Source organism: Lepus europaeus, chromosome 5 (assembly GCF_033115175.1).
Source record: "Lepus europaeus isolate LE1 chromosome 5, mLepTim1.pri, whole genome shotgun sequence".
NCBI classification, from domain to species: domain Eukaryota; kingdom Metazoa; phylum Chordata; class Mammalia; order Lagomorpha; family Leporidae; genus Lepus; species Lepus europaeus.
In genome coordinates, this window is record NC_084831.1 from 144,794,046 (window position 1) to 144,866,134 (window position 72,089).

The 72,089-nt window shown below is 40.9% G+C and overlaps 2 pseudogenes; both read right to left on the reverse strand.

Annotated features, from left to right (window-relative positions):
• Positions 1 to 9,322: 9,322 nt before the first annotated feature.
• LOC133759293 (tetratricopeptide repeat protein 34-like) lies at positions 9,323 to 35,020 on the reverse strand (annotated as a pseudogene).
• A 2,074-nt stretch (positions 35,021 to 37,094) lies between these two features.
• On the reverse strand, positions 37,095 to 38,603 carry LOC133761155 (nucleoporin p54-like; annotated as a pseudogene).
• Positions 38,604 to 72,089: the final 33,486 nt, after the last annotated feature.

The window sequence follows — 72,089 nt, forward strand, 5'->3', positions numbered from 1 at the left end:
GCTTCGGATCAGCCCAGCTCTAGCCATTGCAGCCAACTGGGGAGTGAACCAGCGGATGGAAGACTGCTCGCTCTCTCTATCTCTCTCTCTCTCTCTCTCTCTCTCTCTCTCTCTGCCTCTCCTTCTCTCTGTGTGTGTAACTCTGTCTTTCAAATAAAATAAATAAATCTTAAAAAAAGAAAAAGAAAAAGAGGGCCGGTGTTTGCAAGTGAGAGCAAGAATGCTGTTGAACAGCGACACCTTCTGCTCATGGTGAGTAATTGCAGTAGTGAATGGAGGATTTGCAAATCCTGGGTGCCCGCGGAGTTCCTGGATAGCTGGGCTAGAGGCAGATCTCTCAGGATAGAGATGTGGGACTTCCTGTTAGCAAGGGCAGGTGGCGAATTGGATGGTTAATTTGAAGAACAGGGATGTGACTGTGTACACTGAGTGGGAGAAGTGAGGCATAGCTGGCGCGCGCCCACAGATCCGCTCTGCCCTCTCCTATGCCCTCTCGCCCCTCAGGCGAGAATCCCCCCTAAAAGGAGCCCACCCGGCCTTCCCCAGCCCCACTCGCAAGCCTGAGACGCTGGGCGCGCGGGGACCATGGAGCACTGCTCACCTGTGGTCCTGGAGACCTTGAGAGCGAGTGAGGAGAGGTTAGCAGACCCTGCAGAGAGCAAGGCTGGACTCTTGGGAGCATGCAGGGTGGCCCCAGGACCCGAGCATCACACGCCCCACCCCTTGGCTCCAAGTCCCGCCCCACCCACGGTCTAAAAAGAATGCAAAGATAAAAAATGCAAAAGAAAATGATTTTAATAAATAATGGTCATGTGTGAAGAAAATGAACCCTAGGAGCAAAAAATGCTGAAAATATGAAAAGAGTTTCAGTCAGTAATTCAGAGGAAAAGTTGGAGTTTGCATTTTATTTATTATCTTTGCATTTTAATTTTCTTAGAAATTTAGTTTTATTATGCTTTACAAAAAAGCAGATCGCAAAAAAATTGATTCTTCACCACAGATAGAGAAGCACTGTTCTAGAATGACTCTCAGTGGTTCTCAAACTTTGCTTTTTAACTCACTGAATCCATGCTTCAGGCACAAATGTCCTGGAAAATGTCATTAATGCCCTTTTAATTGCAAAAGCACCATTACACTTCTGAATTCAACTGGAATGCCAACTCCCTTATTTGCATTTGTTCCTCAAACTTTTGTTAAGTGCCCACAATATATTATACAGTGGGGATACCAAAACAAAAATGAAATGAAATGAAATGAAATGAAATAACATATAAAAATTTGATACTAAACAGCACTTTGAAATAAATGAACACAGAAGAGGCATAAGAACTTCTGGGAAGTGGGAAAGAGAGTTCTATTTACAACAGAATGGTGAGTTAAGATCTCACTGGGAAGTTCACATTGAATAAAATTTTCTAGCTCCTGCTGCACTTTCTAAGCATATTGATTTTCTCCCTTTATTGTAGTTTTCCTCGTGTCTTTCATGTTATTCTTGCAGTTTCCCTTTGCAAGATCTTATTCTTTTGTCTACCCTCGAAAGTCAGTATTCTTTAGATTCTGCCTTTACTTGTTTTCTCCTTGTGTGTGCTCTCCCCAGAGGATCTCCTGTTTCCATGGCTTCAAATGTGCACATATATTTACTTAACAATGCCACTGCCATGGCCACTTCCAAGCCCACTTTCCATTGTCCATTGAAGTACCTGCTAGTTCCACGTTAGTGGCTCACTGACTCTTCAGACTCAACCTATATGACAACAATTTCAACATTTTGCTTTCTAAGCCTTCTTCCAATTTTTAATGGCATTTCTCAGAACCAGAAGTACCTAGAAGTCATTCTAAATTTCCCTCTTCTTCATTTCCAAAACTGAAACTTAAGGTAGGGAGAACTGATCATTTGATAACACAGATAAGAGATGACAAGAAAGAGGAAAGTACAGAATTGAGAAATGTCCCCAGGTAGAATTGATAGAATTTGTACAAACTGTCTTTGAGGTAAGAAAATTTGGTCTTGGAAGGTAGAGATTGCATGAAGAAGGAAAAGCAGATTGAAAGTAAATGATAAGAAATTTGCTTGGAGGAACCCATGTTGTGGCGCAACAGGTTGAGCTGCTGCCTGCAATGCCAGCATTCCATGTGAGTGCTAGTTCAAGTCCTGGCTGCTCCACTTCAGATCCAGCTCGCTGCTGTGCCTAGAAAGGTAATTAAGGATGGTCCAAGTAGTGGTTCCATGTCACCCACACAGGAAACCCAGATAAAGTTCCAGGCTCTTGGCTTTGGCCCGGCGCTGTCCAAGCCACTGACATTTGGAGAGTAAACAAGCAGATGGAAGATTCTCTCTCTCTCTCTCTCTCTCTCTCTCTCTCTCTCTCTCTCTCTCTCTGCATTTCAAATAAATAATTTTTTAACAAAAAGTTGCTTGGAATTAATTATTCTTGATGTAGCCATGAGTGAATACCCAGGGTAGGAAAGTCATGTATTCTGCTAGATAATGTGTATTAGATTCTCTCCTAAGTAAACTCTAAGAATTCAAATATGAGCAGTTTGTTTTGCAGTTGATTCTGGCAAACAGCAATAGGTTAGAGGATGGTTAGATGAAGACAGGAAGGAATCCTATAAAGTACAGTTTGCCACACCTGTTACCACTTTAAGCAGGAGAATCAAAGATCAGCATCACTTTTAAGTCTAGAAGAGAATGACAGTATTTAGACTAGACACTGTGGTTGTATCCACAAAATCTCTAACACTATTGTTTGAGAAATGGATTTTGGAACCATTAACTCTCTCAGCTCTCTTGCTTGACTTATGAATAGTACAGACATTCTCCTATAACCAGAAAAAAAAAACTCACAGGAGAAGAGAAGCTATTCTTTCTGTATAGTCCTCTTTGCCATATACAAGTTTACTCCCAAAAGATTGTGATAAAATTGAATTAAAATTTTATTTTTGTGCAAAAATGTTGAAATCCATTCCTAGTTATTTCACAATTTGAATTTTTCATGAACTTTTAAAAAATCCCTTACAGGCATGAATTTCAATATTTTTGCACCAAAATAAATATATCTTTTAATTCAATTTTCCATAAACCTTTTGAAATACCCTAATAGACAATGAATGCCAAGACCATATTAATGAGACATTGAAGGCATCTGCTATACTAGGCATATGGATCTATAATTCAGGAAAAGGTTTACCTTGGAGAAATAGATTTGGAAATGTTTAGTATAGGCTTCGCTAAATTTATTCCTCCCAAATCACAAATTTACCAGGTTGTATGAATAACATCTCCAGGTGTTAAATAATAAAAGAGAAAAAAGATATGAGACAGTTACTCAAATGGCTTGGAGAACAAGGCAAAGTCCCTTAAAGGATGAAAAATTATCATTCGGCGATAGGACCTAAAGAGGATATGAAATCTATTTTGGAGGTAGAAAACATGCAAAAAGATGACAGAGAATGGAAATTGCTAATATCTAGAGGAAAAAGGGAGATTTCCCAGATGAATTTGAGAGTGCCCAAGGATTCTAGTTGTACCTCAATGACAGAGAGTATATGCTGCTGGGAGAAGGCACTGGATTCACCTTTCAGTACTGTAAGACAGACCCATAGAGGAGTCAGCATCGTCAAATACTGTAGCAGGGGAGTGCGCATTTGTCACAGCAGTTGTGATGCTGCTTGGGGAGCCCACATACCATCTTGAAGTACATGTGTTCAAGCCCTGGCTCTGCTCCCAATTCCATCTTCCTGCTTATGCACATCCTGGAAGTCAGTGGATGATGACTCAAGTACTTGGGTCCCTGCCACCCTTGTGGGAGAGCCAGATTGATTTCTGGGCTCCTTAGCTGTTGCAGGCATTTGGAGAGGGAGCCAAGAGATGGACTATATCCCTTTCAAATAAAATAAATACATACATACATATTTCAATCATTCTAGTTGTAATCCTCGTAGTAGAAGAATTTTGTCAAAAGAGTTGAAGTACAAGAACAAGAATAAATTCATAATATAATCAATCCCAAAATGTAAGATGGTATCCCCTGGAGACTATATTTGAGAGGAAAGATCATACTTTCTATGCAACACCCATCAAGTGAGGAATTTATAGGCCCTGTGAGATATTACAGATTCTGCTTACCACATATTTCTTGGAATTTGTAGACTTTTGTATTCCTCCAAATTGGTCTCTTTCTACACTACTACTCAATGTTCATTGGTATGGTTCATTTTTAGTTTTCTGAATAGGAACTTGATCCAAAATATAAGAGCTAAAAACCTATTTGAGCCAGCTTCAAATATATTTCTAGGTCTCAGATTCCACAGCTATTTTAGATGACAATGTCCCCACAGCTATTTTAGATGACAATTTTAGATGACATTTTTATTTACCTACAACTGGACATGGAAAGCCAATGGTGTAAAAAAAATCTGTTCTTGCCTTTCATTATGGAACTCTCCAAGAAATTCCTGTTACTACTCCACATGTATAAATAACTTACACCATGTGCAGACATTGTCTAAACATAAAAGTAAGCTCTTGGTGATTTCAGGTACTGTGTCAGTCCCAACTGTGTGCAAACAGGGTATCAAAAAAGTCAACCATTATCAGGGTAGTGGTGGTTATTTAGTTGGGAAGGAAATCTGTATTTGCCCCCATTTAAGTCTTAAAAGTCTTAAGCTTCCATTTTTGTGAATTTTACTCCTTTCATCCACTTCTTTTAGAAAAAAGTCTTTCTAAGCTTGGTGTCAATTGGAAAGTATTTGTATATGCTGGCTGTTAACATGGAAAGTGTGAATTGACAGAAACTCTAGTAAGTGGAGAGAAGGTGGGAAGTGTAGTAGCAAATGATGGTGGGGCAATAGATGAGAGTGGGGTGCCTAAGGGACAGAGCCAAGAAAATGAGACTCACAGACTGAGAGTCAATTATACTCAGACTTCACAGTCTCCCCACCTATGTGCCACAGGCAATGTGCTAGATGTCAGGTAAAAATGATTTAGTCCTAGGCAGGAAAAGAGAGCCTAGTGGTGAGTTGCTGTGTTTTATAATGGGGTTAGTAAGCTTTTGGCCTTCATTGAGTCTTACAATATCAATAACACCTAAGCCTAAACAAGGTTCTAAGATTAAATAAATTTTCATGGAGTTCTCATAATATGGTTAGGGGAATATAGGTAGGAAAACAGTAACTAAAAATATAAACTTCCTTCCCCTATTCTCACTCTCCAAAAATATGACCATTAAACTGTGTGACATGGAATTGGGGGAAAATTAAGTAAATATCTTAATCTCCTCCTTAGATGAAGTTTGGAGACAAAATTCATAAACAATTACCTAGTGAACAGTGTTTAATTCTTTTTCTTCATTGTCCTGGTTTTTTTAGAGAAACTATTAGATCTTATTTAAAAGTTGGAAAGGAGAAGCAGTTAATTACAGCTACAGGGAGCTGCTTGTGGTCTAGGCCAACTGACTCATGTTGACCTGTTTGTGACTAGAAAATCAGTCCGGCTCCTTCGTGTTTTGGGTAGTTTTATGGACTTTATTTTGGTGTATTTATTCAGCGTGATTTTATAAGCTCCAGAAAGGCAGCACTGCTAGAAAAGGTGTGTCCTTATTTAGTGCTTCCCCCTTTGTAAAAGCAAGCTCTCCTTTCTCCTGTTGACCACCATGCATGAAGACTATTGTCTTCATTTCCATTGTTATCCCACACTAGCTCCTGAGCCACCTGCTAGCCAATTCTGTGAGCTCGCCTGTGGATTCTCACACAGTGATCCTGTCAGGGGTGTTGCCAAGTCTGGAGTCATAAGAGCTGCTTTGGACAGGTAGTTCAATGGGGTCACTTATTTTCCAAAAATCAAAGTCCACAATGAAATATGATGAGAAGGTAAGAAACAATATCCTAGAGTCCCAAAATACTTACCAGCACCATTAAGCAACACTTATTTATGAAGCCCCTTTTGAACAATTACAGGATGGATCCAAGGCAGAAGCAATTGGAAGATGCATGATGAGAACAAATATTGGCAGTTTCACTCAAATACAGAGAATGATCCAAAGCAACAGCAGCAGCCAGTGCAGCAAATGGCAGCATTTCTCAAACCAAACTTCCTTTTGTGCTTACTATTTTCATACTAAATATTAGTATACTCATTCTTACTATGTTCTAGCTACAATACTGAACAACCATAATATACTGTACATGCAAAATATTGATTCTAAGAAAAATTTTGGCATATCTGGGCAGCAGGAATCTAAAATAATCAGAATCTTTACAGTTTATTGTAGGATTACATCCTTGAAATAACAAAAAGTTACATGTAAAAGTAATCCATCAATGGATGATTGAAGACTTTCCTGAAACCCATATTTTGTATGTTAGTTAAAAGATTCCATGTATGGTCTCAGGAGATGACCTATATTACCATTTCTAATTGTAGCCTCAATTAATTATTTTGTGATAAAAAATACAAACAGCACAGAGTTAGTCAGCAGGGAGGTTAGTAGTACAAGGGGCTATTGTGAAGTCTTGTTCTACATATCTCCAGCTCTCTCCAGAAAAGACCACCTGGCCAAAGCACCCAAATATCCATTGCCTTCACCAAGTCCAGCCTACATATTGCTTGGGGCAATTGTACCCATCATTAAGAGATTCCAGATAACTCACTTATTAAAAAGATTTTTTATTTATTTTGAAAGTCTGAATTATAGAGAAAGAAGGAGAAATGGAGATCTTCCATCCATGTGTTCACTCCTCAGATGGCTGCAACCACGAAGGCTGGGCCAGGGGAAAGCTGGGGGCTTATACAGGTCTCCCACCTGAGGGTCAGTGGCCCAAACACTTGGGCATCTTCTGCTGCTGTTTCCATTATCAGGGAGCTGGACTAAAAGAGAGGCAGCCATAAACAAACTGGCACTTAACAGGGAATGCCAGCATGGCAGGTGGCAGGCTTACCCACTATGCCACAATGCGGCCCCAGTACTCACTTTTTACATCTCATGATTAACAAGCACCTGATTCCACTGTGTTTGCAGGAAGGCAAGGGTGGGAATGAAGTAATCACCAGGCTTTCACTGTGGATAGGACTGTTGGAAATGCTGAAAACAAGAGAAAACCACAAGTCACACATTCAAGGTCAAGCAGAGGAAGGAGGGTAATAATCCAAAGAACAGATTCTAAAATAGACCATAAAAAATAATAAAAGGACTAGAAATGGAGAGTATACTCATTATAGAGCCATGACAAGGATTCTGGTATAAGAAAATCTGGGAGAGAACTGAGCAAGTATAATCATGGACTTGGAAAAATGTTCTATTTGTGTTGGATGGTGTCTGAAGCTGGCTTTCAAGTAAGCTTTGTATCTGAATGTGTGAAAATTATGCTGGAATCTGGTCATGAAGCACCAAGAGGGCCTATATATATATATATATATATATATATATATATATATAATATATATATATATATATATTGATAGGCAGAGTGGATAGTGAGAGAGAGAGAGACAGAGAAAGGTCTTCCTTTTGCCGTTGGTTCACCCTCCAATGGCCGCTGCGGCCGGCGCATCTCCCTGATCCGAAGCCAGGAGCCAGGTGCTTCTCCTGGTCTCCCATGGGGGTGCAGGGCCCAAGGACTTGTGCCATCCTCCACTGCCTTCCCGGGCCATAGCAAAGAGCTGGCCTGGAAGAGGGGCAACCGGGATAGAGTCCGGCGCCCCAACTGGGACTAGAACCCGGTGTGCCAGCGCCACAAGGCAAAGGATTAGCCTGTTAAGCCACGGCGCCGGTGAGGGCATAAATTAAGGTGTTTCTATTGTATTCTAAAAGATGTAAGGGACACCTGCAGGGTTTTACTTTCTTAAGTGGCATTATTACATTATAGAATGTCCTTAAATAGAAATTAAATGAACAAAACTGAGTTTTATATCTGAAAATGCACAGAAATTTATTTCACTCTGGAGGCTGGGGTTCAAGGCCAAGGCTCCCAAGGACTCAGAGGAGGGTGCAGCCATGTCCTCTCCCCCGTGAGTCTCACCCCCTGGGGGTGAGGGCTTCAACCTGATACTTGGTGGTAGCCCGGTGCCTCTCCTGGGAGATGAGCCAAGGGTACTGTTGCCCCCTGGGGTGGGAGGGGCCGGGCAGGTTGGGTGTCTGCACCCCAGCAGCCAAGCTCTGATGGCCTCCCAGGGATGGACAGGGCAGGGCACCGGGGTGGGGAGGACAAGGGCAGAGGCACCGCTGCCTGGCCCCTCGGCACCTGCCCTCACCTCACTGCCTGGGCACTGACCAGAACCTGGCCCCATTCCTGGCTCCTAGCACAGTTAGGCCATCTTTGTGGAGCCCATGAGCACATGGTGGACACAGAGGATGACAGTGGACACTGGAGGAAAAACTTGGTGAAAACGGTGCCCCAGGAAATTTCACCAAGGCCTCCTGGGAGCTTCTGAGTGGGGAGGCAGAGAGGAGAGAGGCGGTGGAACCCCCCCCCCCACCGTGGACTCTCAGTCCCCTCATCCTCACCATGGGAGGCACTGACCCCGTAGCCCCTGTCCTTGTGGGCAGAGCCCAGCAGGTGGCAGGGATGCCAGGAGGGCCCACAGGGGACAAGGGTGGGGCTGCTGACCCCCAGGGCCACTTCTGCTGCTTGGGGTGGGACAGGTGCCTACCAGGAGGTGAGGGGTGGGGACGTTGTGGCTCACGCCCAAGGGAGGAGCAGGCAGAGACTGGGGCAGGCAACCTGGGAGGGGGTTTGGGGTCCCGTCTCCCAGCACCTCTCATGCATGCTGCAGCATGGGCAGAGACAGGGCATGGCTGGGCTCCCTGGCCCACCTGGGAGGGGTCTCCATGCTCCTAGGCAGGAAGCAAGAGCCTGCCTGGACGGTTAGTCCCCCGCTGTCTCCGGCTCCAGGAAAGTACCAAGCGGGGTTCGCTCAGGATTTGCATGCTCACTGGGCCCCCCACGGCCCGAGACGGGGAGCAGCCCCGTGAGTGACTTCCAGGAAAGCACTCAGCAGCAGCCTGAGGCTCAGGCCAGGGCCAAGGTGGGAGGCAGCTTCCGGCCCAAGGAGGGGCTTCCAGGCACAGCTTGAGGGCGTGGCCTCGTCCTGTGCAGCCAGGGGGAGACCTGGGCTGCTGCTTCAGCCTCCCAGCTCTAGGTGTGTGCCAGGGTCCCCAGCCTTGGGACGACCCTCCCAGGAAGCTGTCCCTTTACTCCCAGGGTCAAAAAGACAGAGGCTGGTCATCCCACTGGGACCCACCCTGGCGCTGGGCACCTCCCGTTCTGGGGTGCCACGTGGGCGATTCCCCGAGGCTGAAGATGATGGGGTGCTGTGGCTGGGTCAGTGCAGCCGGCAGCCCGAGTCCACCCCTCTCTGGGCTCTGGCCTTCAGCCGCCTCAGGCCACGGAGGCCGGGGTCCACCAGGAGGCCGCTCTGGGCTGCTGTCCAGGCCTCCGCGTGGCACTGCTGCTCCAGGCAGCGCTGCCCATGGTGCAGGAACAGGCAGACGGTGGGGGTCCGGACCGGCTACCCCCACAGGCTGCTCTGGACAGGGGCAGGTGCCAGCGTGAGGGCCCGCTGAAGGACACCGCGGCCCCCACCTCGTCCCCCAGGCTCAGCAGCAGGCGGCCCCGGGAGCAGAGGTCCTCGACCGCCGCGGGAGGTCCCCATCCCCTGCACCCTCCTGGAGCAGTTGGTCCAGGTCCCCGAGTGCTTGGTCGCATTCCTGCATCTGGGCCAGGCAGGTGGCACGCAGGGGCAGGTGGCAGGCGCCCCCACCACCTGCCAGCACCCCCAGGGAGCAGAAGCCCAGCGCCTGCTGCGGCCGCCCCGTGTCCAGGAAAGCATTGTCTTCCCGGGCAGCGGCCTGCACAGAGGAGGGAGAGCCTGGGTCAGCCCAGCCCGTGCCCAGCGCCGCCCACCTGCGGGGCCCCCTCCCCGCGCTCCCTGCCATCCAAGCTGGCTCTGCAGCCCCTCCCACTGGCCCTCCGCAGGCTGTCCCCGCCCCCAGGACCGCGGCCCACCGGCCTCCGCAACCCAAAGCCGGGAAGGCAGGGAACCAACCGAGGGACAAGCAGGCTGCTGACCAGGCCTCGGCGCGCCCGCCAGTCCCGGCCCCACCGCACCCCTCAGCACGGCAGGACCGGCGGGGAGTGCCCAGCTCCGGCAGTGCCGCCGCCTTCCTTTCCCAGGCCGAGCTGAAGCCCCCTCGGTCACCCTCCTGGGCTCAGGAACCCCCGGGAGAGGCTGTACAGAGACCCCGCCCCAGACTGCGGCCTGGCCTGGAGGGCGCGCTCAGGCCCACACAGCTGGGCTGGGTGGGCAGCGGGAGGAGCGCGCAGACTGAGTGGGGGGACCGGCCGCCAGCCCCCGGAAGTGGGGAACGGCTACTTCCGGTTCTGCTCGTGTTGCTCAGCATCTTTGTGGACTGGAGAGGCAAGCCCGCAGCTTCTCAGAGATGCTGCCTCAGCCCCGCCTCCGAGCCCAGAGGCCCCGCCCAGCTCCTCCTAGAGCCATGGGATCCCCGCCTACGTGCTTATCAGAATTCTGAGACCCCGCCTGCAAGCCCAGAGCCCCCCCGGCATGCTCCCCAAGTCTAGAGGACCCTCCCAGTCGCCCCCTTGAGCTCAGAGGCCCCGCCCAGCCCCGCCTCCAGGCCCAGAGGCCCCGCCCAACCCCGCCCCCCGCGATCTCAGTGGCCCCGCCCAGCCCTGCTTCCAGCCAGAGGCCCCGCCCGGCGCCACCTCGGAGCGGAGACCCCAGTGCGTGCCCCCGGTTCCGGGCTCCGGTACCCAGCCCACCATCGGGCGCTGTCGGTTGAGACCACGGGAGCCCCCGGCACGCGCAGGCCCGGGAGAAGCTGTGGCACCGCCCTGCGCGAAGCGGGCTGGGTGCAGGGCGGGCTCCGAGAGGTCTCTCTTCCACCCCGGGAGGCTTACGCCCCCTGCGAGCGAGCCCAGAGGCCCGTGGTCCTCAAGGCCGGCAGCCGGAGACCCGGAGACCCGGGTCCGGCCGGTGATGCTGCTCGCGCCCACCCCACACGCGACGCGCACCTCGCGGGCGCACCTGGGCGAGGCTTTGCTGCTTGGAGGCCTCTAGTAGCTGCAGCAGGAAGCCCAGGTCCGCGGAGTCCCGCTCAGCCAGGCCCTGCAGGTCCTGGGCCTTGGCCCGCACCTCTCCCTGCTTCAGCCAGAGCAGGCCCTGCCTGGCCCTGGCCGCGGTGGACGCCTGAGCGGGGCGCAGGGCCCCCTGCAGACAGGCACCTGCTGCCTGTGGGGGTGGGAGGACGTGGGTGGGTGTGGGTGAGGGGCTGCAGGCAGAGTAACTAGGATTAACCTGCTGACACAGCCCCTGCCTCTCCCCCATGGTCACCGCAAGGGGTCGTCCCCCACCAGCCCCAGCAGAACCGGAAGTGGGGACCCCGCTCTCAGGAAGCTGCTGGCTCAGCTCCAGGGTGATTTGGGGCAAGGCCACCCGGGCGGAGCCCGGCCTCCGCGGGGCACAGAGTGGGGTCAGCGGTCATGACTGGGGCCTCAGAAGTCACTGTCGTCCAGGGTCGCTTTCCCTGTGGATCAGGACAGAGGGTGAGGCAGGCCCGGCATACCCCACCAGCGGTGGACATGGCTAGCAAAGCGCCCGGCTCGTGGGGGCCGACCAGCTGTGTCCCTTCCCCACCAATGCCGCCAGGAAGGACTCGCTCAGTCCCCCTCACCCCTGGAGGGGTCTCTGTCAGGCCAGGGGGTGCCAGCAAGGCCCACCATGGACCGCTGGCAGGCAGGCCCCTGGCCCACACTTCCCACCCCCCGTGCCCTGGGACAGGTCCCACCTCCCAGGGCTGTGCCCCTGCGCCCGGAGCTCAGCCAGGAGGGGAGGACAGGTGCCCACCACTCGGTCACTGTCCCTAGGTTGACTTGGTTGGGGGTGGCAGTTGAGTTGGGGAAGGAGCCTGACTGCCCGCGGGGCTGAGGGGGCTGGGATGGACGCCTGGCTGGTGCTCGGCTGCTGCAGACGTGTCTCGGGCGTTGCAATTTCACCTGCTTGGCCAGGGCGTGTGTGCAAGGTGCCCCCACCCAAGATGCTCCCGGGGCGCACACACCTGAGACCAGCCCTGACCTCGGACCTCACATCCCTGACCTGCAGCTCAGCAAAGACCCCCCTCCCCCACCCCCTCAAGCTTCTGCCACAGGATGGGCCTCTTGGGCAGGGGGCCGGCCCCTACCTGCAGCGAAGATGGCCAGAGAGAGATAGGTGATGGCATCCCTGGTGCAGGCCCTGCTGTTGGCTGCGCCTGGCCGTGCCCGCAGGATGGCCATGGCCTGAGTGTGGCAGTGGCCCCGGAGCAGCTGCAGGTCCTCGGGGCAGATGTCCAAGGTGGGCTGGAGGCAGGCGGTGTCGCTGGCCTGGACGAGCCTCTTCACCAGCTGCAGGGGGAGCCGGTCACTGGCGCCCCTCAGGCACGGCTGCCCAGTCCTCCCCGTGCTCCCGAGACTCTGGGGTGCTCCCAACTCACCCCTGGATTGGAGCCCAGAAAGTGCAGGGGGTGGCTCTGCTATGCCCCCGCGAGGCTGGGGTGGTGGTCTCAGGGTCGCCAGGCTCCCACACACAGGTGAACACCTTGCCAGCCAGAGTGTAGGGAGAGGCTTCCAGATCCTCAAGTTCAGAGCCAGGAGCAGAGCAGGAAGGCTCTGGGAGGACAGAACCCCAGCTCCCGAGGCAGTCCCCAAGGAGACCCCCTGTCGCCACCTGCCGGCCGCTAATATGGGCTCCAGTGCCTTGGCCAGCAGCTCCTGTTCCAGGACGCGGTTGCCCCCAGGGCTAGGGGGATGAAGAGGAGGGCAGGGGTGACAGAGGGGCGGACAGGACTCTTGGCCGGTCCTCCCCAGCCTGAAGTCCACCCCCTAGCAGGTAACCTGCTGCCCCCGTTCCAAGAGCAAGGCTTGCACGCAGGTGTGGGTGGGTCTCACCGGGGAGCAGAGGGTCGCAGGGCCAGGCAGGCAGGGCCCCGAGGGCCAGGAGCCTCCCTTGGCTGCCGGGGCGGGGGGGTTGGGGGAACCTGCCCTGGCTGTGTCCTGGACAGCCTGCGAGGCGGAGCACGGAAGACAGGGTCGGGGGCGGAGCCCCCGCCCAGGCTCCTCACCTGGTGGGAGTCGAAGGTGAAGCCCCTGCACAGCTACAGCAGCGCCAGCCGCACCAGCACCGCAGCCACCGGCAGTCCCTGCACCAGCGCCGCCCCCAGGGCCTGTAATCCAGGCGGCCCAGGCGGTACAGGGCATCGGCGGCCAGCCAGGCACGCGGCCTCATCCTCCAAGTCCAGCTCCATTAGCATTGAGGCCAGCTGGTACACACCGCGCGCATCCTGCGGGAAGGTGGCTCAGGCTGGGCCTGCCACGCATCTCTCACCCACGCAGGTGGGGGCGGGGGGCGCAGGCGTCCCTGTGCACCTGGCCTGGGCAGCCCTTCCAGTCTGGCTGCGAAGATGCTGGGCTCCCAGAGCGACCCTCACAGGCCGCGCTGACCCCAGGACCCTGACTGCCCTTCCTGGTGGCTGACCCTGGGCCCCAGCCTCTGGCTCCAGCCTCCCACCACCCTGTGGGTGGGCATTCTTCAGACCTCAGGCCTGGGGGCAGGCAGAGGGTCAGCAGGAGGGCTGTAATGTAGGATGTGGGCAAATTGTATCTTCCTTGCTGTGCAAAATTCCCATCTGTAAGATCATCACAAAACACACCAAACACCAGAGTAAGGGGAAGGGTTTATTGGGGAAAACCCAGCAGACTGGAGGGATGGGGCAAAGAAGGAAAAAGAGTATAAGAGAAAGAGAGAGGAGAGGAGAAGAGAGGAGAGAAAAGAGAGCGAGCGAGCCCAGAGGAGAGAGGAGGGAAGAGAGGGGAGCAAGAGAGAGTGAGGAGAGAAGAAGAACCATGTGTACAGCAACAGGTCCTTTTAAAACTTTGCTGGAGGGTGGGCAGGGAAGCAGGAGCAGCAAATCCCATTAGGATGAGGGTGGAGTTTGAAAACGGTAGTTGGGCCATGTGCCCACCTGGCTTCCAACAATGGTGGGGGCTAGAGCCTAGGATGGTGTCAGGGTGTAGATTTATGAGTTCTAACAAACGAACACGCTCAGGTATTTACCAGTATAGTATTATGTAGGATAATTTAATAACTCTAAAATAGAACACAAAACACTGCGCTTTAGTTATTAAATTTTGTCACACTGTCAACCATTTTTTTTATTCTCTTCATAATTTTCTGCTTTCCAGATAGATAGCCATTTTACCTTTACTTCTTTCAGTTAGCAATTTGTTTTAAAGTTCAACAGTATCTTTGCATGACTTGATGGATCATGTATTATTATTATTGAATAATGCTATAATATAATGGTAAAATTTATGGAAATACCAATGTTTCTTTATGCTTTGTGCTTCATAGAAGATTTATATTTTGTATATTTCCATTTTTGGAGAATTATAAAAAAATCCTCTGTCGTCATCACAAGCAGCATTTTGTGTGCCTACAAATTTTAAAATCATGTATTACCTAAGAGTGCAATTGATACATAAAACAAATGTGTTTAGCTTTATAGAAACTGCCAATGCTCTTCCACAATGGCTGTATCATTTTGCATTACATAAGAAATGAATTAGAGCTCCTGTTGTTCTACATCCTTCCTATCAGGAGGTATTTCTGGCAGTTTTTGCTTTGCTTTAGCAATTCAAATAAGTTTGCAATAATACCTGATTATGGTTTTAATTTGCAATTCCATAATGACAAGTGATGCTCAGCAGCTTTTAATATGCTTAATTTCCTTTTGTATATATTCTTTGATGCAATCTCTCTTCAGTTCTTTTATTCATGTTTATAATTTATTGCTGAATTTTCATACATTTGTGCACATTCAGATAAATCCTTTATCAGACATCTAAGTGTTTTCTGTGATTTATCATTTCATCCTCCAAATAGTGACTTTTTTAGAACAAGATATTTTAATTTTTAAAGATTTTTTTTTATTTAAAAGGAATAGTGACAGAGAGGGAAAGAGAGAGAGGGAGAGAGGAAAAGAGATAAATTTTCTTTCTTACTTTTTTTTTTTTGACAGGCAGAGTTAGACAGTGAGAGAGAGAGACAGAGAGAAAGGTCTTCCTTCTGTTGGTTCACTCCCCAAATGGCCACTAAGGCCGGCGCACTGCACTGACCTGAAGCCAGGAGCCAGGTGCTTCCTCCTGGTCTCCCATGAGGGCACAGGGTCCAAGCACTTGGGCCATCCTCCACTGCACTCTCGGGCCACAGCAGAGAGCTGGACTGGAAGAGAAGCAACTGGGACAGAACCGGCGTCCCAACCAGAACTAGAACCTGGAGTACTGGCGCCGCAGGCAGAGGATTAGCCTAGTGAGCCATGGCGCCGGCCAATAAATTTTCTTTATTCACTAGTTCACTTCCCTAAATGCCTATAAGAATTGGGCTGGAACAGGAGTTTGGAACTCTATCAGGGTCTCATGTGTAGGTGTCAGAAAACGAAGTACTTGGGCTATGATCTGCCGTCTCCCAGGCACATTCAAAGGAAATTGAATCTGAAATTTGGAGTAGCAAGGATGTGCATCAGGCACTTGATATGAAATGAGGCAACAAAATGGTAGCTTTTCTAGCTTCACCACGGCCACCACTCCTAAATTTTCATACATCTAAAATATCATTACTCATTTCATGAATTATACTATTGGTTTTCCTATTATAACCAAGTTAAAGGTCATCTAGATTTTCCCTGTGTTTTTTTCCAGAAGTTTTATGATTTTCAATTTTATAGTTAGATATGTGATTTATTTAGATATAATTTTTGCAAGTCCTAAGGGCTTAATCTTGATGCACTTAATTTGTAAAAATATGTATGTCAAATTTTCTATTGTTATCTGATAAAAAGATTATCTTTTGTCAATTGAGTTGCCTTTTCTCCATTGTCAGAGATCACTTGACTGCATTTCCCTGGTGTATTTCTGAGCACTTTGTCACATTCCACTGAACTTTTATTCTTTAACCAGTATCTCAGTCTCTCATTTGCTGTAGCATTATATTAAGTGTTTAAACATTTCAATTTTGGTCTTTCCTAGAGTTGTATCGGGTGTTCTAGGTCTTTTAACTTTTCCATATAAACTTTAGTGTCAGCTTGTAAATAACTTTCCCATGATTTTCTTTTGCATTAATGTCCTTATATTGCCTTTATGCTGGGCTGATACAATGTATTATGTTTCTGTTGCCTGATAAGAGATTATAGAGAACTGATATCATTTACTCACTAAATATATGATAAAATTCACCAGTGGAAACATATTTTGCTGGTGTTTTCTGTTATTGGGAATGTTTCATATTATTGGCTTAATACTATTTTATTAATAAATTAAGCTTATTGATAATATTATCTATTTCATCTTCTTTGAGTTTTATAAATTTGTCTCCTTCAAGCAATTAGTAGATTTTATTTGCTATCAAACTATAGAGAATCACGTTATTCACAGTATCATTTTACTATGCATTTAATGTCTGTAAGATCAATAGTGATGACTCATTCACATTTGTTGGTATTTGTGACACTTTTTCCCACTTTAGGTTGGCTAGAGATTTATCAATAAAAATTGTCCATTTAACAAATCATATTATATCTTTTTATCTATCTACTTCCTGTTTTTAATTTAGTTGATTTCTGCTCTATTTTGACTAATTTACTTTCTTCAGGTTGATTCAGTGAATAACTTGATTTCTTTAGCTTCATGAAGTAGAAACCTAGATTATTTAATTTGGATATTTCTTCTCCAGTATATGCATTTCACATTATAAATTTCTCTCTAGGCACTGTTTTACCTGCACAGCACAAATTTTGGTGTTTTGTGTTCATTTTTATTTATTTCAAGTTATTTTAATTTCTATTGAGACTTTTCCTTAGGCTATCATGTTATTCAAATTTTTTTTTGTTGAATCTCCAAATATTTAATGATTTTCTAGTTATTTTTATCCTACTGATACTTATAATGCCAATTGTGGTCTAAGAATATACTTTGTGTGAGTTGTATTACAGGAACCAAGAGTAGTAATTTTTTAAATTTATTTGTTTTGAAATTCAGAGTTGTAGAGAAAGAGAGATAGAGAGAAGGGGAGAGAGAGAGAGAGAGAGAGAGAGAGATAATCTTCCATCTTCTGGTTCACTCCCCACATAGGCACAATAGCCAGCACTAGGCCATGCCGAAGTCAAAGTCAGGAGCCTAGAGCTTCATCTGGCTCTCCCATGTGATGGCAGGGGCTCACACATTTGGGCCATCTTCTTCTGGTTTTCTAGGCCATTAACAAGGAGTTGGATAGGAAGTGGAGCCACTGAAACACAAACTAGGGCCCATATGGCATGCCATTCTTGCAGGCAGTGACTTTACCCATTGTGCTACAATGCTAGCCACAGGTGTAATCAATCTTGATGAATGTGCTATGTGAAATTGAGAGGAAAGTTTATTCTGCTTCTGTTGTTTGAAGTACCCCATACATGCCATTTAGGTTTAACTAATTAAAAATCTGATAACATAAATTATTATTACTTATTTCCTGCCTACTTGATGTATCAATTACCAAAAGAAGGATTATGATATTTTCAACAGTGATATAGGTCGTGTTTATTTCTCCTTTCATTACTAGACCCACTTACTTTTAATATGTATTTATACACAAATATTAAATATTATTAAAATTTCTTGGGTTTGTTTTTGATTTGCTGCCATTGGACTAAGATGTACCTAAGTGTAAACTATTCCATGTTTATGTCTTGATGTTTTTTGAAACTTTTGTATCTCTGGATTAATGCTTATCATTAACCTTTGGTAATTCTAGGTCAACATTAATTCAAATATTTCTTTTATTTTTGCCATCTTCTCCTAATAATCAAATTACATATGCTACATATTGTGAAATTGTCTTATTTCTTTCAGATGTCCTTTTTCTTTTTTCCTTTTCAAATTTTTTTTCTTTGAATTTCAGTTTGGGAGTTCTATTGATATGTCTTCAAGCCCACTGATTCTTTTTTTTTTTTTAAGGATTTGTTTTATTTACTTGAAAGGCAGAGTTAAAGAGAGATGGGGATGGGGGGTCAAGAGAAAGAAAGAGAGAGATAGAGAGGGAGGGAGAGAGGGAGAGAATCTGCTGTATCACTCTCCAAATGTTTGCAATGGCCAAAGCTGAGCTAGATCGAGTCATGAGCCAAGAGTTTCATCTGGGTCTCCCACATAGGTGGTAAGGGGCCCAAGGACTTGGATCATCTTCCACCATCAGGGGCATTAGCAGGGAGAGCTGGATTGGAGGTGAAGCAGCTGAGGACTCGAACCAGTGTCAAAATGGGAGTCTGGCACTGCAGACATTGCAGGTGGTGGCTCAACCCTCTGCGCCACAACGTTGGCCCTGATCATTTCTTCAGATATGTCCAGTCTGCTGATGAGACAACCAAAATAATTCTTCAGTTCTTTTACAGTGTTTGCTTCGTTATTGGTTATTTCTTTCAGTTATTATTTCAACCTTATTTAGCTTGATCTACATTGGTTTTCTAGTAATGCATTTGGTTTCCTTTTTCCATTGGAACCATTAATGTTTATCCTAGTCATTTCATATCTCCTGTTTAATAGTTTCTATGCCATATATGACTTTAGTTCTGATGCTTTATCTCTTCAAAGTATATTGTCTCTTTTTATTTACCCTGCTTTGTAATTTATTACTAGAAATTTCATATATATTCAATAATAGATATTGAAATAAAAGGTATTTACTGTGAGATTTTGTATCAGTACATCTAGGAGATGAGCTGCTTTAATGTTTGCTGTAGATAATAACATCAGAGACCTCAAATTCTTCCAATATCCTTGTTTTCATCTGCCCTATTATCTTTGGGCTCCCCTTGGTAGCTCTTTCAGATGTAAGCCACACATGTTCTGAGTGCTTGGTGGGATGATTTTAGGGAAGAGAATATATTCCTTAATTTTATTAATAAATTTTAGTCTCTCAGCAGGCCTGTTTTCTTGGACTGTGATAATCGTAAATAGTTGGTAAGATTTTTTTCCCACCGTGTCTGAGACAGGAGGGAGAGACAAGGAGTTGTTTTGGGTCAGGGCTTTATCCACATAGTGGAGTAAGATTCTAATACTTGTTCCCTGAAGAATGAGGTTTTGTTAAACAGAATTAAACCACATTTCAAAAAAAAAAAATAAAGTTACTCTTCCCCCTCCCCATGCTGTAACTAGAAGGTACCTTTCTTGGCTTTTCACTGAGGATCTGCTGAGGTTAAAGGAGGTAAAATCTACAAAGTGTGGAGCACCCTAAGATTGGTTCTAAGGAATTTCTTACTGCTAGGTTCATTCAGGTTCAGGATCCAGCAATTTGTCAAAGTTATTGCTCGGCGCCGTCCTCGTCCAGCAAGAGACAGAGACCGAACACTTTGCACGGGGTTCCTTTATTGCTCGGCAAGCAGGAGATCCAGCTTCGATCTCTTCTGGGCAGGAACTTCCCTTACACCCGCGTAGCAAGGGTTTATATGCACAATACACGTCACAAATCAGGTGATAGGCTAGAAGCGCGGGGATAGGACAATCTCGTGGCAAGGCGGGAAGGAGCGAGCTAGAGCGGGAAATCTAAGGCGGGAAGGAGCGAGCAAGAGCGGGAACTCCCTGAGATGAGGAAGAACCCGGAAGCAGGGAGTCGGCGCCATCTTAGGGGCACGGTTCCTCCGGTCTGGTTCCCTACATCTCCCTCCTTTTGTTTTTGCACAAATCACATCCCCGACGGCCCTGGCTCATGAGGGCCGGGAGAATATTTACTAGGCAGAGAGTAGAGGTGCATACCCAGCGTGCTTGTGATCCGTTAGTTACGGAACTTCAAGGGCCTGGCCACAACCCCTGATGTCTCCGTTAGGGATCAGTTTTTATTCCCTTTTGCTGGGGCAGGCTGGGAATTGAACCTGCATGCATATGCATATGCTCTCCCAGGACCCCCGGAACCCCCGGGTGGACTCCTGCTGCAGTACCTTTGGTCTCGCATACCCAGTTTTCGCTCCCCGTCAGGGATGGGTGATACAGCCCAATGAATGAGAGGGGGAACAAGACAACTCGAGGAAGGTGTGTGCCTGATGGAGGCATTGTCCATATGTGAGGCGTGAGTAGGGATGGGGGGACGAGGGTTTTAATCGCTGGTATGGACCCGGTCATAAGTCATGCGAGCCAGCATGGCATATGCATCCGGATCACGGTGATGGAGAGCAGCATACGCTGCCGCGCGGAACTGATGTCTGACGCTCTCCAACTTGTTGTTGATGAAGGAGCTCACCCAGCGAAGTACACAGGGACGTCTCGTTGTTTTGTTGCAATTTGTCGTCCTGTGAGAGCGTGGTAATCTCGGTTATCTCGGGGGAGATGTCGTCCGTAGGTGATAGAGGTGTATCTTGTGGCGGCGGGGCTGTTTTTCTGACCAATCTTTCCGGTATCCAGAGAGGTTCTCTTCCAGATTCCTGTGGGAAGACACAGACCGCGCCTCGGTTCCAGCATAATACCGGATCCGGGCCGTACCACTTTCCCGTGAGGACATCTTTCCAACGGACATAGCCTCGTGAAGATGGCTCCTTTAACATGTGTCTCTCAGCGGGGGACATAGAATGATCTGTCAAATTCAAAAAGTTTATAGTAAACAGTGCAAGGGAGAGGCGCATTCGAGGGGTTTTGCCCGTGGCAATTCCCTCCTTTTGTTTTAAGAGAAAAGCCTTGAGGGTTCGATGAGCCCTTTCAATTATGGCCTGTCCCTGAGGGTTATAAGGGATTCCAGTTTTATGTTGTACCTGCATACGGGTGCAGAAATCTTGGAATGATTTACTTGTGTATGCAGGACCATTATCTGTTTTTAAAGTTTTTGGTTTGCCCCAGGCTGCCCATGCAGCAAGGCAGTGATTAATGACATGGGTGGTACGCTCACCCGTCTCCAGAGAAGCAGAAATTACTTGGGAACAGGTGTCAACTGACACATGAACATACTTTAAGGTCCCAAACTCGGATATGTGGGTGACATCCATCTGCCAGATATGTCCTGGTAGTAATCCTCGGGGATTAACCCCCACCGAAGGCACAGGGGTTAAAGTAGGGCATGCGGCACAATGGCGAACAATATCGCGAGCGGCAGCACGAGAAAGACCGAATTTGGCGGCAAGGGTTTTTGCGTTTACATGGAACTCTGAATGAAACTGGATAGCCTGCTCTTCTGGGGAAGAAAATTGGAGTATCCAAATGGGGCGTGTGGCTTGATCAGCTATAGCATTGCCTGTGGTCATGGGTCCAGGTAAGGAAGAATGAGCTCTAATATGAGTAATAAAGAAAGGAGCAGACCGATTCCAAATAGATTTTTGCAGGGTGAGGAAAACTGTCGCTACGGAGGATGAAGAATTGACTAGTCCTGCGGCCTCAAGGATAGACACAGAATTAACCACATAGCGTGAATCAGACACAATATTGACAGGTCCGGGGAAATCAGAGAAGACTTGGTTAACTATAAGAAGTTCAGTTACCTGGGGGGAGTTAGTAGCGAATTGGAATGTTTTTGGCACAGATCCTGAAACAACATATGCACCGACTCCTGTTTTAGAACCGTCGGTATACACTACTGGGGCTCCCTGTAAGGGCTTTTGGGATGTGGACTTTGGAAAAATAACTGGGTGAGACTGAACAAAGGTTAGCAAAGGATCAGAGGGTGTTCTGTTTGTAATAGTTGCGGAAGTGGAGCAGACTAAAACCGCCCAAGCATCAGTACAAGCGATTAGCACACGTACCTGTTCCATGGAATAGGGGACAACAATGGTGGATGGTTCGCGTCCAAAATGTTGGATAGCCCTCTGAATGGCTAGGAGAGTTATCTCCGCCACTGCCACGGGATAGTAACTAATAGATCTAGTAGATGACATTGAGGGATGGATCCAGAGGAGAGGCCCATCCTGCCATAGGACCGCGGTGGGCTGTTTAAGGGTGTCGAGGACCCAAAGAGTAAGGTCTCCCGCAGGGTCCCAACGTTTTAGGGCAGCTTTACTAAGGGCATCGTTGACAATTGACAGTGCTTGTTTGGCCTCAGAGGTGAAGGTTCGGGGGGAAGCAAGATCCGGGTCTCCTTTAAGTATATTAAAGAGGGGCTGCAATGCAGCATTAGGAATGTTAAGGTAGGGCCTAATCCAATTGATATCCCCTAAAAGTTTTTGTAAGTCATTTAGAGTGGAGATAGCATTGATTTTTATTTGAATTTTTTGAGGTCTAATTTGAGTAGGGGCGACTATAGCCCCAAGATAAGAAACTACAGACGACAATTGCACCTTATTAGGTGCAATATGCAGCCCTGCCCCTTCCAGCACTTGTTGGAGTGTACTGTATAAGGCCAGGAGCCTCTCTGCTGTGGGGGCTGCACACAGTAGGTCGTCCATATAATGTAGGCACCTGCAGTCGGAATATCGGTCTCTAAGAGGTTTTAGTACTTGGGCTACATAGACTTGACACATGGTGGGGCTATTAGTCATACCCTGAGGCAAGACTGTCCACTCCCAACGCTTGTCCGGTTGTTCCTGGTTCTGGGTGGGGACAGTAAAAGCAAAACGTGGGGTATCCTTTTTGTCCAATGGAATGGAAAAGAAACAATCCTTAAGATCTATTACAATAACAGGCCATTGGTTGGGAAGTGCCGAAAGCAGAGGAAGACCACGTTGCACAGGGCCCATAGGCTGCATCTGTGCGTTGACTGCCCTAAGATCATGTAAGAGTCTCCATTGACCTAATTTTTTGCGGATGGCAAAAATAGGCGTATTCCATGGAGAGGTGGATGGGATCAAATGACCAGCGTTGACCTGCTCCAAGACCAGAGTGTTGACTGCCTCCAGTTTCTCCTGAGATAGGGGCCACTGTGGAACCCAGACGGGTACGTCCGTTAGCCACGAGATGGGTAAAGGCTCCACTGGTTTAGGAGGCGAAACAGTGACCCCTAGGAAAAACCCAGGCCAACTTTACTTGGTCTTTGTTTTGGTTCAATGGGGGAAGGGTGGCCCTGGAGCTGGACACCGAGTCCCTTGCCTGGGACGTAACCCATATTTTGTAGCATAGATCGTACTGCAGGGGAAGTGGTGACCAAAGCAACATCCATTTCGGCCAGGACGTCTCTCCCCCAAAGGGAAATGGGTAGAGGTAAAATGAATGGAGAAAACTGTCCTCTATGACCCTCGCTATCCTGCCATGACAACAAGGCTGCACTGATTTTTGGGAAATGAGCAAAACCAAGTCCTTGCAAGGTTTGTTCCGCCACATTTGTAGGCCATGTACTAGGCCAGTCCTTTGTTGCTATAATGGATTTGTCGGCTCCTGTGTCTAAAAGTCCCTTAATGTCCTTGCCATTAATCTGCAACACTAAAGTGGGACGTTCATTTAAAAGCATATGTAAGCCGGTAAAATTAATGCCAGAGGACCCAAAGTTACCAGCGCCGCGAACGTGGTTTTTAGCTGGGATTAAAGAGTGAAGACTGGGCAGTAATAACATTTGTGCGATACGGTCTCCAGGATTGATTACTAAAGGTCCCTGAGGGGCCTGAACCATGATCTTTACTTTACCAGTGAAATCAGAGTCAACTACCCCGGGGATCACAGCTAGCCCTCGGAGGGCGGCGGAGGACCGACCCAACACTAATCCAACCGAATCCGGGGGCAGAGGACCGGAGCAGTCGCTCTCCACTAATTGTACCCCCATCTCCGGAGTTAAGAGGAGAGGGGAGGTGGCGCGGAGGTCCAGGCCTGCGGACCCGTGAGTGGCACGGGCTGAGGGTGCACTGGGTGTAGCGCAGACACGGGAGGTGGAACCTGAGAGTAGATTTGATTTTGGGGGCTCCTCGCTGGGTTGGGGAGCCCCCTCTGGCCGTTTTTTGGCCCCTGGGCGCTACCTGTAAGTGGGTTGCCATCGATATCGAAAGCAGAACGGCATACCTCTGCCCTATGAGGGCCCTTGCGGCAACGGCGACAAGGCTCTATGCCTGAAGGCTGTGCCGTGGAATACCCATGGCTGAGATTGGGGCAATCGCGTTTTCTGTGACCCGGTTGATGACATTGGAAGCAAAGTCCTGAAGATATGGGGGGTCGGGTCGATTTAGATTTTGGACTGTTTTCTTTGACTTTTGCCAGCATCGCAGCTAGGCCCGCATTAGTAAGTGGCCCACCGGTATCTCTGCAGTATTTTAACCAGGAGTCCAGAGATTTATGTCTATATTGTCGAAGAATGTTTTTGCACTCTTTATTAGCCTGCTCAAAAATAATTTGTTTGACCAGTGGCTGAACGTCAACCTCGGAAGGGAAAATACGCGACGCAGCCTCAAGTATGCGAGCGACAAAATCAGCGAAGGGTTCGGCCGTGCCCTGAACGATCTTGGTGAGGTGGCTAGCTGAGTCACTTGGATTGGACGCCTGCCTCCACGCACGTTGGGCACAGTTGGAAATTTGCCTGTATACTTGTCTAGGGAATTGGGTCTGGTCAGCCTGATAAGGTCCACGCCCTAAAAGCATATCAGCATTCCACGTAGGGTGGCCGTCCTCAGCATTTTCATCTGCCTGGTCATGACAGCACTCTGTATTCATAGATTGCCACAAAAGAAAGCCGCCTGGACTTAAACAGGCCCGAGCCAATTGGGTCCAGTCGCTAGGTGTTAAAATGGACTGGCCGACTGATTCAAGGAGTGACAATGTGAATGGGGCTGTGGGTCCATAGTCATGGACCGCAGCCTTAAGTTGTTTTAATACTGTCATGTCCAATGGTTCGTGCCGGGCCTCTCGCGTGCCCAAAGCCAAAACAGGGTAAGCCTGAGCGGGGGCAGCGGGAGCGCCAGTTCGCAACTGTTTCCAGGCTTGTTGATGAAACTGTCTGCCTGAAAAAGGTGGCACATTTGGGACGTTTAATGGCCATGGCGGCACGGGTGTTAGATGGGGCTGAGGCACGCCTACATGACCGCCAGTAGGAGGCGCTGCGTCTTTAATCTGATGGGCGGGCACGACATCGATAGGAGGAGCCGTAGGCACTAGAGGGCGTAAACAGGCATCTTTTAACTTTTGCCGCAGCTGCGCATACGTAGGAGGCGGGGATTTAGGATCGCCGTCCCCTTCCCCCTCAGACTCAGAGGAGGCGGAGCCACATTCGGAGCCTGAGGCCAGTGAGGAAGTCTGGCATCCCGTGTCCTTAAATTGTATGAGGTCCCGGGCGCCGTCCGAGCTCTGAGAACGAACTTCCTCGAGAGCCTCGCGAACCGCCGTAAGAGTCGGGCGGTCCGCTCCCACCGACCTCTCCTCTTGGAGGCACGCCCGCAGTAGTTCCCATAAGGGGAGAACAACGGGGTCGATATCGGGTTCCTGGGGATCGTTAACTGTGCGCCGGAGATCCTTTCCTAATTTCTCCCAAGACTCAAGAGTTATTTGGCCCTCGTGGGTGAGCCACGGCGCAAAGAAATCAACACTTCCAAGGAACCTGACAAGTGTGGTCTTAGAAACCTTAATCCCTTTGCTACGCAATAATGCTTTTAACGGATTAAGCAACATTGAATGGCTAGATGAATTTCCCATTTTCAGTTTAAAGCGGGAAGACACGTCCGCTATCTTATTTTCAGTTTAAAGCGGGGGAACAAGTCTGCTATTCTTTCAGTTTAAAGCGGGGAAACACGTCCGCTATCTTAGGGTGCGTCCACCCTCCAACCACGAGATATACCTCACTCGCGGGGCCCAGACGGTAAGACTGACCTCGCTTACCTTCTACTTACCGGGCAACGTAGAGGAAGCTCCCCGTACGGGCCACCAGCTGCTCGGCGCCGTCCTCGTCCAGCAAGAGACAGAGACCGAACACTTTGCACGGGGTTCCTTTATTGCTCGGCAAGCAGGAGATCCAGCTTCGATCTCTTCTGGGCAGGAACTTCCCTTACACCCGCGTAGCAAGGGTTTATATGCACAATACACGTCACAAATCAGGTGATAGGCTAGAAGCGCGGGGATAGGACAATCTCGTGGCAAGGCGGGAAGGAGCGAGCTAGAGCGGGAAATCTAAGGCGGGAAGGAGCGAGCAAGAGCGGGAACTCCCTGAGATGAGGAAGAACCCGGAAGCAGGGAGTCGGCGCCATCTTAGGGGCACGGTTCCTCCGGTCTGGTTCCCTACACAAGGCCATGTCCCATATTGGAATGCTAGCTTGAAGCCCAGCTACTCCACACCCTATTTAGCCCTCTGCTTCTGTGCTGGGAAAGCAGCAAAAGATGGTCTAAGTGCTTGGGCCCTCATAACCCATTTGGGAGACCTGACTGGAGTTCCTGGCTTCTGGCTTCAGCCTGTCATAGCCCCAGCTATTGAACCCATTTGGGGAGTGAACCAGCAGATGAAAGATCTCTTTCTTTCCTTCTCTGTCGTTCTTCCTTTCAAATGAATACATATTTTTAAAAATCGTCTCTAAGACATGTTTTAAATGATTTATTAAATAATATTTAGGACAGAAATTATTTTGCATCACAGTTAGCTATCTATGCACAGTATCCATATTTTTGAGAACCATAAAAGACTCAGTTTATCACTAAACATTTGTAGAACAAAATACATAGCCAGTTTTAAAAATTTTGTTCTTCAACCGTTACTATAAATTCCTAGCAGTTTGCCCCTCATTCTGGCCAAAAATTCTCTCCTATGAAGTCAAATATTGTATCTTTGAATCATACTTGCAATGAAATACCAATTAAATAAACAACATATTAAGAGAAGTGTCACATTTGACAATTATTATCCTTACTTCATAATCAATCATTATCTTTTTTTTTAATGAATCTTTTTTTTTTTGGACAGGCAGAGTGGATAGTGAGAGAGAGAGAGAGACAGAGAGAAAGGTCTTCCTTTTTGCCATTGGTTCACCCTCCAATGGCTGCTGCGGCCGGCACATCGCGCTGATCCGAAGCCAGGAGCCAGGTGCTTCTCCTGGTCTCCCATGTGGGTGCAGGGCCCAAGGACTTGGGTCATCCTCCACTGCCTTCCCGGGCCATAGCAGAGAGCTGGCCTGGAAGAGGGGCAACCGGGACAGAATCCAGCACCCCAACCGGGACTAGAACCCAGTGTGCCAGAGCCGCAAGGTGGAGGATTAGCCTGTTAAGCCACAGCGCCGGCCAAACACATAAACTCTTAGCAAGGCCCATGAACTAAGTAGGGGAGCTCCTGAGTGTCAGTTGTAGAGTGATGTGTGTTGGAAGAATGGAGGGAAATTTTCTTTACTAGAGGATGCCAGAATTTATACTACTGGATCATGATAAAACACACAGAGAAGAGCAGTGGAATTTAAAAGAAAATCTCCCTGCATGATTCCTAAAAGTATGAGAATGTGTGAAAGTGAAATTCCATAGGTCATACCTAGTGTTTACTCCAGTTAACTACTGATCCAAAGACAAATCTACTTCATGTACTCCAAAACTATCACACACACACATAATGGCAAGTGTGAAAGTAGGAATGGATACTTTTGGTTTATTTCTAAAATCCAATTTTTGGGCCTGAGCTTTTTACCATAGCCATATACAGGCACTCACACATACACACACACACACACCATACACACACACAATGTCATTATTTTTGGAATAAGGAGCTTTGCCACATCATAATGATAGTCACTATAGTGAGGTTGAACCTGAAGATGTACAGAGGAAGCAGAAATGGGATTAAGGGACTTTCTGCCAGCAAGCCTAATAGTACAAATCAATACTGGGGAATACAAAGGCCTATGGACTAGAGCTGCATATAGAGACACTGTAAAACATGGTAAAGAGAACATGGGAATTCCTCTAGTGCGCCTTTTTTTATAGAAAGAAAAATCATAGTGATTCCATGTGTTTCAGCTTAGGAAATTAATAGAAGGAACATGGACTCTAGGGTCAGAAAAAAATCCAATTCATCCTCACTAAATATTAGTTTTAAATAGAATTTCAATTTCCCTTTCATAGAGGTGTTCTTTAAAGATTCTGTAAGTCAACAGACACAAATTACATCACTGAGTGCTCAAGAAATGTGGTTTCCTTTCTCATTCAAATAAGTAAATCTAATCATTGTTGTGATTTAGTTCATATCATATAATTTCACAAAAGAACAGCATGAGTGCTGCATCAATGCAATAGGATTATACTTGGATTCTATCCTATAAAGTGTATCTGTCCCTGAAGAATTCATCTGTGACTGAAATTCTGAAAATAAACAAACTAAACCTTGCAACTTACACTCCTGTGATAGAATCTAAAACACATTTGTTCTTTTCTTTCAGTTCCTGGCACAGAGCCTTAAAAACTGAGTTTCCTGAGCGATGGGACTATTTGTAATCCTAATAAAGTGACTCATGATAAAGCCTCTAGGTATGTTTAGGATGGGTGCTGGTCACCAAAAGTGTAAACCACACAATCAGAGGACTGAAATGTCCATCACTCTCCTCAGCCATGTAGTGATGGGAAGAGGGATGGAGATTCAGTTCACCCGTGGAGAATGATTTACTCAACCCTCTCTGTATAACAAAATCTTACTAAAAATATGAACAATGAAGCATGGAGAGAGCCTTAGCTAGGAATGTTTGAGGTAGGCTTTTTCTGATGTCAGGCATAGAGGAGTCCTGTTCGTCTCCCACCCAGAGCTTGACATATTTGCCTATTCCATTTGTCTGATCTGGGTTGTATCCTTGGTAATAATACTATAATTGGGAAATGAAAAAAAGAGTATTTTCTGTGAGTTCGCTGGATCATTTTCATGTATGGCCCAGGAAACTCCTGAATTTCCAGGTAAGTGAGACAGATGTGTGACTCCTCATGACTGATATCTGAAGTAGGAACAATCTGGCTGGAGGACTGTGAAATCAACAACTTGTGTAGGCTAGCATTAACTCTGCCTGGTTAGTGTTAGAATTTAAGGGCTTAACATATGGGTTATGATTCAGAAATGAATTGAGTTATAGGACATTTAGTTAACAGAGGGCACTTGGTTTTAGTACATAGCTCTTCTGTTTTTCATTAATAAAGTAAATTTTAAAGTCATCACAGATCATGAAAGAGATAGTAGTATATAATGCTTAAAATTTGACAAAGATTTAAAGTAGCAAATGGATACACACAGGCATTTCTCTCCTTTTTTGTATCTTTAAAGATTTTAAAATATTTTAGCTCCCATATAAAAGGAAGAACATGTGGTATTTGTCTTTCTGTATCTGACTTATTTCACTCAACATGATGGTCTACAGTTACAAATATTTTTATGCAAATAAGGAATTTTGTTTTTCATAGCTGAAGAATATTCCATTGTTTATATACATTTCTTTATTCATGATGGACAACTTGGTTGAATCCGTATTTTGGCTATTGTGAGCAGTGATGCTATAACCAGGGTTGTGCTGGTATCTTTTTGATACAATGTATTCATGTCTTTTGGGTATATAACCAGTAGTGGGATTGCTGGATCATATGGCAAATTATTTCTAGATTTTAAGAAATCTCCATTCTGTTTTCCGCAGTGGCTAATATACACTCCCACCAACACTGTGTAAGGAATGTAGCTCTATTTTATATGATCATATACTAACTTCCTTCAAATTTAAGCCCTGTTCTTGCTCTTAATCTTTTCACGTGTCAATGTCCTGATATCAACTTTGGATGACTTCTTTATATAAGTGAATAATCTTTCCTGATACCTCCTCAATATTTTTAAAAAATTATTCCTATATATACCACAACTATTGCATTTACTTCAGCTATTCAATTCTATGTAAAACTCTAAATATTGTCATCACTAGAGACCACATTGCTACCCAAATCAGACAATTAAGAGTCCAATTATCTGAACAAAACCGTATAAATCCTACCCTCTACTTGGTAAAATAGCTAGCATAAAACTATCCTTTTTTATTCTGAAGTTTTTAAGAAAATTTGTATCTTTTATTTCAAGGGCAGAGATAGAAACAAAGATAGAAAGGGAGAGAGAGAGAGAGATCTTCCTTCTACTGATTCATTCCTCAAATGTCAAAGTCAGGATCTGAGTCTCCCATGTGAGTAACAGCAACACAACTATTTGAGACATTGCCTGCTGCTTCCAAGGATGCACACAGGTAGGAAGCTGGAATGGAGAGAGGAGCCAGGACTTGAATCCAGGCACTCAGAAAGAGATGAGGGAATCTCAATTGAGCTTTCACTCTGCATTCCAAATGTTTGCCCCTGCACTACAACCTATGAGAAGCTCCAATCCATTGATATACTCTTCTCTGAACCCACTAAACTTCTTAAGTTTCATTTAATTTAATTTGTAGTCATAGCCCAAAGTTAAAATTTTCTTGGAAAGATCCATCCACCTCCATTCTCATTCCAATACATTCCCATAATATATCCAAGTCGGATAGATGAGTTTATAACATTTTTTTCTATTTTACAGATAAATATTCATGAAGGTGATAATACAATAAGTTGTATGATTATACATTATGATTATAAATTATAAATTAGTAACTGTCTATGTACTTTTGGACACAAGTACTAGCCAATAATTTAGTTATATATCATTACTGAAGCCTCCCTCTGTACTCTCTGAACTTACCATTTCTTATTTTCTACACTATTCTATAATAATTCTGCCCAAGCACAACCAATACAAATGGATTGATTTACTGAGATAATAGAAGACTTACCATTAATGAATCTACAAGTCCTTTTAATATTTGTGCTTAAATCCTCTCCTTTCTGTGTCAACAAAGAAACTATTCCCCTTCCAGCAAAAACGAAGAAGAAGCCCCTCATCTGTATTAGAAAACAAAACAAAGAATAACACCTCCATTACAGTTTAACATGTGTAATATAGGTTTTTCCATTTATAGATATGACTCAGTGTGTTGAACATAAAGTTATTAAAATTACAGAGCATTCAAAATAAAGAATGTGTTCACAATCCCCATGATTTTTCTGGTATTCTGTTGCTTTTTGGATTATATTTAAATAAAAGTTACCCACAGATTCTTCCTCAGGCTCCTTTTCTTTGTGGATGCCCTATTGTTGGTACCTTCTGAATTCACTTATTCCTGCTCTCACTGATACTCTCTGAAAGTTGCAAAGTAACTCATACGTAACTCCCGATGCAACAGACTTGCATATCTGTCTCTAGGATATCTCTCTTCATAGTTCCAACTTCTCTCTTTACCTTTTATGAATACAGCAGACATCATAACTGTTACCACAGCTCAGTAAACGGTGCCACCATCTGTTGGAACCATTTCTTACATACCGTACTTTTCTATTTATCTTCCATCCATTGCAGGAGCATGCATTATGTTTCCTTTTCTGTATCCTGGATATTCTGGCATTTGGAGACCCTAAAGAAACAAGAAGAGACAGCTCCCTACCTTAGTCAGTTACTTCCTAATGACTTTTATAGAAGCATGCCTTTTATATACAAACTAGTCAATTCTGGATCTGTAACCCCAGCTGCTTCTTTATCCAACTCGCACAAACTGTGTCAATATTTTCTAGCCCAATTCATCCAAAAGGCTGAACATGAGGAAGCTAAACATCTTCATAGCTCAAACTGCCTAAAATTATTCAAGCCAGGCAGTGTTAAACTGGTTGCTCTGCCTGGCCTTTCCCCTGGAAAACTGAACAAAGGCTCTGGCCTAGGCTTTCTTCTCTGTCCAGCTTCTGCCCAGATGGAAACACTGTGCTTTACCATGTGGCCTGCAATGAAATTAATGCAAATTAATGAAATTAATAAAAATCCTTTTACAATCATATTTATCATTTCCCTATTATTCAGTCACCTATATATACCAATACCCCATGGACACATATGGGACACCATTTAGCAAATGATCACATATGAAAACTTGAGCATTGTCTGTATTCCTTCTTTTCTTTTTTTAAAATATCACTCATTTAAAGAAAATAGATTTCATGCATTCTAATAGGTAGAGTTCCAGGAAGACAACCACACTTCCCTAACTCCCCAGCCCCTATCTTTCTTCTCCCTCCCTCCTTCCCTCTCTTCAAAAGTTCTTGCAAAGATCTGATTTTAATCTACTCTATATTCATAGACATAATCCCCAATAATGTTAATATTAAATACGTAAAAAACTGGAAGACCACAGTCCCACAGGAGTCTAAACAAGGGCTAAAAATGGCAGTTGTATCTCCAAATGTCCATTTCATTCCTATACATGTTTTGCATTCTATATTAAGTGTCACATACCACATATGATATCTGTCATTTTGAGACTGCCTTTTTCACTGAGCATAATGATTTCCAGTTGCATTCATTGTGTTGCAAAAGATTAAGTTTCGTTTTTAGGGCTGTATAGTATTTCGTAGAGCATGTACATCACATTTTATCAAGTCTTCAGTTGACGGACACTTCGGTTAATTCCACATCTTACCTATTGTGAATTGAGTTGCAAAAAACAGCAGGGTACAAATACTCTTTTGTTTGCTAATTCCATTTCATTGGGGTAAATTCCCTAGAGTCAAATATCTGGGTCATATGGTAGATCTATTTTCAGATCTCTAAGGAATCTCCATACTGTCTTCCATAATGGTTTTTTGAATTTACATTCCCACCAACAGTGGATTAGGGTATCTTTTTCTCCACATCCTCACTAGCATTTTTTATTTTTTCAAATTTTTGAATGATAGCCATTCTAACTGGGGTAAGGTGAAACCTCATTGTGGTTTTTAGTTGCATTTTCCTGTTGGCTGGTGATTCAGAGCATTTTTTTCATGTGTTTGTTAGCCATTTGTATTTTACTCTTTGAAAATTGCCTGGTTATGTTCTTTGCTCATTTCTTAACTGAATAGTTTGTTTTGGTATTGTTGAGTTTTTTGAGCTCTTTATAGATCCTGGGTATTAATCCTTTGCATAATTTGCAAATATTTTCTCCCATTCTGTTGGTTCCATCTTCACTTTTCTGAAGTGTAGAAGCTTCTCAGCTTGATATAATCTCATTTATCTATTTTGATTTTGAATGCCTGTGCTTCTGGTTTTTTTCCAAGAAGCCTTTGCCTATATGAATGTTTTGCAGAGATTCCTCAGTGTTCTCCTCCAGTAACTTGATGGTATCAGGTCATAGAATTAGATCTTGGATCCATTTTGTGTTGATTTTTGTAAAAGGTGTAAGTAAGGTGGGGGACTTTTTTCATAGTTATGCATATGGAGATCCAGTTTTTCTGGCACCATTTGTTGAGGAGACTATCTTTTTTCCAGGGATTGATTTTTAACTCCTTTTTCAAAGACAGTTGCTTGTACATGTGCAGATTGATTTCTGGAGTTTTTATTCTGTTCTGTTCATCTACGTGTCTATTTTTGTACCTGTAACAGATTGTTTTGATTATTTACTACCCTTTAGTATGTCTTGAAATCTGATATTGTGATGCACCCAGCTATGTTTGTATTGCTTAAGATTGCTTTAGCTATCCAAGGTCTCTTGTGGTTCCATGTGAATTTTAGCATGTTTTTTCTAGACCTAAAAATGTTGTTGTTATTTTGGTTGGGATAATATTGAGTCTCTAAATTGTTCTGGTTAATATGGACATTTTGATAACATTAACTTTTCCAATACACAAATATGGAAGATCTTTCCATTTTTTTGTGTGTGTCTTCTTTTATTTCTTCCTTTAATCCATAAAAAAGACCCTCCCAACAAAGAAACACCCTGGAATAGATGGCTTTACTGCTGAAATTTACCAAACTTTTAAGGAAGAACTAATTCAATTCTTCTGAAAACACTCAAAACAATTTAAAAGGAAGAAATACTCCTAAACAACTTCTATGAGGTCACCTTTATTTTAACTCCAAAACCAGAAAAGACATACAACAAAGAAAAAGAACAATATCCTATTATTTTAAGCTTCAAAAATTCTCAACAAAATAGTAGCTAATTGAACCCACAACACAACAGAAAGATCATTCACCAAGACCAAATGGGATTTATCTCTAGTATTCAAGGATGATTCAACATACACAAATCAATAAATGTTACGTCACAGTAGTCAATTGAAGAATAAAAGCAATATGATTATCTCAACAGATACAGAGAAAGTATTTGATAAAATACAACACCCACTCATGATGAAAACTTTAAGCAAACTGGGTTTAGAAGGAACATTCCTAACACAATCAAGGCCATATATGACAAACCCACAGCCAGCATCATATTAAATGAAGAAAAGTAGGAAGCGTTTCCACTAAGATCAGACAAGAACGTCCATTTTCATCATTGCTGTTCAATATTTTTCTGGTAATTTTAGCCACAGCCATTAGGCAGGGCAAAAAGTCAATGTGATACTAATTGGAAAGGAGGAAGCCCATTTATGCTTGTTTGTAGATGACATGATTCTATATGTTGAGGACCAATAGATTCCAATAAGAGACTTTTGAAACTCACAATAGAGTGTGGTAAAGTTGCAAGATATAAAATCAACACATGGGGCTGATGCTATAGCATAGCGGATAAAGCCACCACCTGCGGTGCCAGCATCCCATATGGGTGCCAGTTCGAATCCAGGCTGCTCCATTTCCAACCCAGCTCTCTGCTATGGCCTGGGAAATCAGTAGAAAATGGTTCAAGTCCTTGGGCCCTTGCACCCAAATGAGAGATCTGGAAGAAGCTCCAGGCTCCTGGCTTCAGGTCAGCTCAGCTCTGGCCTTTGTGGCCATTTGGTGAGCAAATGACTGGATGGAAGACCTCTCTCTCCTCTTTGCTTCTGCCTCTGTGTAACTCTGCATATCAAATAAATAAATAAATTTTAAAAAATCAACACACAAACATCAATAGCCTTTGTATACATGGAGAGTACTATGGCTGGTAAAGAACATGAAAGATCAGTCCCAGTGACAATAGCAACAATTTAAAATTTAACCAGGGTGTGAAAAATCTCTGTAATGAAAATAATATAGCATCCTTCTTGTCTTGTCTGTCTACTTTCTACTTACTGCAACTGCCTTCGCTCTGGCCAGCGTCATATCTTGACTGAATTTTACCAAGAACTAAACTGGTGACTCTCTTGCTATTGTCCCTGTCTAATCTATTCTTTTCATTGAATGCAGAAGGCTGGCTTTAACACAAGTGAGATCACAAAAATCTTTCAATAGCTTCTCATATCCTGAAAGATACAGTGCAAACTACTAAACATAACCAACAATAACCTCTATCATCTGGAATATTTTTTCCCAGACTTACCCCAGTCTAGGCCCCCATATTCTCTTTGGCATCCTTACTTGGAATCATACAGTGTTCTAAAGGCATTATGTTCTGCTTCACTTTCATACCTTTTTCATATACTTTAACTCTTTCTGCAGTAATCCGCCTCCCCTCATCTAGTGAACACCTTGTTATCCCTTAGACCTCAGAATCCACTGTGAATGTTTTCTTACTACTCACTCCATTGATTGGTTTTGATTCCTTAAAATCACATTTATCTTATTTTTATTTTCGTATTTTATTATTTTTTGACAGGCAGAGTTAGTGAGAGAGCGAGAGAGAGAGAGAGACAGACAGACAGACAGAGAGAAAGGTCTTCCTTTTCCATTGGTTCACCCCCCAAATGGTTGCCACGGCTGCCACACTGCACCAATCCGGGTCCGAAGCCAGGAGCCAGGCACTTCCTCCTGGCCTTCCATGCTGGTGCAGGGCCCATGGACTTGGACCATTCTCCACTGCCTTCCTGGGCCACAGCAGAGAGCTGGACTGGAAGAGGAACAACCAGGACAGATTCTGGCACCCCAACCAGGACTAGAACCCGGGGTGCTGACGCCACAGGCAGAGGATTAGCCATTTGAGCCACGGCACCGGCCAAAACCACATTTATCTTAACACTTCAGTGTCTTTATTGAAATCATCTGTTTACTTGTCTACATTCTTTACTGGCAATGAGAGACCTGTGGTCAGAATTTGAGTATTAAGGACATAGTATATTACAGGCTATCAAAAACAGTGCTTGGCACACACTTGACATTGCATATTGATTTGGATTTATTAATGGATTTTAATGTTCACATTTTGAAGCTGATCAACACTATATTTAAATAGCACATTCTGACAAATCTGCTTTTATTAAAACAGTTGTCCTATATCTAAGTCTATATCACCCATTTTATGTGTCTTCATATGTTTGGGTAGAGTTGGGGTGCCTTTAGACAAACGATGGTAAAAATTTGATTCCTTTTATTAATTGCTAATGACCAATTTGATTCCAGCATTTTCTACTAATTCTTTCTACTTGAGCACCTGGTCAATAATCTGTGGTATTATTAAGGATTAAAATATGTATGTCTGAACAAGAATTTAGTCATTAACTCAGTTCTCTTTGGATTACAAACATTACATTTGTTTATATATTTTTTAAAGTAATTATAAATTAAGAATTTATTTATAAGTTTTTAGCTTTTGGAAATAAAAAGGCTTAAAAACAAAAAGATTACAGAAACGGTGATTATTATATTCTAATTGCTTAATTGTTCTCTGTAAATTTCAAATAAGTAAAATAATATAAAAATAGACTTTCAAATCTTTATAGAACAAAAAAAGACCATAGCAATTGTTAAATACTTCTGGATTTTCTTTACTGCTCCCACAGATGAATTCACAAATATAAAAACTGATGTACATTTATACTCTGAAGTACAAATACCTGACAGTCAAGTGATTATTCAGTTTGTTTTGTTCTGTGCAAAGTCAATATCTCATATTTACTTGCTATAGAAAGCAGAGTACAGGCTCAATGGAGAATAATCATTAAATACTGATTATGTTTAAAAAACTTGTCAGAATGTACAATAGTACATATACTTTTGATAATTATGTACTTCTTTTTAAAGTAAATACAGCTTTGGATATAAACCTTTCAAAGGTTATTTCTGAAGAACTGTGAGGTGACTGTTACTTCAATTTGATTTACAGTAATTTGTCAGTAAGCTTCTCAAAAAAACAAGCCAAGAGAAGATGTTTCCTTCTCTTCTTTCCATACAGGAAGTCAGGAAAGGCCTGATACTGCGGGAGGATGCATCTGACAAACCTCTAACACAAGTTTGTAAACCGTCAACTGAAAACACCACCTCTGATGTGGATGGTTTCATTCAATCCATGTGGGACCAATTTGATGTCTTCCAGATCATCTTTAATGATGCTAATCAAGTGGCTAAGGCCTTCCTGGTGTTGTTTCAAGTGTTGCTTGATTTCTCCTAGCAGATCTGCATCTATGTAGTATCTTTCTTCAGTTTTCACTGCTCCAAAATGATTCTGCATTCTGACTTGGGACATTAGTTCATTAAGTTGGCCCTTAAACTGGGTAGGTGCATTTAGTTCACACTGAATCGTATCTAGCTGAACTCGCAACTGCTCTTCATCAGCCTGAATGGCATAACCACTCTTCCTCTGAATTTCCTGTTTGATTAGGACCTGCAATGTTCGATGAGAAAGATCCATGAGTTTCCTCTTATATTGTGCAATCTTGGCCATTGTTGTAGTCTGATTTTTTTGTAGCTCACTGATATCTTCAGATATGATATCTAATCTGGTCTGGTGCTGCCTAGTCATCTGATCTTGAACTTTCAATCTTCGAAGAAGTTCTCTGAAACCCAGCATTGGTACAGGAATTATTGGGGTTATCCACCTTGGCTTGCTCCCAGATAATAGGATCAACACCAGCAGGAGGATTCTGTAAAAGCTGTTTGATCTGTGCAGGAGAGAGTTCTGTTCTAGTCATAGAAAGGGTTACACCCAGTTGCTGCAATTGTGTTTTTATACTGACTTGTTCAAAATGGGCATAGAGAGTCGTAGCTGGAACTCTTCTTGAAGTACCATTTGGAGAACGTTCAACAACATAAATGACAACTTCTGTCTGATCATCTGGCAATGTTTTAATCCCCTCTACATTTACAGTAAGGGTCTGGTTTTCTCCCAAAACTTTATGCAATGATTCTACCAACTGCTGTTGCTGACTTCGAATATCTGTTTCTTTTTTGATGAAAACTAAAATGACTAGGCCATCTTCATCTTTATTATTGGGCATACAACTATAACCTACTGCCTTAAAGCGGCAAAAGGGATTTTCTTGTGTGAACTCCACTGGAGGAATGTTATTGTTGAAATATCCTTTTCCTGCTCCCCAAAAGGCCTGCAGTTGATTCCATTTTGCCAAAATAGCATCTGTCTCATCTCCCAATAATGTTGGAGCAGAAAGAGCACTTGCAGTATTTATCAGCTGGTTGGATTGGGTAGGAGTTTGTGTAGGCTGACTGAAGAGACCACCTAGTGTAGACTGCTGCTGCTGCGTATTAAATCCTCCAAATCCCAGTCCAGTTCCCAAGCCAGTACCTAAACCAGAACTAGTTCCGGTTGTTGTGCCAAAACCAGTACCAAATCCAAAACCTTTGTTCTGAGTAAACAGTCCTGTGGTGCCTGTGTTAGCTGGAGCAGAAAAACTGAATGCAGAACCTGCAGTTGTAGATGTTGTGCCAAATCCTCCAAACCTACCCGTAGGTGCCACGGTGGCTGCAGCGGAGCCCGACGTGCCCGAGGGAGCCCCAAAATTGAAAGCCATATCGCAGGAGCCAGCACCCAAAGCACGGCTCCTACGGTGCCCGGTCCATTTGTTTATATATTAATTGTTGCCTCTTAGCTGATGCTTGGTAATTCTAAAACTTTGACTTCTACTTATTTCTCCTGTTATCAAGATTTTAAAAGAGAAGTCTAAATTTGTTTTTAATACAAGGTGCACATTTACATTTCCTTGGTAGGCAGTTACTTTTTTCTGCATCATGTGAATTTCTCCAAGTAATTATATAGAATTCAGAAAGAATCAAGTGTTAATAAAAAAAAAAGAATATTGGCTTTCCCTCACATTGTATGGATTATTTCTCATGATATCGATACCAAAATTAGGGACATTCCAGGCATATAATACATGAAGTAAATGGATTCCACTCATTTCTGTTTTGTTGAAAAGACCTATTTATTTATTTGTAAGTCAGAGTTAGAGAGAGAGAGAGAGAGAGAGAGAGATCTTCCATCCACTGTTTAAGCCCTCAGATACCTGTAACAGCTAGCTTTGGGCCAAGCTGAAGCCAGGCCCCAGGGGCTTCATTTGATCTCCCACAAAACACTTGGGCAATCTTCCACTGCACTCCCAGATGCATTAGCAAGAAGCTGGATCAGAAGTGGAACCACCAGGGCAGGAACCAGCACCCCTAGGGGATGCTGGCATCACTGTACCACATTGCCAGCTCTGGCTGCCATTTTTTATTAGGACTTTATTTACTAATTTATTTGAAAGGCAGAATACAGAGAGAGGGGCAAGACAAAGAGAGAGGCCTTCCGTTCACTGGTGCATTCCCAAATGGCCACAACAGCCAAGTGTCTGGGTCAGGCCAAAACCAGTAGCCAGGAACTCCATCCTAGTCTCACACCTGGGTGGCAGATGGCCAAGCACTTGGGCTATCACGGCCTTCCTTCTCAGACACAGTATCAGAAGAGGAGCAGCTGGGACTCGACCTGCTGCTCGGATACAGGATACCAGTATTCCAAGTGGCACCTAAACACAACACACCACGGCCTCCTATTTTGAAAATATTTTATGTACATCAAACTCTGAATCAGAGGTACTAAGGATATTATTTTCACAGTATAAAACTACAGATGCTTTGAGGAAGACAGAAATATAAAAGAAAATTTTAAATATACAATAGCAATGTATTGTAGAGCCAAATTCAAAGACTTTCAGACAATGAGAGGAAAGGACTACTTTCCCAGTAGTTTTATTGATGCATTAAATAGTGGTCATTATCTCTGACTTATGGAAAATGGTTCTCAAATGTTTATAGAGACTGAGAGAAGTTTTCTGAACAATTTGAGTTTCCACTTTCCTGCACAGGCTTCTCAGTTTTTTGTTCTCACTGTCTTAGCTTGAAAAATCATGTTCATTCTGAAAGTGAACTTTCCTGGTCTAAGTAAAAATCTTGCCAATATTATCTGATTATAAGACATATAAAAGATACAAGTTATAAAATACTAAGTTTTAAAAGGCATTTTATCAATATCTGCTCATTTTTAGAATATCACAACTCAGCCAGCAAAGCCAAAGTAAATTATTCAAATTGAAAAGCAATGTAATTGTTTTAAAAAATGTATTTCTATACCTGAATTTTACTCTACTAATGGCATTTACTAAAATCCTTCTCTTGAGTCTTAGGTCTTGGAAGATAATTTTTTGAAGATCTCACCATGTGCAATTGTCCAGGATGAGGAATGGCGCTGAGTACTACAATTCACATAGAGATGTTGCCATGTGTCTATTCGTCTGGAAGACCTGCTGCTGGCTGGTCAGTTTTCTGTTTACTAATATGGATTAGCAAGAACCAAGTGAGCTGATCAATAGAGAAAATCTGGGGGTCCAGAATCTCATGGAGCTGACTTAATCTTGCAGTGTGCACTAAGGCTTTCTGCTCTGGAAAATGTAGGCGCCTAAATCTGGGAAGATACATTGAGAATAATAAGTAAAAAATAAAGAAAAGTAAGCCATTTGTGATATCCTAAAGTGTAGATAGAATAATTACAGAAAATGTTTTAACTATGTTCAACTATATTATTTTTTAAAGTAGCAAATAAATTAGATCTTTATAAATTCAATGACAACAAACAACTGTAATTGTAAAAGAATATAAACGTTTTCAAGTATGGCTTGTATGAAAATGAAAACTGGGTAAGTTGCATTCTAGTACAGAATTATCTATATTTTTGATATTATACCTGGAATATTTGTCATTGAGTTTTAGTTGATAATCATTCTAACCCTCATCTTTAAAAGAAAGACTTGCAATTCTTCAATAAATCGTTTGCATCTGCAAGTATGTAGCATTGGCATGAATAATAGCTATAGCAATATTTAAATGTTTTATGCTTCTAAAATACTAAGAATGATTTCCTTAAAAGTTAACATATTTCTTAATTTGCCCTGATTCACATATATTACTGTTTTTAAATGCTTCCTAGTATTTTTCCAAAATTGGTAATTTTTTAACTTTTGTTATTAACCAATAACAAAATATGTCAAAATATGTTCTTGTGGTAAAGTGAAAAATGTGATCATGTAATATATACAGGGTATGTGTGTGTGTGTGTGTGTTAACATTTACATTTATAATTTCACCCTTGGAATTGATGGCCCAAAAGTAAAATAGAGAGAATTATCTAGATCTAAAGATATAGACAAGTGCAATTAAATATATTTTTGCTTAGCCTGTAGCCCTATAGAAAGACTAGTATCCAGTCAAAACAGAATTCTTAAAGAAAGAAAATAACTATGCCTATTTTGATGAAATAAGACAACAATTATTTTAAAGCACTCCATAATAATTTAATTTGTTTACTACTGTTATTCATTGAATTAAATGCATCCATGTTTAAGTACATTCTTTGAAGCAATAAATCTCGGTAATTCATAATATGACCTTATTTATAAAAGATAGTTCTTATAGAGATTCCCAAGTTAAAATGACACAATTCAGTGGACTTTAATCCAATGACCAGTGCCCTTATGAGACGGGAAAGAGTTTGGGGACATGTATACACACACAGAGATTTTACGTGTAAAGAGAGATGGGGAGAAGATAGCTCTCGATAAGCCAAGCAGAAAGCCCTAAACTGGATCCTTGTCTTACTACCCTAAAAAGAAAACTGCCAGTACCTTGATTTCAAAGTTCTGGCTATAGCAGCCAATTTTCTGTTGCTTAAGGCAGCCAAGTTGTGTTACTTTTCAATATAACTCAAACATATAAATGCAATCTGTGAAATACGAGCATTTAAAAGAATGCAAAGGTTGTTACTTGTTTGGGACAGTGTAAATGCAAAATACAATCCTTCATATCTTTTAGAAATTTTGACTCAGAATGTCAGCACAATAAAATTCACTGGCAGTGTTTAAAGTAATAATATATGTATATATACGAAAATCACACAAATAGACCAATTAAGAATATGTCACTCAAGATGATCTTTTTCTTATTTTTTAAATATTTATGTATTTGTCTTATTTGAAAAGCAGATAGATAGAGACTTTCCATCTGTTTGTTCACTTCCTAAGTGCCCACAACAGTCAGGGAGGGTACAGGCTCAATGCTAGGCCTATAACTCCATCCAAGCTTTCCATGTAGGTTTCAGGGATCCAAGTACTTGGTTCATCAGCTGCCACCTCCAAGGGTTCACAGTGACAGAAAGTTGGCATTGGGAGTGGAGTTGTGACTCAAATCCAGGTACTCTGATGTGGAATGTGGGCATCCCAAGTGGCATCTTAAATATTACACTAAATGCTCGCCTGGGGCCATAATTTTCAAAATTTAATTTTTAAATTAACTATCACTTTTGTTTAATGAAATCAAATACTTCAAAAGCGAAAATACCTGCCTGCTTTCCAGAGATTTCCAAAGTGGTCTTTTCAGGGGCATATGGTGTTTTCACCTACTGAGTTTCACAGCTCAGTGAATAAGGCAGATCTATTTTAACAGGAAACATTGCTGGAAAGCTGTTAGCTGTTAAGGTAACCTTTATCATCATTGTGCATGCTAGAATAAATTAACAAATCCCATTTTAATATATATCAGTCACCAATAAAATGAAGTATATGCATATATTTAATGTGCAGGTCAAAGAAAGTACACACTGATAATTTAGCATTATACCATAGACAGAAAGACAAATTTTATTTTTAACAAATAGTTTTCTTCAGTCAATACAAAATTATAGTAGAGTTTAAGAAAAAAGGAAAAATTAGTTGAATCTTAAACAGTCTGAGATTATTTTTACCTAAATGTCACATCTATCCTGTTATTTAATTGACCTCTGTGGGATGACTGTATGAGAGAGGGAAGACACCAAACTGATGTTCTTGCACCTGTTTCTTACCTGTGGTACATGACAAATCAAGCAGTTACTTTCCAAATTAAAGGGACAAGCTGCGACCCACACCAAATGGGGCTCCTATTCAAAGGGTTGGGTATGGTAGAATTAATATTTTGTGTTTCTGCATGAAACATTTTAAGAATCATGCTTGTAGTGATTTATTATTTAATCACTGATTCAAACATATTAAGCTTATTTGTTATACTGTATTTAATCTATCAGACTTTTAAAATTAAATATTCATCCTCTAAATATTAAACTTAACTGATTTAGGAACAAAAGCAAAGCATATCACAGACAAAACATAACAAACATACAGATGCAAATAAAATTCATATATGATTCATATGATCATTCATATAATGATTCATATTAAAAATTCATATAAAGTATGATGTTAATATCTTTACTTTTCATTGTAAAAGCTGTTGTGACTATAATTCCTTAAATATGGCTGATCTTAGTTATTCAAAATGTTAAATTGATAGGATTCTGCCTTATGCTGGATGTAATCAACCTTGAAAAATACACATAATCCTGAGATTAAATTCAGAGTAAATTATTTGTGTTGTTTTTGATATTACACATTTCTGCTTTTAATCTAATTTTCTAATCCTAGGCAATATTTTCTCTATATTTTGTAATCCAGGTCCTCCAAATAACTTTTTAAAAATAACTTTTTAGCAGCATGATTCTAAGAAGATGACACAGTAATAAATACCAGAAATCTTTCTTCTCACTTTGCTAACAGTTGTACAGGCAGAATTAACCTGGTGTGACTATTTCAGAACTCAAGACTGTGAAGAGCTTTTACTTTCCAAGGTAAAGATTACCACTAAATTGAAATTAATTTTGCTCAAACTTAGCACAGCAGTTGTCATCATTCCCTCCCTCACATCTGGTGGCATGGAACCAGGCATGTGCTCCTGGAGAGGTTACATGGTGACAAAGATCTTGTCTTTCAAATAGTGGGGTTTCTGTTCTCGTCATTTCTGCTTCTGATCACAGAGGTTCAAAGAGGCAGGGAGCAATTTTTGCCCACATACAGCTCTCTTCCTTCCCTATGGTGAACTCTTCCTCTGTGGCTAAAGTGCAGAGGAGTTAAAGGGCTAATGCCTTTGCTTCCTTGATTTTACTAATTTTCTTTTATTTTTTAGAGCCAATTATTAAGGATGATGACTTGCAAAATGAATAACTGTACAAGGAATATTAAAAAATAACGATGCATGCATATAGAAATGCAGCATCAGAGAAAACCTAAGGCATTACATTCACACCTTAGGTTCATCTTTGGCATGGAGACAGACTACGAATATCAGAAACTAAAATTAAAAAAAAGAAATCCCTAGGGAATGATTATATTTCATAAGTCACCACATTATTTGATTCAAATTTCCAAAAAATCACAAGACATACAAAGAAATGGAAAAATATGGGCCATTTAGAAGACAAACAAAAATAAAAATAAAAAGAAGCTTTCTCTCTGTCTCTCCCTCACTGTCCACTCTGCCTATCAAATAAATAAATAAATAAAAAAAGAAGTTGCCCATGAATAAGACCAATGGCAGACAGTACACAAAGTCTATAAAACAATGATCCTAAAAATGCTCAAAGAACTCAAGGAAAACAGGAAAAATGTCAAGAATCCAATGTATGAATATGCATGAATAGTATAGAAATATAAATAAAGGTAGAATCCAAAGGAAGTCATAAATAATTCTATAGTTCAAAATTACACTAGCCGCATAACCAAATGGCTAGAAGGATTTAGAGGGATATTAGAGGGATTTAGAGGCTTAAGAAAATGTCATATACGTTTAAGACAAAAAGATTGAAATGGTTAATTTGAGGGATGGAGTGAGAATGAAGAAAGGTTAGAGATCCGAGGACTCTGCCAAGCAGACCCACACACGTATTGAGGGAGTGAACAAGAGAGAGGAGCAGAGAGAGTGTTGAAGAAATAATGGACAGAAATTTCCCAGTGAAAGACATGAGTGTCAACACTGGCAAAGCACAACACATTCTAACATGGCTCTTTGGACCATTTGGGGGGTGAACGAGCAGGTCAATGATTCTCCGTCTCTCTCTTTCTGTCTCTCATTCTGGCTCCATTGCTCTGCCTTTAAAATCAATTAATCAGTCAATCAAAAAAATGGCAGAAAAAACATAGATTTTTATTGCTTTATTGTGACTGAATGGAAAATATCCTGGGTGAGACTAAACTTACAACTTGGATAAAATCTCTATGATTCACTGTTATTATTAATATTGTTAAAAGCTAAGAGTAGTGAACTATTTCCCTGCACCCAAAACTGCTATGAGTTTTACAGATATTAGTTTACTTAACTTTATAACAATAAACAAATAAATTCATATCGACATTGTAATCAAGTTGTTGAAAGACAAAAAATTATCTTGAAAATAGCAACAGTTCAGTGACATTACAATAAGATCATCAACACATATCTTATTTGAAGATGAGAATACAGTAGACTAAGGTTAACAAGCGCTAAAAGAAAAACTTTCAGTCTACAATCTTGTATGTATAAAATTATTATTCAATAATGATGGACAAATTAGTACATTGTTAGATAAATAAAATCTGAGGGAGAGGATGGCACTGTGTCATAATGGGGAAAGCCAGCACCTGCAGTGCCAGCATTTTATGTGGGTACTGGTTCAAATCCCAGCTGCTCCACTTCCAATCCAGCTCTCTGCTATGGACTGGGAATGCAGTAGAAGATGGCCCAAGTCCTTGGGCCCCTGCACCCACGTGGGAGACCAGGAAGAAGCTCCTGGCTCCTGGCTTCAGATTGGCTCAGCTCAGCCATTGTGGCTTTTTGGGGAGTGAACCAGTGGATGGAAGACCCTGCTCTCTCTTTCTCTACCTCTGCTTCTCTGTAGTTGGGCCTTTCTAATAAATTAATAAATCTTAAAAAAAAAAAACTTGAGGTAGTATGTCACCACCAATTGTGTGAAACCCCAAAGGGAACCCTGCAGGTAGAAGTAGAGGGATACTGGAAACTCAATGCCATAAGAATAAATAAATATATCAATAGAGAAAAACATATGGGCAGTCATAAAAGCTAGTTTATTATAATAAAGACTCATAACTAAATTTTCTGTCTACATAAAGAGACTAATGCACTAAAATTTATTAACTGTGTTTATTGGATACAAATATACAAAATGTAATTCTGTTATATCAAAACTTGAAAAGGGTAGGTAGAATTGTAAATGAGGAGAGCTTTAGTGCAGTAATAAAAATAAGTTGGTATAAACTCACGTTAGAGTTTTTATAACTTTAAAATCTTAATTGAAAATTTCATAGTAACAACAAAGAAAAAGAATATACATAGAAAAAATGAGAAAGGTATTTGAGTGTTTTTCTGAAAAAATAAATCAACTAGAAACAAAAGAGAGATTAAGAAAAGCTATAGGTTGGGGCAGACATTGCAACATAACAGGTTAAGCTGCTATTTGTGAGTTCAAGTTCCAGTTACCCTGCTTTTGATACAGGTTTCTGCTGATGTGTCCTCAGAGGCAGTGAATGATGGATGGGTCAAGTGCCTGAGCCCCTGCAACTCACATAGGAGACCCTGATGGAGTTCCTGGTTCTGGGTTTCAGCCTGGTTCTGGTTATTGTAGGCATTTGAAGAATGAACCAGTGTATAATCTCTCTCTCTCTCTCTCTCTCTCTCTCTCTCTCTCTCTCTCTCTTTCTGTGTGTGTGTGTGTGTTTGTCTCTGCCTTTAAAATACATGTCTTCTTTTTTTAAACTTTCAAAAATTTCAAAAGTACAGCTTTTGGATTACAGTGGCTTTTCCCCCCATAACCTCCCACCCACCCACAACCATCGCATCTCCCGCTCCCTCTCCCATTCCATTCACATCAATTCATTTTGAATTATCTTTATATACAGAAGATCAATTTAGTATATACTAAGTAAAGATTTCAACAGTTTGCACCCACACAGAAACACAGAGTATAAAGTACTGTTTGAGTACCAGTTATACTGTTAATTCACATTGTACAACACATTAAGGACAGAGATCCTACATGGGGAGTAAGTGCACAGTGACTCCTGTTGTTGACTTAACAATTGACACTCTTGTTTATGGTGTCAGTAATCACTGGAGGCTCTTGTCATGAGCTGCCATGGCTATGCATGCCTCTTGAGTTTGCCAACTCTAATCCTAATTTGACAAGGACATAGTCAAAGTGGAAGTTCCCTCCTCCCTTCAGAGAAAGGTACCTCCTTCTTTGATGGCCCGTTCTTTCCGCTGGATGTCACTCACAGAGCTCTTTCGTTTAGGTCATTTTTTGTTTTTTGCCAGAGTGTCTTGGCTTTCCATGCCTGAAATACTCTCATGGGCTTTTCAGCCAGATCCGAATGCCTTAAGGGCTGATTCTGAGGCCAGAATGCTGCTTAGGATGTCTGCCATTCTATGAGTCTGCTGTGAAAATACATGTCTTCTTAAGTAGCTATGGGAGAATTTTCCATTATAGATTATATTTTCAGCCACAAATTGAGTCTTGATAGATTTTGAAAGTTAATTTCAAATCCTAACTCTACCATTATCTTTTTTTTTTTGACAGGCAGAGTGGATAGTGAGAGAGAGAGAGAGAAAGGTCTTCCTTTTTGCCTTTGGTTCGTTGGTTCACCCTCCAATGGCTGCTGCGGCCGGTGCATCGTGCTGATCCGAAACCGGGAGCCAGTTGCTTCTCCTGGTCTCCCATGCCTGTGCAGGGCCCAAGGACTTGGGCCATCCTCCATTGCCTTCCTGGGCCATGGCAGAGAGCTGGCCTGGAAGAGGGGCAACCGGGATAGAATCCGGCGCCCCAACCGGGGCTAGAACCCGGTGTGCCGGCGCTGCAAGGTGGAGGATTAGCCTGTTAAGCCCAGGCGCAGGCCACCATTGTCTTCTATCCTTCCATGAATAGCTTTCTTTAATGTCTAAACATTTGTTTTCATATGTAAAATGGAGAGAAACGTCCTAATTATTTATAGAGTTGTTGTGAAGTTAAATAAACTAATATATGTAAAACTTATAGAAGTTTTAAGTGCAGGAAAAGTGCTCACAACTCTTAGCTTCTAATAGGGTAAATAATAACAGTACATCATAGAGATTTTAGCCAAGTACTAGGCCGAAACTCATCCAGTATATTTTCCATTTAGTCACAATAAAACAATAAAAATCTATACTTTTTTCCGCATTGTTAAGATTGATTAACTGAATTGAAAGGCAGAGCAATGGAGACAGACTAAGAGAAAGAGAGAGAGAGAGAGAGAGAGAGAGAGAGAAGATGTGTTCCATCTGCTGTTTCACTTCTCAAATGGCTGCAATGGAAGGAGCTGTGCAAATCTGAAACCAGGAACCAGGAGCTTCTTCTGGGTCTCCCACTTAGGTGCAGGGGCCCAAGGATTTGGGCCATCTTCCACTGCTCTCCCAGGGCATAGCAGATAGCTAGATCAGAAGTGGAGCACCAGGACTCAAACCAGAACCCACATGGGATGCTGGCAGCACTAACAGTGGCTTCACCCTAGGCTACACAGCAGCACCAGACCCTTCTTTGCTTATTTTAAATATAAACATCTTAATGGAATGGAAACATATCTTGCCACACTAAAAAGATGGAGGAAGAAATGGCCAACTAGTAGCATGTAAGGCTATAATTCCAATATATGAAATGCATCCCCATTCTAATTGGGTTTCCCGGTATGATTCCTGATTCCTTGGACCAAAATATAATCCGAGGTATGAAATATCTAAAGAGAAATTTATCTAGGAAATTGTATACATTGCTCTTTGCACTAAGAATCTACGTTTTCCTTAATTTCAGTTCTTAATCTCATCAAAGCAACACATGCATATGATCAATAACTCAAAATATTCACCAAGACATCATTTATTAATTGGGTTATTGTCTCTTTGTGACACTATTTTCACAAAGTGATGGCTTAAAACAAGGCACTTAATTACCCAGGCTTTCTGTGGATCAGGAGTCAGGTTGCAGCTTGCCTGGATGTTCGGCTTCAGCGTCTTACAAGGCTGGTGTGAAATTTTTCTCAGGTTCTGGTCTCCTCTGACGACTTCACCAAGGAATGACCCTCTTCTGATCTCATTTATTATTGACAACATTTACTTTCCCATGGACTTTTGGACTAATGGCCATATCTTACTAGCCTTGCTGGGATGTTCTTCTTGACTCTGGGCTCTCCTATCATTATCTTTCCCTTTGCAAAGGAGAGTGCATGCCTCCCATGTAGACAGATTTAATATAAAATAACATTAACATTCCATCACCTTTGCTTTGTTGGTTGTAAGCCTGCCTCATATCCTGGCCACACGCAGGGGAGATCACTCAAAGCTGTGAATGCAAGGAGATATACCCCCCTGTAGTATTTCCCCCACACATAGTTTAAAATCAGCCCCCAAAGCCCCATATCAATCTAGTTTTGATGTCTGTGAACCAATAACTTCCTGCTCTTTTATCTATTCCTGATATTTTTAAGAAAAGTTTACTTCCATATATTTAAGGAACAGGTCCATAAGACTTAATTGTTAAAACTATCAATTGTTAAAAAATTTTAATCCCATTGGAGAGTGAAACAACGGCAAAAAGGGAGGACCTTTCTCTCTGTCTCTCTCTCACTATCCACTCTACCTGTCAAAAAAATAAAAAAAAATAAATAAAAAAAATTTTAATCACCTGCTACAGAATATAAGCTTTTATCCATGTGATATATTGTACCGCAACTCCAATCCATTACACACACTCACATTCAGAAACACCTATGTAGTATGTGAATATAGAATCTATAGATTTAAATAGCGGCATCATTGTTCTTTTTATTATTTTACATTATATTGTATTTTGTTGTTTTATATAAAATATCATTCATTGTTTACAAAAATAATCCATAAATGTCTTTCCAGCTCTAGTATAGCATCCAATTACCTATCATTTTGGAGCAACTGATTTTCCCTGAAATTAATAATTGACTTGTTTTTCATTTTGTTAGCCTCTTATATACTTAATCAAAATTCAATCACAAATACTCTCTCTTCATGCAGTTATCTAAATCTCCCTTTAATTCATTGAAATATAAAAGGTATTTCTGAATGTCAGGTTCTTGGAGTACTTAGTATCATCTAAAACTGTCTTCAGAGGAATATAATTTATTTTTGTTCCACAACTGTCATTCAAGAGTTTTCTTTAACTTTTATTCCAGAGAAGTTTTTGACATCTCTCTTGAAACTCTGGGTCCTATGACCTCGGGTTTATACCTTAATTTTGTTAGAGCTTTATTGAGAAAGGATTCATTCAAGTAAAACTTGTGAGATCCCACATGTAAGACGGTATCTGTTTTCCATCCTAACTAAATGGTAATATGGCTGAACACAGAATTCTAGGTTAACAACCACCTTCTAATTTTTTCAAACATTGCTCCATTATTTCATTGATTTTATTGCTACTTTTTACAAGCTAAACAACTTTTTGGTCCCTAATCATCTCAAGTAGCCTTTCTTATTTGGTACTTTAGTGTTTTTTAGCTTAAAATCCTGAAAATTGTTGATGATACCCATTGGGATAGTTCGATTTTAATAACTGTTCCTGGTACTTCACTGAGAGCTTTAAAACTGGAAATCCACACTTCACAATTCCATGAGATATACTGAAGTATTTATTCAATGATTTTCATTTTTTTGTTTTATTTTTTCGTTTTGTGATTTCTAGTATCTTATTGCTATGCTCCACACCCAAATTCCAATGTTTAAAATATTTTCCTCTAATTTTCCACATGTATCAATGAGTGATTCAAGGGAGATTTTCTCAGGTTTAATTTTTTTTTTTTTTGACAAGCAGAGTGGACAGTGAGAGAGAGAGAGAGACAGGGAGAAAGGTCTTCCTTTACTGTTGTTTCACCCTCCAATGGCTGCTACAGACAGTGCTCTGCAGCCAGTGCACTGTGCTGATCTGAAGCCAGGAGCCAGGTGCTTCTCCCGGTCTCCCATGCAGGTGCAGGACCCAAGCACTTGGGCCATCCTCCACTGCACTCCCGGGCGACAGCAGAGAGCTGGACTGGAAGAGAGGCAACCGGGACAGAATCTGGCGCCCTGACTGGAACTAGAACCTGGTGTGTAGGTGCCGCCTATTGAGCTGCAGCACCAGCCAGGTTTAATTTTTAATTATATAGTGATTCCAAATTTTGTTAATAAGATTTTAAAGTCTGAAATTGCTTTAGTAGTTTATATTTATTTCCTTTTGTCATGTTTATATTTTGTATCAGTCCTAAGTTATTAATGATACTGGGGCTGGTATTGTAGCTCAGTAGGTTAACCCTCCACCTGTGGTGCTGGCATCCCATAAAGGTGCCATTCTAGTCCCGGCTGCTCCACTTCCAATCCACCTCTTTGCTGAGGCCCGGGAAAGCAGTAGAAGATGACCCAAGTGCTTGGCCCCCTCAGTTTCTTGGGAGATGCAGAAGAAGCTCCTGGCTCCTGGCTTCCGATCAGCCCAGCTCTGGCTGTTGAAGCCATTTGGAGAATCTCTCCCTCTCACTGTTTGTCACTCAGATAAATAAATGAAATCTTTAAAAAATGATTCTAAGGATAAATATTTCCATTCTCCCTCAAGAATTTTATTCCCCAACTAGGTTTCTATTTTCCAGTAACGTTTTGGTTATGATCTTTTACACTTAAAAGTTTTACTCAGTCTCTGGCTATTTTTGGATATGTTCTCACGTTAAGGAGGGTAACACTAGAAGCTGAATGGAAACTACACGGAGAGGATTATTTTACTGACTGTGAATTTCACTGTTGGATGAACTGATTGGAACTTTTCTGATGGGAACCTCTGATGACATTATCTTTGAATCTTTATCCTTTAATCGGTCCAAACCCCTCGATATGAATTTTCTAGACTCTTCCCAAAGAGTATTAGTCAACTGACTCAGACCAAAAGCAGAAAGAACCAAGGAGGTCTCATTATTTAGGAAATTCAATTTCTCAGCTGGCGCCGCAGCTCACTAGGCTAATCCTCCATCTGTGGCGCTGGTACTCCAGGTTCTAGTCCTGGTTGGGGTGCTGGTCCTGTCCCAGTTGCTCCTCTTCTAGTCCAGCTCTCTGCTGTGGCCCAGGAAGGCAGTGGAGGATGCCCCAAGTGCTTGGGCCCTGCACCCTCACAGGAGACCAGGGGAAGCACCTGGCTCCTGGCTTCGGATCGGCGCAATGGGCTGGCTGTAGCAGCCATTTGAACCAATGGAAGGAAGACCTTTGTCTCTATCTCTCTCTCTCATTAACTCTGCCTGTCCAAAAAAAATTCAATTTCTCTACACTTCTCTGTTTTACTGTAGGAACACAAATAATATCTCTAGGAAAGGGTATCTTCTAAGGTATCCTTAGGAAAGAAAATTGTTTTTCCACCTATAGAGTATAAATTTCTAGTCTCTGTAGTCTTTTTTGTGAATGTTCATGTACGTATGTGGGGGAAAGTGCAGTTGTCTCACTCTCCAGAGAAGGACAAGATTCTTCAGGAAGTTCAAGGATGATTCTAACAGTGTTAAAAAAACTTTCTACTGACTCCCCTATTTTGATGGTTCCTTTTGTTGTGGGATTCAGGTTTGCAGTTTTGCCCATGAATGGGATAATATACAACGTTTTCTGGTCTGCTGACTCAGAGATGCCTGTTTGCTGTTGTGCTTTATGATTTCCAAACTGTGCTTCCTCTCCCTTTCCTCTGTTTCACTTGATTATTTTGTGTAAAAATGAAAATGCTGTGTTATCCTTACAGTGGAAAGTCAGAAGAACTGGAACAAAAGGTGTATATTTAAATTTTTTATTAAATTGCATTAATTTAAGAGAGAGTGAGAGAGAGATCTTCCATTTGCTGGTTCACTTCCCAAAGGCTTGCAAGAGCTGGAGCTGGATCAGTCCAAAGCCAGGACCCTGGAAATCAATCTGGGCTTCCCACATGGGTGGTAGGAACCCAAGTGTTGAGCCATCATCATTTGGGACCTCTTAGAGTTCTTATTTTCAGGAAACTGAAATTGGAGGCAGAGGCAGGACTTGAACCCAGGCACTCTGATATGGATGCAGGGGACCCAAGCAACATCTTAAACACTGTTTCAAATGCTCACCCTTAAATGATATACATTTACTCTGCCACCTTTCATCTGAATTTTGGGGAATCTTTTTATTCAGTAAAGAGACTTTTTTTTTCAGCAAATTAGTTGGAAAAAATGATGTGATGTACAACAATAGGTAATCATGAAAATAATCTGCACAATGATAGCTGTAATTGTGTTTTGTGGCTACTGTAAGAAATCACCACCAATCAAGGGGCTGAAAAGAACAAAACAGCTTCCCTCGCTGTGCTGGAGGTCAGGATCCCAATACTGAGGTCTTGGGATAGATGAATCCGCGAAGCTCTGGGAAAGCATTACAATATAGTTGCACAGCTTTGCCAACATTTTTATGTTTAGTCATTCAAGTAAATGTAAAATGATACCACATTGTGGTTTTGATTTGCATTCAATGATGATTATTGATAATTTTTATTTACTTCTTGGACATTTGTATGTCTTCTTTATGAAAAATGTTGATTTAGGGGTGATTGCTTTATCTATTTCTGTAAAACATGTGATTTGTTTTTTGGTAGGGATTACAATGAATTTGTAGATTGCTTTTGACAGTATGGTATAGTCTTCCAATCTAAGACATGGAAAAGCCTTTCCATTTATTTTTGTTTCCAATTTCTTTCATCATTATTTATAGTTTTCAATGTACAGATATTTCACATCTTTGATTAAACTTATTCCCAAAAGGGTTTTTTATGTTATTGTAAATAGGTTATTTTTTCTTTATTTTCTTGTCAGATGGTTGTTAGTTTATAGAGATGCTACTGATTTTTGTATGCTGATTTGGTATCCTGCAATTTATTAGTTTGAACAAGTTTCTGGTTTAGTCCTTAGGTTTTTCTGGGTAGCAGAACATATAATCTACAAAGTCAGAAAATTTCACGTCTTTCTTTCCAATACGAATACCTTTTATTTCTTCTTTTACTTTCCCTGTCAGAGTCTGTATTAGCTAAGAGTGGTGAAAGTGGTTATCCTTGTTTTCTTCCTGACCTTAAAGGAATGCCTGTCATTTTTCCATCAGTGAATATGATCTTATGTATTTGCTCATCATGCATGGCCTGTATCTTACAGAGGAACCATCATTCTATACCTAACTTGTTGAGTCAAAAATCCCCTCAATGAGAATGTAAAGGATAAGATCACAGGCCAGAGTTTAGGCTTGAAATGTACTCTGTCATATAAGAAAATGTATGAATATGAGTTAATTGATTAATCCTTATTTTCCTTGGAAACTTCATATGAAAATCAGCATTATGGGCCCAGTGCCCATAATGACACTGGTTAATCCTCTACCTGCAGTGCCAACATCCCATATGGGCACCAGTTCTAGTCCTGGCTGCTCCTCTTCCAGTCCAGCTCTCTGCTGTGGCCCAGGAAAGCAGTGGAGGATGGCTCAAGTGCTTGGGCCCCTGCACCCGCATGGGAGTCGAGGAGGAAGCACCTGGCTCCTGGCTTTGGATCGGCATAGCTCTGGCTGTAGCGGCCATTTGGAGGGTGAACCAATGGAAGGAAGACCTTTCTCTCTGTCTCTCTCTCTCTCACTGTCTAACTCTGTCAAATAAATTTAAAAAAAAAAGAAAATCAGCATTATAATGCTATAATATGTAGAAATATTATGAAAAATAAATGAATAATTCCTCTTACATAGTACTTGCTGCTTAGCAGATGCTAAATGACCTTAGCTGTTATTTCTTTAATCTATTATTTTAATGTCTTTATAGCCAGTGTAGTCAATTAATAAATGCTTATAAACTGGATAAATTAGTAAAAGGGATCCATTTATTTATTTATTCCTTCAATAATTTTTTGAAGCTAGTTTATAGCAAAAATTATTCAAGACATGGGAGCTAGATTACTGAGCAAAAATTCTGATCACCTAAGGCTCATTTTAGGGGGAATTCAGGCAATAAACAAAGCTAAATAAAAGAAACAGAGACACTAACATTTTAAGTTCTATGGAGAAAAATCAGAGGAAACAAGAGTGAATGGTCGTGGTGAAGGAGTGGAGTAGCAATTGTAAGGCATATTTTCAGTGACGGTCTCATTCAGAATGATCAGGAAAGACTTTAAGGAGGTGATAATGTTATATCAACCATGGCTAAGTAGCTGAAAATGAAGATCTTAGAATCAAAGTAGTAATCATACGTTTAAATGTGCTGTATTCTCAAAATAAATCCCTTTTGCTTCTGTATAAATCCAGTTATGTAACATTTTCTTTTGTAAATTTTCCCTGCGCAAGATTAAAACACTTAAGACATTTTAAAATGGAATGGGAAATGTCAAATCACCTGACAAGTCACTTCAGAACAAAAGAGTAAGTTGAGTCACTTCTATACACATTGCCTCTTTTTCAGCTGTAGTCTAGGATAGAAGTGCACTCAGGGCACATCAAAGCACTCCAAGCTGAAATGTTAATGAAATGAGCATCACTGAGTATGCCCTAGCTCCTAAAAGAACCTGAGAAAATAATAATAGCCCACTGTGGTCATTTTTAATGCAACTACTTCATCTCAGAACGTCTGAGACTGAAAAGAACACAAACATTCCAGTGACATCAGTTCAGTCATTAAGTAGAGAAGGTTCATGCTGGATAATCTCTAACAGTCCCCTTCTTCCTGTGATTTTCCCTGGATCTATAATTCACAAATGAATGTGTAACCATTATAATCAAAGTCTGAAAATCCTTGTCCAGTGCCCATTTCCTAAATGATATAGTCAAGTTTCAAATGCTCTCATTCAGGCTACTTCCCAGATATAAGTCTTGGTCATACTTGGTCCAAAAATTCTAGTAAGCAACTCAGTACACTGTGATATTTTATTTTTCCCTTTCTGATTACATCTTTTTTAAATTTATTTTTAATGAATACAAATTTTGCGAGTGCAACTTTCAGAATATAATTATTATTCTCACCATACCTGCCCTCTCACCCATACTCCCACCCTTCCTCCTCTTCACTCTCCCCTTCCCAGTCCCATTCTCCATTAAGATTCATTTTCAATTAACTCTATACACAGCAGACCAACTCTGTACTAAGATTTCAACAATTTGCACACATACACACACGCGCACACACACACAATCAAAACTGAGAACTAGTTATACAGTTAACTTTGATAATACATCTTATTGAGGACAGAGGTCCTGCATGGGAGTTCATGCTCAGTGAGTTAATTTAATAAATTAACAGTCTTATGTATGATGTCAGTGACCACGCAAGGCTTTTGACATGAGCTGCCTAGGCTTTGGAAGCCTTTTGAGTCCACAAACTGCGACACTATTTGGACAAAGTGATAAGCAAAGTGGAAGTTCTCTCCTCTCTTTAGAGAAAAGTACATCCTTCTTTGAGTGAACAAGTGGATGAAAGAAACCTCTCTCTCTTCTTTCTTTCTCTTCCTCTATTCTGTAATAACACTGCCTTGCAAAAATTTTTTTAAAAAGCTATATGAATCTCCTTTGCACTGAGTATTGTAAACTTTATTTCAATGGAGACGATCAGATAATTAGTACATAACATGGAATATTTGTATTTATGGTGTATTTCAGTGTCACATCCAGATACATACATATGTGTATACATATATATATATATATATATATATATTCTTCATAAAAATCCTTGTGGAGTCATGTATTCTAATTTTCATAGAAAAAATGAACAAGACCAGCATGTTGACTAACACTGGCTAATTAAGGATTTGGATGCAGGTCGTTTTGGTTTTGGTTGCTGACATTCCCCAGCATATGTTGCTGACATTCCCCATCAATGATTAATAATCTCCTCAAAAAGTACTATCCCCAGATGGTCATACAAACACTAACAAATATTGTTAAATATTTAAGGAAGAAAGATGTTAATTCCTCATGGTCTTTTCAAAAAATAGAAGCAGAGAGGTAACTCCCTATCACATTCTATAAGGCCCAGATTAACCTAAACACCAAACAAGTCAGGCAGGCATTTGGTACAGTGATTAAAGACACAGCTTGGGATATTCACATTCCATACCTGACTGTCTGGATTCCAGTCCTGGTTTTGCTTCCAATTCGTTTCCTATTAATGCATACCCCTCTAGCAGCAGTGACATCTCAAGTAATTGGTATCCTGCCACCCATGGGGGAGACCTGGATTGAGTTCTTGGCTTCTAGCTTCAGCTCCAGCATAGCCCCAAAGCAGACATTTGGAGAGTGAAGAAAACAGATGGCAGCTTTCTCTTTCTGTCCCTATTTCTCTGCCTCCCAAACAAATATCATCTTAAATAAGGACAACAATGAAAGGCTGTGAATACAAAAATGGTCATGAGTATAATACGTAAGTAAGGATCTATCATAATTTATTAGGCTTATGCAAGTGAGAGAAAGTTTAAGTTTTACCTTTGCAAGTAAAGTTGATTTAACAATGACTCATACAAAGAGGTGCAAATGAAAAGAACATGATTATTTCAGAAAATGTTGTCTCTACTTTTAGTTAGTATCTCTCTCTTTACATACATTGTTTTGTATTTCATTTCATGGTAAGTCAGGTACAATCCCAAGAGAAGAGGCTCAGAAAAGCAAATTTTCTTAAAATTACAGGTCCTGAGACTTGAGCATGGGATGCCTCCACGGGCTACATGGCAGAAGATGGAGGTGAAAGGGAGCATTAGGTCACTGTCCTAATTGAGATTTCCATTGGAGAGGCAAGGCAGGACATGATGAATACTTTAGGATTGGTTACTTTGTAATAATTTCTACTGATTTAGGACTTAAAGGGTGGTTCTCAGTTGCCTGGAACTTCATCCTTGGTCATTAAGGCAGAGAAATGATGGCTTTTGATGTGTACAAGACAGAGGATATTTGGCTCTGGATTTTACATACTGAAGACATGTTCCAGGAAGGGCAGTCTTTCCCTTCAGTCAAAACGGTATTACAAGATGTCATAATATAATATTCAGGAGATTTAGAAAAATATTTACAGAATACACCAGCACAAACCCACAGACACACCCACATGTAGATACATATATATACAGAGATCTTCTGTTCAAAGAAATAGAAGGCAGGGACAAAGCATGTTGGTTATTTTATGTGGTGAAAATAGGAATGACACTTCTGTTAGTTTCTATTTTCTCAGCAGATTATGACTTGAAAGTTAGATGAGACAGAGGATGAGAAGACTGGTATAGGAGCTTTGCTGAGAGATGAGAAGGTGTGAAGAAGTAATTAAGGAGAGCAGGATGACAAAATAATAGGAATGTGTAGTCGACTTACGAGAAATATGATATTCGGCATTTATAATAAAAAACAAATGTTATTTATCATAACCTTGTGTTTTCCCACAGCAAAGCACACCTGCTTAGCGCAGTCATGAGGTTTATTCTAGACGTCACATTCACCAGAGACACAGAGGAAAAGGAGGAAGTACCATGATGAGCTTACTGAACTACTTGCACTTATATGAACACTCCATTTGTTCTACACTTTGTATCTCCAAAGCGTGCCTTTTCTCCCTGCAATGATTTCCCATTTTTTTTTGAAAAGTCATGCTCAAAGACTCAGATTAAATGTCACTATCTCTTTGTTTCACTTTCAGTACTTCCAGAGACCTGTGTTCCCCCATCACAACATTTATAAAAGCAATTCATGATAGTTATCACATTATGTAGATATTTTTATAATTAGTCAATATTAATGATTATATTATTATAAAAACTTAAAGACATCTTTACTTGGTGCTGTTTGGTCTTCATTTATTTTTGCCCTTTCATTAAAATTGTAAAAGAAATATAAAAGTTGTCAAAATTCAAACTATGGAGTTGCTTTTGTCAACCTTAACAAACAAAAATTAAGCCAGGAGGTTATATAAGAAGAATTTTTATGCATGATTGCCTAATAACTATCAGAAAAAAAACTGGCAAAACTACAATATTACAGAGGCCACTTCAAATTTATATAGAAAGTGCTTCTATAAAGCTATCTGCTGCAACTGTCTCTTTAATGACACCCTGTTTATTAAGCATGGTGGCCAAAACTTATTGGTTAAAAATATCAGATGAAATCCTCTTCACTTATAGCTTTAAAGCTTCTTTTTGTCTCAACCTCTTTGAATATCCCCCTAGTTTACTATAACATGCATATTTTCACTGCAATTCCCTGCTATTCCCAAGTAAATATCATTATTATTTAGAGACACTCTCTCTGAATGTTATTTAGACAGAGTAGAAACTCTATCTACATCAGTGCTTTTTCTCATTCAGCAAGGTGGTGTCTGCCTCATATAGTAATGCTAGCCACTCACATTATTTAGAAATAAATGGACTAATATGTGATTATGTGAGTAGTGTCTAGAAGACATGGGTTTCTGTCTTATCATTTGTAGATCCTTTGAGCTTAACAGACTATGTGTTATTTTGATAACTTACAATAGATTATTGCCTAATAAAATAAATTATTAATCCTTTTATATTCAAATTTGAATATTAAGGATATATATTAGTTTACTGTATACATCTTTGCTCAATGTAGCAGCCATGAATTTTTTTTATGATTTCAACAATGAACTTTTTTTGCTGATTTTGCATCCGATGTAAAAGTCTACCTCTGTTTGTATTGTAGACTACCATTGTTTTTAAAAGAACATTATGGAATTCTAATTAATTGTATGTATTCCCAAGTACCATGATTTGAGGTTTTTAGGAGTCAAATATGAAGGCCTACATATTTTCTTAAGGAAGACTTATTTTTGGTTTGCTGAAAACACCCAGGGAGGACAATTAGGTCATTCCTTTATTTTCATGTTAAAATTTTGGAACAAATTCCCTTTCAGTTTATGTATGAGTCAAACTCCAGTTGTCATTTCAGTCATTATCTTGAGCAGTTAGGCATGCTTTATAGGCTGAGTACACAGTGAGAATATATGAGTAGAAAACACTGCTGAGAGATTGGCAATATATACAAACTAAACTTCTTTTAATAAGCAACAAACTTTTATCACTCTAACCAGGTTTCATCAATAAGTGATTCTTCTGATTTGAGTTATGGTCCACCAGGATCCCCATCCCCCTTGGAGTGGAGAGTGGCACGATAAAGGTTGTTTCATATTGAGAAACTCTGCAGTGAAATGACCATCACATTACCTAGAATTGTCCCCATGGGTAGTTGTTTTAATTGTGCTGTAACCACTCCTGTAGTCAAGAAAGTACCTAATTGCTAATTTTCAACATTGTGAATACCTTATAGGCAATGTAGGAAACCTCTAAAAACCTAATGAGAATTCTTGACAGTGAGCATTAAGTGATGACTTGTATCTAATGAGGAAGTAAGAACTCTGCAAATTGGATTCCGGTGATCACAACACTCATCTTGTGAGATTGAGGGAGAAGCAGATTCTCCAGAGAGGTGGATTTTTGAATAGAGAGATTTTTGAGTGGAGAGAAATAGGAATTGATGTGATAAGGATTTTAGGATGCTTATTATCTACTAAAGTTTTAAGATTCTCTTTTTTATGAAAATTTAAGGACTGATTTAAAATATTTCAGACATGCATATATTTATGGAAGCATATTATTTCTTTCCCCATTTCTTTCCTTTTATTTCTTGATTTTTACTATCCTTTTCTTCTCCTCAAGGAGTAAGTATATCTTGATTCAAACAACTATTGCATCGATTACAAAGTGTGGAGTTTGAAGGAATTATTTAATCTTCCTCAGATTTAACTTCATTTTTTCTAATGGCAAGATTTTTCACTGAATAAGGTTACCACCTTTCCTAAGTTCTCAAGTACACACAGAACACATGTACATGTACTGAAAAGTTATGCAGTAGCCAATAAAAGGGTACAATTACTGTTAATTTTTAAGATCTACCTATTTATTTGAAAGTCTGAGTTACAGAGAGAAAGATCGTCCATCTGCTGGCCACCCCTCAGATGGCCACAACAGCCAGTGCTGGGCAGGCCAAAGCCAGGAGCCATGCAATTCATCTGGGTCTCCCACGTGGGCGGCAGTGGCTCAAACACGTGGCCATCTCCTGCCGCTTTTCCCAGACCACCACCAACTTTATCAGAAGTGGAGCAGCCATGACTCAAACCAGTGCCAGATAGGATGCTGGGGTCACAGGCAGCAGTCTTACCTGAAACACCAAAATGCTGATGCCGCTATAATTTTTTTTAATTTAAAACTTTTATTTAATGAATATAAATTTCCAAAGTACAGCTTATGGGTTACAATGGCTTCCCCCCTCCCATAACATCCCTCCCATCCGCAACCCTCCCCCCTCCCGCTCCCTCTCCCCCTCCATTCGCATAAAGATTCATTTTCAATTCTCTTTATATACAGAAGATCAGTTTAGTACATATTAGGTAAATATTTCAACAGTTTGCCCATATAGCAACATAAAGTGAAAAAACTACCATTGGAGTACTAATTATAGCATTAAATAACAATGTACAGCACATTAAAGACAGAGATCCTACATAATAGTTTTTTTTAAAAAAATTAATTAATTTTCTATGCCATTTCCAATTTAACACCAGGTTGTTTTTTTTTTTTTTTCCGTTTCCAATTCTCTTTATATACAGAAGATGGATTCAGTATATAATTAGTGAAGACCTCATCAGTTTGTACCCACACAGAAACACAAAGTATAAAAATACTGTTTCAGTACTAGTTATAGCATCACTTCATATTAGACAACACATTAAGGACAGATCCCACATGGGGTGTAAGTACACAGTGACTCCTGTTGCTGACTTAACAATTTGACACTCCTGTTCATGGCGTCAGTAATCTCCCTAGGCTCTAGTCATGAGTTGCCAGAGCTATGGAAGCCTTTAGAGTTCGCTGACTTTGATCTTATTCCGATAGGGTCATAGTCAAAGTGGAAGTTCTCTCCTCCCTTCGGAGAAAGGTACCTCCTTCTTTGATGGCCCCGTTCTTTCCACTGGGATCTCACTCACAGAGATCATTCATTTAGGTCTTTTTTTTTCCATGATATCTTGGCTTTCCATGCCTACTATACTCTCATGGGCTCTTCAGCCAGATCCGAATGCCTTGAGGGCTGATCAGCTCTTGTCCTGACTTTAGATGTACAATGTAATACTTTATCCTTTTTAGTATTTGTTGTTGTTGTTGTTGTTGTAGTACTAGTGATTGAACTCTATAATTAACATACAATTATTCTTAGGTGTTTAAATTTTAACTGAAAATTTAACTGTTAAATTTAAGAGTGGAAAAAGAGAGGGAGGAGATGTACAATTTGGAACATGCTCAATCGGACATGCCGCAAATGGTGGAGTTAGAAATGTGCCAGGGGACTCCAACACAATCCCATCAAGGTGGCATCTACCAATGCCATCACACTAGTCCAAGTGATCAATTTCAGCTCACAATTGATGGCTCTGATAGGTCTAAGAGTCAAAGGGATCACACAAACAAGACAAGTGTCTGCTAATACTAACTGATAGAATCAAAAAGGGAGAGAAAGATCCAACATGGGAAGCAGGATACACAGCAGACTCATAGAATGGCAGATGTCCTGAACCGCTATAATTTTTTTAAAGATTTATTTATTTATTCGAACAGCAGAGTGACAGAGAGACCTGTTGACTTACTCTCTAATGCTCTCAATAGACAGGACTGGGCTAACAGCCAAGAATTCAACCCAGGTCTCCTAAGGTGCCTTAAGAGGAAGCTGGATCAGAAATGAAGGAACTGTGAGTGGAACAGCCCTCTGATATGGGATGACAGGGCTGCCGGATACAGCTTAACTCATTGTGCTATAATGCTTGACCCAATAATTTTAAAATTGTTATTATTAATTTTTAGCTTTTATTTAATAAATATAAATTTCAAGGTACAGCTTTTGGTTTACAGTGTCCCCCCCATAACTTCCCTCCCACATGCAACCCTCCCATCTCCCGTTCCCTCTCCCATTTCATTCACATCAAGATTTATTTTCAATTCTCTTTATATACAGAAGATCAATTTAGTATATACTAAATAAAGATTTCAACAGTTTGCACCCACACAGAAACACAGAGTGTAAAGTACTGTTTGAGTACTAGTTATACCATTAATTCACATTGTACAACATATTAAAGACAGAGATCCTATATGGGGAGTAAGTGCACAGTGACTCCTGTTGTTGACTTAACAATTGACACTCTTGTTTATGGTGTCAGTAATCACCTGAGGCTCTTCTAATGAGTTGCCGAGGCTATGGAAGCTTTTTGAGTTTGCCAATTCCTATCTTGTTTAGACAAGGCCATAGTCAAAGTGGAAGTTCTCTCCTCCCTTAAGAGAAAGGTACCTCCTTCTTTGATGGCCCGTTCTTTCCACTGGGATCTCACTCGCAGAGATCTTTCATTTAGGATTTTTTTTTTTGCCAGAGTGTCTTGGTTTTCCATTTCTAAAATACTCTCATGGCTCTTCAGCCAGATCGGAATGCCTTAAGGACTGATCCTGAGGCCAGAGTGCTGTTTAGGACATCTGCCATTCTATGAGTCTGCTGTGTATACCACTTTCCATGTTGGATCATTGTCTCCTTTTTATTTCTTTCAGTTAGTACCAGCAGACACTAGTCTTGTTTATGTGATCCCTTTGACTCTTAATCCTTTCATTATGATCAACTGTGAACTAAAACTGATCACTTTGACTAGTGAGATGGCATTAGTACATGCCACCTTGATGAGATTGAATTGGAATCCCCTGGCACATTTCTTTTTCTTTAACTTTTATTTAGTAAATATAAATTTCCAAAGTTCAGTTTATGGATTACAATGGCGTTTCCCCCTACAACTTCCCTCCTACTCGCACCCCTCCCATCTCCTGCTCCCTCTCCCATTCCATTCACATCAAGATTCATTTTCATTTTTTTTATATACAGAAGATAAACTTAGTATATACTAAGTAAAGATTTCGACAATTTGCACCCACACAGAAACACAAAGTGTAAAGTACTGTTTGAGTACTAGTTATACCATTAATTCACATAGTACAACACATTAAGGACAGGGATCCTACATGGGGAGTAAGTGCACAGTGACTCCTGTTGCTGATTTAACGATTGACACTCTTGTTTATGGCATCAGTAATCACCCTAGGTTCTTGTCATGAATTGCCAAGGCTATAGAAGCCTTTTGAGTTGCTCAACTCCGATCTTATTTGACAAGGACATAGTCAAAGTGGAAGTTCTCTCCTCCCTTCAGAGAAAGGTACCTCCTTCTTTGATGACCTGTTCTTTCCACTAGGATCTCACTCGCAGAGATCTTTCATTTAGGTATTTTTTTTCTTTTTTTTGCCAGAGTGTCTTGGCTTTCCATTCCTCAAATACTCTCATGGGCTTTTTACCCTGATCCAAATGCCTTAAGGGCTGATTCTGAGGCCAGAGTGCTGTTTAGGGTATTTGTCATTATATGAGTCTGCTGTGTATCCCGCTTCCCATGTTGGATCATTCTCTCCTTTTTAATTCTATCAGTTAGCATTAGCAGACACTAGTCTTGTTTATATGATCCCTTTGACTCTTAACCATATCATTATGATCAATTATGAACAGAAGCTGATCACTTTGATAGTGAGATGGCATTGGTACATGCCACCTTGATGGGATTGAATTGGAATACCCTGGCCCATTTCTAACTACCGTTTGGGGCAAGTCTGAGCATGTGCCAAAATGTACATCTCCTCACTCTCTTATTCCCACTCTTATATTTAAAAGGGATCACGTTTCAGCTAAATTTAACACCTAAGAATAATTTTTGTGTTAATTAAATAATTCAACCAATTGTAATAAGTAGAACAAAAATTACTGAAAGGGATAAAGTATTAAGTTGTCTCAAGAGTCAGGACAGGGGCTGATCAAGTCATTATTTCTCAGAGTGTCATTTCACTTCAACAGGTTTCCTTTTTGGTGCTCGGTTAGTTGTCACCAATTAGGGAGAACATATGATATTTGTCCCTTTGGGACTGGCTTAATTCACTCAGCATGATGTTTTCCAGATTCCTCCATTTTGTTGTGAATGACCAGACTTCATTTTTTTTACTGCTCTATAGTATTCTATAGAGTACATGTCCCATAATTTCTTGTCTACTTTTGATGGGCATTTGGGTTGATTCCAGGTCTTAGCTATTGTGAATTGAGCTGCAATAAACATTGAGGTGCAGACAGCTCTTTTATTTGCCAATTTAATTTCCTTTGGGTAAATTCCAAGGAGTGTGATGGCTGGGTTGTATGGTAGGGTTATATTCAGGTTTCTGAGGAATCTCCAAACTGACTTCTATAGTGGCTTTACCATTTTGCATTCCCACTTACGGTGGCTTAGTGTCCCTTTTTCCCCACATCCTCACCAGCATCTGTTGTTGGCAGATTACTGTATGTGAGCCATTCTAACCTGGGTGAGGTGATATAAAATCAATGCATAAAAATCAACAACCTTTGTATATACAGGCAATGCCATGGCTAAGAAAGAACTTCTAAGATCAATCCCATTCACAATAGCTACAAAAACAATCAAATACCTTGGAATAAACTTAACCAAGGACATTAAAGATCTCTATGATGAGAATTACAATATCTTAAAGAAAGAAATAGAAGAGGACACAAAAAAATGGGAAAATCTTCCATGCTCATGGATTGGAAGAATCAATATCATCAAAATGTCCATTCTCTCAAAAGAAATTTATAGATTCATTGCAACACCAAAAAAAAATACCAAAGACATTCTTTTCAGATCTGGAAAAAATGATGCTGAAATTTATATGGGGGCACAGGAGACCTCAAATGTCTAAAGCAATCTTGTATAACAAAAACAAAGCCAGAGGCATCGCAACACCAGATTTCAGGACATACTACAGGGCAGTTGTAATCAGAACAGCATGGTACTGGTACAGAAACAGATGGATAGAACAATGGAACAGAATAGAAACTCCAGAAATCAATCCAAACATCTACAGCCAAATTATATCTGATCTAGGATCTAAAGCCAATTCCTGAAGCAAGGACAGTCTATTCAATAAATGGTGCTGGGAAAACTGGATTTCCACGTGAAGAAGCATGAAGCAAGACCCCTACCTTACACCTTACACAAAAATCCACTGAACATGGATTAAAGATCTAAATATGTGACCCGACACCATCAAATTATTAGAGAACATCAGAGAAACCCTGCAAGATATAGGCATAGGAAAAGACTTCATGGAAAAGACCCCGGAGGCACAGGCAGTCAAGGCCAAAATTAATAATTGGGATTACATGAGATTGAGAAATTTCTGTACTGCAAAAGAAATAGTCAGGAAAATGAAGAGGTAACCAACAGAATGGGAAAGAAATATTTGAAAACTATACAACTGATAAAGGATTAATAACTAGAATCTACAAAAAGATCAAGAAACTGATCACCACTGACTCTGATGCTCTGGATGATAGCAGTTGAGTGAAGAATTTCTGTCAATGTGTTTTGATATCTTTCTCTTATCACGTATGCACTGGGACTCTGTGGTAATGAAACTTTGGCTGTCCTGTTTTCCCATTTCTTAAAATACTACTCCATTCCAACATAAACTTAACAGTAAAATGTTAAATACAATACATCTTTTGCTCCAATTTAAGACATTCCCAGGGTTTGGTGTTTGTTCCATATTATATATGAAACAACTATTCTCCTTCAATATGAAAAGGTAAATGAGTTACAAAGCATTTTCCATACTTCTAGAATGCACCTTTATTTTAGAGGAAAAAAAGTTTGTTTTGAAAAGCTAAGAGATAGAAACCACGTTATTTGGCTGCTTTTCAACAGAGTAAACACATAAACAGCCTGTTGCAATGCAGATCCCTTAGCCAGGAATGTTGTTTCTTTTCTTAGGAGCTTAGCTGGAATCTTATTGATCTACTTTATAAGACAAGATCCCATTGGAGTTAGACTGACTTGTTCATTTTTATTTTATTAATATAAATTTAATAAGAAAAAGCTGAGTAGATTCAGTCCAGGAGCATAAGCTTTTCAAAAATAATTCTGAAAAGAAATTATTTAAAAGTTAAATGGGGCAGCTTGGAGTTAGATTTCCTAGATCAACTCATATCAAGATATGTGCATCTTAGATCTTTCACCAAAGCGTCTTGTTTATTCTGTGCAATCTAGCTGTCCCCAAGATGTTGCAACATAGACATTTTGACAACTGAACAAATTTATTTAGTAAATCAGCTGGAGGAAACACTCAAGGAACACATTGAGACTGATTCTAAATGCCACTTAGAGGTAGCATGAATGACGCTGTATTGGAAAGGCACTTATTTCTAAATCAGCCCCTGAAACATTTGTGGTGTTAGGAGTCAACTGTATATAGCAAGCATGATTGATATTTTATTCAGAGGAAAATATCTTTGAGATCACCAAAGAGCTAGTTTATCCATAACTATAATGAAACAGGTCTTGTTGCTATGTTGTTTTAATATTTAATTAAATAGACACTGTAATAGCATGGGGTTCACAGGCCATATGTCAGCAAACAAGTAAATTGAAGAAATGCTTCATATAGTCACCACATTAGGGACAATACAGAAACACACCAAGAAAAAAAGAAGGTAGCTCTTGCAAAGGAGATTTACTAAAAGAGACCTAAGAGTAGCAAAGATGAAGTTTTTCTGCAAATAAAGTAATTTATTACATTATTCATCAAGTATCTATTAAAAACCCAAATTTGGTAGATATTTTGCCAATTGCATTATATGCTTTTTTTTTTTAAAACACAGTGATTCAACTTACTTGTCAATACATCAAGTTAGTACAATGTCATTTACTAAAATCTGTGTTAACATGATGACAGTGGACTTAATTCATATTTAATATGAGGGCCTTTATATACTTTTAGTGTTCAAAATCACTTATTTGGGTCATAGGATTTGTTAGCATCTAAGAAGGCATTTAACATCTGCAAACTATTTTTATGAAGGGCGGATGCTGTGGCACAGTGGGTTAAAGCCCTGGTCTGAAGCACCGGCATCCCGTATGGGTGCCTGTTCGAGACCCAGTTGCTGCTCTTCTGATCCAGCTCTCTGCTATGGCATGGGAAAGCAGTAGAAGATGGCCCAAGTCCTTGGGCCTCTGCACCCGTGTGGGAGACCTGGAAGAAGTTCCTGGCTCCTGACTTCGGATCAGCACAGCTCTGGCCGTTGCAGCCATCTAGGGAGTGAACCAGCGGATAGAAGACTTTCTCTCTGTCTCTACCTCTCTCTCTAACTCTGTCTTTCAAATAAATAAATGAATCTTAAAAAAACTTTATGAAATTGAAAATAAAAATATATAACAAAGGCTGAAATATGAAATTGAAAATAAAAATATATAACAAAGGCTGAATTAGCATACTCAAACACATTATTATAATATAATCAATGGTAATCCAATTTTTATTTAATTATAGAAATATGTAGACACACATTTGCCCAGTAGTCAGAGTGCATATGTTCAAGACCTTCCCCAATTCCAAATGGCCCATGAATGGAAGATTCTCTCTCTTTCTCTCTCTCTGGCATTCTTCTTTTCAGATAAATAAAAATAATTTTAATTAAATTATAGAAATAATAGCCAAATAAAATAAAAAGTAATATCACAAAGATAAAATTATCTGTAAAATAAAAATAATTTTGAATGTTCATTTTAACATGCAATAAAGAATTTCAGAAATAAATGTCAAGACCTTATCAAGATTTTACCATAGTAAATATATTGTCATCAAATGTCACAAAGAAATTATATTTAGATGTACTAGATTTTGTCAGTTAAAAAACACTACACTATTCTCATAAAAATGTTATCTATATTTTAATTACAGGAAGGAAGCTAGTAAATGTGGAGCTGACGAACCTATGATGTACATTATGTCTAAGAGGAAAAAAAAATTTTATTGCAGATATTGTCATTTCTGGAAGGTATAACTATGCATTAGTGTTTATTATTAGTGGTATTTTGAGACAGATGTGTTTTGTCTTTCATTTGATTTCTGTGCCCAAGAAAAAGTTATCTCTGCCTTTATACAGCTTACTATCTAGTGGCAAAGGTGATATTAATATAATTATCAATGCAATAAATTTATTTGAATGCTAAACAACTTAGGTGATTAAAATCCCTTGAGTATAATTCGTATGTGTGAAACATACAAACCCTCGTCAGAAAAGATATTCAGATAGCAAATAAGCATACAAAGTGGTGTTCTACATCATGTCATCAGGGAAATGCAAATTAAAATAACCATGTAGTAACACTAAATACCAATTGGCATGGCCAAAATCCAGAATACTGACAACATGAAATCCGGTGAGAATATGGAACAAAAGTGACTGTAATACATTTGTGGTGGGGATATAAAATGTTGTAGCCACATTGACAGATAGTTTGGTTGGTTCTTATAAAACAGCACACATATCACCATATGAACCAGTTCTCTTATTCTTGGTGCTGTAGACGTTGGAAACATATGCCTGCACTAAAGCAAGAATATGGATATGCATAGCAATTTTATTCATAATTGCTAAAATTTGGAAGCAACCTAAGTGTCCTTGAATAGATGAGTGGATAAATATACTGTGGTAATCTACTTGGAGGAATATTAAGCACTGGAAATATGAACTCTCAAGCCTAAAACGACATGAAGGAAATTTCACGACTACATTCTTCATGATGCAAACTGTGTAACTCTGGAAAAGGTGGAAGTGTGATTGTCAGGGTCCTGATTAAGGTCCAGGAGCATGAACAGGAAAAGCACACGGGGACACTTCAAACAGAAGCTTCTCTGGATGCTCTATAATAGTAAATACATTGCAGGATTCATAGAATGGACACTAAATGTGAACCCTTATATGAACCATAGAGTTAATAATGATATGTCAGTGTAAGTTCATCAGTTGTAACAAGGGCACAACTCCGGTGAGATGAATTATCATGGGTAGGCTACCCACAGGAAGGGCTAGAGGGCATATGAGGACTCTCTGTACAGTTCACTCAATTTTTCTATTAACCTAAAAGTGCTCTAAGAAAATCAAATGTATGATAAACTAGACAAAGCACACAAAAACACTCACTCACACACAAACTTATCATCAAGACAAGGAGACTAGAGATGGTATTTCTTTTCTTCTTGAATCCTCTCTATTTTTATTTAAGTTTGCACTTTTAAGTTCACTTGAGAAATTTTGATTCATCTCATAGAAATAAAAATGTGTTCATCATGCAGCAGATACTTATTGAGCAGCTGCTTTTGGCAGACACTGGATATGGACTCATACCCAAAATTAAGATTTTAATATACAGAAATAAGATATAGCCAGACATGGAAAGAGAGAAGGAGAATGCACTTCATGTGAAGAACTGAAAGTATTTAATATTCCAGAGATAAAAGAGTGTTAGGAACTTAGATCATTTTTGATGATTAAATTTATAGCTTAAGAAGTGGACTATGTAGAGGTGTTGATCCCTCAGGAGCAACACAGCAGTTCTGGATATATACGGCTTTCCTTGTCTGCATTTCTTTGTTTTTTCTGTTTTATTGACATGATCTTAATGTCTCTTGGTTAAATACAAAGCTGGCAACTCAGTTCACAAACTTGTACGTTGCTCTACTGCTCTTAACTTCAAGGTAGAGCACCTGATGTAATTCTTGCCAATGAGGCCTGGTGAAACTCAATTCTTGGTTGATAGTGTTTCTATGAATCTGCATGTGTGTCTGCATTATGTGAAACTATTTTCATCCTTTTGCTTTTCCTACTGACTGTGTGTCTGAAGAGACCGAATATAGCCTCAGGCTACTAAGAGATATGTTATCCCAATAATGGAAAACTCACCTGCAAATAAAACAAACATAAACACATGGCCAGATGGAAAGAGAAAGATTGAGATTTGTTGATTGCATAAGTCTAAAGTTGTTCTTTAAATGAACATTGAAGCTATTTGTAACAAAATGTCTTTCATTTAATTTTTTATTTATTTATGTTTTGAAGCCTTTTTCAATTTATTACTTTCATATAAAAGAGTTTAGACTAATCAACATGTAAGCCAATATTATTTATGTAATTTTCAACTTTGGTTTGATGGGGATACAGACATTTAGTTTCTACAGATAAATATTATGCACTGTTTGTGTTAAAAAAGTGAAAAAATTAGGTGGGAATTTGTGAACCAGACCAATTAGTATATAAAAAACAATAGCTAAATATTGCGACCTGTTGTTCAGTTGTAGAATTTCCTCTGACTGATTTCAACATTAGGCCATTCTATAAGAGTTTATATAATAATTAGTATAAGGACCTTTGTACAGAGTGAGAGAATTTTTCTTACCTCCTACATTTATATTCTACATAAGGCTAATATTGATTTCTTCAAAGCAATGCTAATATAGTGTGTGTTAGATATATGAAAAATAATTGGCTGTCATTCTAATCACAGTTAACATCATTGACATTTTTTAACACAGCTTATATCCCTTTAGTAGTGTTTTAGCAGAGAAACAGTAAGCTTCTGAAATCATACAGTTTAGAAAGTTTTATAAAATTCTTACAGTCTTATAAAGCTGTTTGAAGCCAATCTGAAAATTACCAAGTGTTTTTGAGATAATTATAGCCTGAAATATGGTAATACAAATGAAGATGAATACAGTATTCAATAGAAATGAAAACACAAATAAGTAGTATGATTGATTGAGGACTGTGAATTCTTGCAATGGCCTTAAATGGGAATCATTTAATTTTCTCTACAGTTTGAAGCAACATAGTCATTGAGAGGAAGATGACAGTGTCAGATCAGAATCAAATTCATGTCAGAGGTTAAATTATACATAAATTTAAACAAAGATGAATAATTATCTCAGTGTGAACTTTAAAATGCCTCAGGTTGTTAGGATGAAGAATGCTGAAATGCAGTTTGAAGATGCATTTTGATATGTTCAATATTCTCTTTCCCGTCATTTTTGCTTTATGGTCAGTCAGAATTTAAACACAGCAAGCATAGACTAAATGAGTAGTGTGGTTTCCAAAAACT